The 72,089-nt window shown below is 44.1% G+C and overlaps 2 protein-coding genes and 1 long non-coding RNA gene across 4 annotated transcripts in view; 1 reads left to right on the top strand and 2 right to left on the bottom strand.

The window, feature by feature from the left end:
• Window positions 1–2,741: 2,741 nt before the first annotated feature.
• On the top strand, window positions 2,742–14,620 carry LOC113021799 (uncharacterized). The gene is made up of 5 exons (XM_080305715.1): window positions 2,742–2,807; window positions 5,041–5,092; window positions 5,946–6,101; window positions 6,335–6,430; window positions 14,163–14,620. The coding sequence occupies exons 3-5, from the start codon at window positions 5,988–5,990 to the stop codon at window positions 14,400–14,402; spliced, it is 450 nt and encodes a 149-aa protein (XP_080161841.1). The 5' UTR covers window positions 2,742–2,807; window positions 5,041–5,092; window positions 5,946–5,987; the 3' UTR covers window positions 14,403–14,620.
• Window positions 14,163–20,102, bottom strand: LOC145430512 (uncharacterized). Its single transcript, XR_013911092.1, has 2 exons — window positions 15,770–20,102; window positions 14,163–15,682 (listed from the first exon to the last, which is right to left on the bottom strand). It is a non-coding gene; the product is annotated as an uncharacterized LOC145430512 (long non-coding RNA).
• A 48,665-nt stretch (window positions 20,103–68,767) lies between these two features.
• LOC113027736 (sterile alpha motif domain-containing protein 3-like) overlaps window positions 68,768–72,089 on the bottom strand; it is a 7,120-nt gene continuing 3,798 nt past the window's right edge. The window contains exons 5-9 of one of the 2 annotated variants that reach the window (XM_026177487.2): window positions 71,309–71,470; window positions 70,988–71,197; window positions 70,355–70,520; window positions 69,428–69,507; window positions 68,768–69,274 (exon numbers count right to left, since the gene is read on the bottom strand). In XM_026177487.2, coding sequence (XP_026033272.2) covers window positions 68,972–69,274; window positions 69,428–69,507; window positions 70,355–70,520; window positions 70,988–71,197; window positions 71,309–71,470 — 921 coding nt within the window. In that variant the 3' untranslated portion in view covers window positions 68,768–68,971. The remainder of the gene's footprint in view (window positions 69,275–69,427; window positions 69,508–70,354; window positions 70,521–70,987; window positions 71,198–71,308; window positions 71,471–72,089) is intronic. The other variant, XM_026177488.2, reaches the window with a different exon arrangement.

Here is a 72,089-nt window from a genome sequence, read left to right on the forward strand (position 1 = left end):
TACATACGTCAAATCAAAACCACAATGACTTTTAACACAGTTTAAAAGAACGTTGTCTTCGTCTCGTCTGGAACACGAGCCCCACATCCTGCCAGACGCTGTTCCTCTTTCCAGAGACAAACATGACCAACTTCTCACCTATAAATGAGTCTACTAATGTGTGTGTGTGTATGTGTTGACCCTACATGCCCTCTCATCTCACCCGTTGCACTTCTGACTTTTTACCAGACCAGAGGCTCATCCTTATGTGTAATAACCTAACTGAAACTACATGTACTATGTTGATTAAATGTTTTAATCAAGAACCTCTACTAAGAGCTTAGTAAAAGAATGTAAAAGTATAACAGACAATTTGAATAACCTAGTAATTCAAATAGCCTCGTCTAACCTGCTCAGAATAACTTAGACTCTGCTTTCACGTCTGCAAACTCTCTGGAACTTCCTGTCAACTGCAACTTATTCTTTCTAAAACACACACACTGTTTAAACCTCTGAATACAATATCAATGCTGCAGATTCTATTATTAATGCAATGGTAATGATGATGATTATTTAACAATAGCAGTAAAATAATTTCCCTGCTCCACACTCCCTCTCTCGACCTCTGGAACACCAGAGGTCGCAATACATTGTGTCCTCGCTCTGACCCTCTCTGGCTCAGCAAATCAGACAACCTCATGTCCTCTAATTGGTCCAGTAATAAACACCAGCTCCCATTCGAGAACACTCCATGCGTAAGCTTAGGTTTTCTTGGTCCCTCTCTTGTGGTCCATCAGGCCTCGGACCTCCAGGATCCTCACCCCCCTGCGGTCACCGAGATCTTCTGCAAAGGAAACAAAACACCTTTTCCTGCACCTCCCTAACTTATCATATTTGGGACTTCTGTAATCAAAAGCCTGATCCTAATTATGTTCTTAGCTTATTGACTTGTAATTATATAGATATTCTTCAGCGTTACTCATCACTTTAAAACTCTTCAAGCGCTGCTTTCACGTCCGGTTGCTTGCTCTATTTTCCCTTATCTGATCATCAACTTCCTTTACACGAACTGTCGCTGCTCAACAAGAAAATCATTATAAGCGCCTATTCTACTAAAAGCTCCAAAAGAAAACAACCACTTTAATCAATTAAGTTTAAGCATATAAGAGAAACAACTCCTGTGTGTTAACACTAACTTCATTTTAACCTCACATTTCCTATGTTATAACCTGTTTTTGGTATAGCCTTTTTATTTCATTTTGCTCATTTTAATGTAACAATACCTCCTAATTTTAGTTTATCAGACTTAACCAAAATATATGCTTTCCTTCCTCTTTGGTCCGTCCTTAAGTTCAGTTAAAAGCTAAATGAATTTGAGGCCTTTTGCCTGGAATTAATACTGTCATGTGTGTTTATGGACTCTGTGTCTGTAAGCGCGTGCAATCCTTCAATAACTCATATCATCCTCACAGTAGATTGGCTAATCATAGCGCTAGCCAAAGGCTCGTGACCCTCAAGAGACAAATTGAGCCACAATCCCGGTAGCTCTGCAACCACTTAAGCTAGCACAATAATTTCTTTTGCATATGAAACTGGAGGAGTTGTACTTACATCTTATGCCATCAGCTTGTCCTAGGTCACAGTTTCCTTCCACATATAGCTTTGCAAAAACTGCATAAAAATCACTTGCAGCAACAAAAACATGATATTCCAGAAACACGCTTCGCCGATCCATCAGCTGTTTGTAACACTTCCTACGTCCATCAGCACGAACTATCACATGACCGCATGACCTGCCCGAAACCGGAAGTGACGTCATTTTGCGGAAATGTAGTTTTTTACGATCGGGCCCTTATGAGCTTGTGTTTTACTTGTTATGTGTTTTAAAAAGTTATGTTTGAGTTTATGACTTTCTGTGTCGTTTCTGGGATGCTTAGGACTCATATTGCACTGCTGGAAATAGTTTATTTTGATGCATATGCTGTTATTTTGCAAATTTGCACTATAATATTTATTTTCGTTTTTCCTGCAGTATATAAAAATTGGTGTATTTCAAAAATAAAACTATGAAGACACTCAAAATAAATTTCCTGTGGTGGGAAACTAGTTTGTGTAACTTTTTTGTATTTACAGTTTTGAGGGATAAGCCTCTTAAATTTCTCTAACTAGAAATATATGTTAAAAAAACAAAAACGATTTTCAATTTTTTTGTAGTTTATTGCACTTTTTTGCAATTTATGTAATTACTATGCACCTAATGCAGACATATTATTAAAGTTTGGGCTATAATGGTTGTATTGATGTATAGCAACTTGAAATACTCCCAAAAATGGCTCCACAGCATGTAAAAATATAATATAAGCTCTGGCGAACTTGGTTCTATGGTAGGTCTTAAAGGGTTAAAGGCACAAAATGCAATATGTATAACAATCATTTCTACGTATAAGCTCTCCCGTTTATCCCAAAAATAAATCTATGTAATATCTGTATGTGTAAGCCTACACTGAAAGAAGTGATATTGTCTCCTTTTAAATATAGCATATTATATTTTGGTATATCTTTTCAATTCAAATGAGTAATTCCTGTCTACATATATAATTCGAGTAACTCCAGAATACATTCCCTGCGTTTTAATCCAATTAATTTTAGTTAATTAAATGTAGCTCAAAATGCTTAAGTATGTTTTTCATAGCCTCCTGCTGGGCCATTTTGCGCATGCGTTAGGACAGGCCACCATTTTGCACGCGGACTGAAGAAGCGGACTCTTTGTGTGCTGCAAGCAGGCTCAAGTTAATCGCACAACTTCATATAAAGGTGGTCTAGCTTTGGTAAGTAAACCTTTTACGGTCGTTTTTGTTTTATTTTTTTACCTCAGTCAAAGCATGTTGACTCTTTAAGACGTGTGCACATGGAGAAAGAAGTCTAAGTAGTTGTACACCTCTGAACTTTGTCATGAATTTGACTTAAGCTAGCTATGTGCTCTATTAGCTACTGCTCTATTAAAAGAGTAATTGTATTGATGCGTTAAAATATCATATGTTTTTAGCTTAGTTCTTGTGGCACACTTTGTACTAACAAATTATGGAACGAGGCAATTTCTCTGTAGTTAGCTGTAAAGTTCACTGTACAGTCGCCTGCAGTTTTAAGTTGAGAAATCGTCCCTCCCGCCACAACATTGGCATTAAGGAATAGTCGGGCGGGGGAGGGGGCTTCTGAACGCACCTGCACAGTCAGGGGTGCAGTAGGAAATAAGTAGGATTGGCATTGCACAACGTCTTTTGTGCAGAAAAAAATAATGGTTGTAAACTGTGGAGGAGAATAACTCAGTGGTTGCCAAAAATGTGAGATCAAAAGGCACTGAGAGTGATGTTTGTCAGGACTGAAATTAACTCAGAAAAGAAGTTGCTTCACTTGATAGAGCTGAGTGCAAGACCTGTCAGCGGTCTGGTTTAGCATTTAAAGCCTCGCTACGTGCTTCCAAACCGCTGCATTTAATCTCAGAGAAAACTAACACAGAGAAGTAAAGCAAGTGTGTAAGTTCATCTCTTTATGTTTGCATAGTATTTTCATGTTGAGCTTAACAACCGATGTATGGAGCCACAGCTGGACTGGCTGTCGGAGTTTTGTATTGAGGGGGAAAGGAAGCGATTTGTTTTATACTTCAGCTAGAATGAAAAAAGACACAAAGCTGGAGTTATTCGGTGTCTTCATGCTGAACAGCTAAAACTTCTTCCCTCATTCTCCCCCCTCCCTCTCCTGTTGCTACTTCAATCATGAAACTGATCGATTATCAGCTGATCGGCTTTTCTGTTGCTAGTCTCTCTCATTTGTTAGTCACCCAGTTTGCGCTAGAAAGAGGAAAACGGCAGATAAACAACAGCAGCACGTTTAAGCTTGATAAGCTGTTGCTAGAATTTTTTTAATATTACTTCTAGTATCCGCTTATGTTTTCTGGAGCCACAGCCGTAATAGCTGCTGGTCATGATAGTTTGGATATGTGGTGAGAAGGAAACATGAAGGTGAAACCAGGAGAAGTTTTTACTGAATCATTAGAGCTGAACAGGTAATGAAGAAACAGGTTTACATTTTAGGTCACATGAATGAGTTGAAGGGAAGTTATGAACTGTTTATGAGAGACAAATAACTCCAGGATCCTTTTTTAGGTAGCTGACAGCTGGTAACTGTGCAGGGGCGGATCTAGCAAAGTTTTGCCAGGGGCCAGGTAGGGCATTAACAGGGAAAGGGAGACACAAAGACATAATTTTCTTTCTTATTCTCATTTAAAATGTCTAGCTTTTAATAAATAATTATTCTAAATCTTACTACCAAAGTGGTGATCTGGTTAAATGTATAGAGATCCATTATTGTATGTAGTAAATATTAAGTCTAATATATGCCCTAGTAATAGTAGTACATATAGCACTTTTTCCTTTGGGAAGGTACGCTGTCTGCGCTGTCTGCAACTGTATTGAAGAAAAATGTTGAATCAAATTATTATAGAAAAATAATTGATTTCTGTGCATTAAAGTAGATTACGTCAATTAAGCATTATCAGGCGAAGGGTGCGGGGTGGTTTCCTAATATTTTTGCTGGGAGTTGGCAGTCCTATTAGTTAGTTTAATATTTCTATGTACTGTTTAGAATACCTGAATAAGGAGGATGGTGTAAGTTTTTTAGGTTGATCAGTATTGCTGAAGTATAAAATATTTTGGGTGCAGTGTATTTTTTGCATACAGGTATAACAGAATAGCTTTAATGTTTTGTTTTTAAAACTGAGTATGAACTTATACAAAATGCAGCAAAATATTTATAAAAACAGTTTTATTTATTATAAAATACACTATATCAGATTCATATCGGCATCGGCAGATAATCAAATTTATGATATCGGTATCGGACATAAAAAAGTGGTATCGTGCCATCTGTAGTTTGCACAGAGGCACAAGTAAGATTTGTTTTGTTACAAGGGAGTATCATGAAGTAATGCACTAATGGCTTGGAAACGGTAATTGTTTGTCTTTCTAAAGTTTATTTTTTTTATTTGTCTTCCTTTTCTGGCAGATTTTCTTCCCCTTATGTGTTACTGTTTATTCAAGAAGATGGTGTTATTTTGGTAAGTACATGCAAATTCCTTACATATTTATCACAACAGTATTTGTCACAGTATTGCAGGGACAAGTTTATCTATCTCATCTTAAGGGGTCTTGTGATTATTAATATTGATATTAATTAATATCAATTAATATATATGATTAAATTTCTTTTATCCAGGACAAAAGAAAAAAAAAACTTGCGAAAGTGAAATGAAAAACAAGAATTTAGTTCTTGTGAGTTAAGAGGATGCAGAGCATAGGGTTAGATGGAGGTGGATCATTCACTGTGGTGATCCCTGAAGGAAACAGCCAAGAGAAAAAGGATCAGATTGCAAAAAAAAATGTGGTTTGTTTGCATACATGAGTCTTTACGGTACCCACAGGACTCCTGAAGTATAAGTACTCTGAAGTTTGCAGAGCAATTTCAGAGATGTTTGGGGCTTACATGGCAAGCATGTTTTTAGTTGCACATCTAAATTTTCTCTGCTCTCTGTTGCTGATGGCAGAGTTCTGCCCCGCTGACCTCACAGGTGAGACACTCCCACCAGTGGACAAAGAGCACAGGAAAATGTGTTGCCAACCACCTGAAACAGACAAATATCTGCTTTTTAAAACCCTTTAAACCCGTTAAATGGACTGATGCCATTCATTTCTTCTTTGATTAACAGTAGTAACATCCTTCATGCACTGTATACTAACCCATATGATAATCATGCTTTATGAAGTGATGGCAATTGCATTGTAGCATTTAATGAAGAAATAACAAAATAATCATACCAATGATTAAGCACCAGTCTTCTTTTTTTCTGTGTGTGTGTGTGTGTGTGTGTGTGTGTGTGTGTGTGTGTGTGTGTGTGTGTGTGTGTGATACAGGTAAATGCTGAATTCCAGTGTATTACAACACTTCAACTGGAGATGACCTTCGCGGCACAGTTAGACAGAATTACACCTCAGTTGATGACAGTTTTCCAGAAGAAGGGCGGTGTTTCTGGGCAGAAACTTGCCCACCACTTGCAGATCATGCAAGAGGTAAATCTGAATATTGCAAATTCTATTTGGATTTCTTTTGTCTTAAGTGGCAGGTCACTGGTGAGTCCAATAAGCCGTTTTAGGTGACCAGCCAAGCAATCTAAATTTTGAAATTTCATATATAAATTTTATTTACTATGTTTGAACTGACATATGATAAAATTTACTTATTGCGAATGTCAGACATTGTTCTTTTTTCCAAATTGGTTTAATCAGCAACTCTCTTTAAACAGGCTGAAAGTGATGTTAAAGTGAAAAGGGAAGCAGTTCTCAGGGCACTTTGCCTCTACCTTGGTGAAGAGGACGGAAGCCTTATTCGGGAGTTCTTTGTAAGTCATTTAAGTCATTGTAAGCAAGTCATCTATACACACACTTTTTAGATAGTGTGGAGAAGGGAAATTATTTTACTGCTATTGTTAAATAATTGTCATTATTACGATTGCATTAATAATATAATCTGGAGTTTATATTGCATTCAGGGGTTGAACAGTGTGTGTCTTTCAGAAAGACTAAGTTGCAGGCTGACAGGAAATTGCAGGTTTGCAGAGTGTGCCTTTTGCAGAACTGAAACCGAAAGCAGACGAGACACAGACAGTAGGTGAAGAGGTGACACAAAGAGCATGTGAGGTCAACACATACACACACATTAGTTAGATTTATTTAGAGGAGAGAACGGAAAGTACCAAGCCATGAAAATAGAAGATGATTTTCTAGGTGAAAAGTCATTCTGGTGTTGATCTGATCTATGTATAAAATGTACCGGTGACGCATGAAGGGGCGTCAGTAAACAAACCCTGATGCTATAAAATATCTGTTCATGCTTTGATTAAGTCGAGGACTACTGGCTGTCTGCGTACAGAGTGTCTTCCCACACGTGTGTTCATTAAAATCATTGTTTGACCAAGACCTTCTGGACCATGGGTGGTGTGTACTCTCCTTCCTCAATTTTGAACCTTAACATTTGGGGGCTTCGTCCGGTGGTTGAGGAGGGAGAATTGGAGGTTTAGATGGAGAAATTTGGTGGTCTCTGAGGTGGTCTGACGGGCAGACATGAATTCCAGTGGTCGAAGTGAGTGGGCATAAGCCGGCTTATCCAAAAGGTAAGGCACTACCTGTTGAATTATTTCCAAAGTGTGCCAAATTGGACATGATAAGATTTAAGTCTACTCACTGAAGTTACTGGTGGATGTCTGTTTTGATTTTGATGAAAAATCTCATGAGTTGAAGCAGTTAGAGTTCTGCTAAGAAGAAAGAAGAAATGAAAGCAGTAAAGTCTGCTAAAGCAGTTAGAGTCTGCCAGGAAAAGTTTAAATACTGGGTTGAAGTCCCAAAGAAATTGAGTTAGAGTCTCAAGTAATTAAATACTGGGTTGAAGTCCCAAAGAAATTGAGTTAGAGTCTCAAGTAGTTTGGTAGGGTATTTGGTCATTTTGTGGGTTAAAGTCCCGGTTGGTCATTAGGTCAGACCTTTGTTGGTCAATTTGTGGGTTAGAGTCCCCATTGTCCATCAGGGTCGATCTGCCTCAGTTATACACTTGTTTTGGGTGTTGATTGTTGTTTCAAAGTATTATAAATTATTCTAGAACGGCAGTTCGAGTCTGCTAGGAAGCGCAGAGCCCGGAGGTTATGCTCCCTCCTTGTCGTGGACGCGCGACATTGACCTGTCGGCGAACAGGGTTAGTTCAGTTTGGCTTAACTGTGGGGTACAGGGCATCCTGGAATGAAGCTAGGAGTTAGAGTCTCCTTACCGTTTGGAACGGTACCTGCGCTTTTTTGGTCAGAAGAAGTTGGACTTCGGGCGTGTAACTTTAACTTAACACTTCAGGGTAAGCCTTGGCTGGGAAACGCCAAAAAATAGAGCTTCAGGCAAAGTTTGGGTTGGTTGACGCTTTTAAATTGAGTTAGGGATTTTAGAGATGAGGCCAGAAACAAGTAAAGTCTTGATACTGGTTAATTGGTCGCAAAAAACTCAGGGAGTTTATCCGCTGGGCGGTTATTTTAAATTTGTCGAAATTGGGTAGGCGCTAAAGCTGACAGATCTGACAGTGGTTGTAAATATAAGACGTCGTTGTAATATAAAATAAGAGATCTCTGTGTGAAAGGAGTCTGAGGCAATGCTGGAGCTATTTTTAAGACTGTGTGTGTGTGAGTGAAAATGCAAATGAGTAAGCAGTGAACTGTTTAAGCCACAGTTGGTTTCACAAATACTGCTGCAAACATTGTTGAGTGTGTTTCAAATGCCATTTATGTTTATTAGAGGACTATAAATAAAGTTTTGAGTTGCCGTAGTGGATGTATAGTAATTGACTGAAGTTGGATGTAGATATATAAATATATTGAGTGCACTGTGTATACTTAAGATTAACATATTACTTTCAGTAGTAACTTCTCTCCAGCAATAGTTGCTGGTGTGTTTTATTTTTTCAATTTCTTGTGTGAATGCGGTGACTAGAAGGTTTTGAATGATGAATAAAGGTGTGAGAGGTATTTCTTTGGTGATGTAAAGTAGGATGTTTTAAAGTTTGAAAGTGTTTTTAATTTAAGAGATGCATGAGTGATGTTATAAGAGTTTAGTTTATTTAAAAGGTGTGTGTGAGAGGATTATGAAATCATTGTGTGAATGATGCTACATTTTAGATCAAAAGTTAGTAGAATTACAGAGGGTTTGTAGATTGTAAATACAAAATAAGTTTGATTAGCCTGGAGAAACAGCAAAGCAGCTGCGTGCTGTGTGTGTGTAACAGGAAATGGTGTGGGTGACAGGAAGTTTGCATGCCCATATAAGGTGACGAGTGAGCACCCAGAGAGAGAAACAGATGAGTTAAACTCTAGGCAGATAAAGCGAATGGAGGTTTTGAGAAAAGAAATGAAAAGGATATTAATTGTATGTTTTAGTGTGTTAACACAGATTACAGATAAATAAAGGTGGACTTCTCTCAACCTGGAATTTTGAGTACGGCGCCAAAACCACTAGAGTAGCATAATTGGGAGAAAACAGGCCAGATTTTGGCTTAAAATTTTACAGCTTGACCCCGCACTTGTCCCCATCCTGAGAAGAAGCTCAAAGGACAGTTAATCTCCTGATGAAGACCGACAGAACATCGTGGACTTGAGAAGAATTAATAGCAGGCAAAAGACAGTGCAACGGAAACCACACTGACGACACCAGCAGCAGCATGTAAGGAACCACGAGGTGGAAACATGTACTGTAAATTACAGGCTGGGCAGTTGAACAGTGGGATAATGAACGGTGGTAAAGCACTGGACATTGATTGTCAGATTTGCCATGCTTGGAGTAATCTTGAAAGAGATGACTGAGAGCATCAACAGAAAAGAAGAAACCACGTGATGAACCATGCACGGTGGACAGCAGGCTGGTAAGAACAGTGTGACATGACTGTTTAAAGGTTGTGAATGTGGTATTTTGCCAGGCTGGGACTTGATCCAAAAGGAAAATACTGAAGAGAAACAGAGAAGAAACAGACTGTGTTTGCTGGAATTCAAGACAACGAAAGGACACTGAGAGAAGAGGACAGTGACCGGTGAGAGGTGAAGCCGGACGAGTTCGACTGTGAGAATAGAGGGTGTAATTGGACTGAAAGTGAAGCTTGAACTCATGATGGTTTAGAGATGTCCACCGTCACAAACAAAGAGGTAAACAAGAATAGAAAACACACATAGACAAAGTGTTACATGTGAAATTATTTCTGGAAAGAATCAGAAGTGAGATAGTTTTGAATTAAGAAATCAGGGAAAAGATGCATGAATTAAACCTGACTATAACATATAGAGGCAATGAAGAAAGCAGCTTACACTCACTGAACATTAACAAAATACATAGGAAAAGCAATGAAGACCTGCTTACACGTATATACATGACATAAGTTGGGATTTCTGACCAGAGAAAGGGAAACGGGTAGTTTAAGTACATATGATAATAATGAAAATGTCTCAGTTGTGTTTCTATAGGGGCGAAACAGATCTGGATCAATTTTCCACGTGCAGCGGTCGGAAGAGACCTGTAGGTTAACTTGACTGGACATGCCAAGGCAAGTTTCTGGTTGAATTGTTTACAGCGCCATGTCTCCATAAACCTGACAAGTGGGCCCTAGCTTCTGGCTGAGGAGCAGGAATAAGGTGGGAACTTAAAATTTGGGTTAGCAAATTTGGGAAAGAAACTGACGGCTTAAGTGGAGAATTGTGCAGGAGTCTGACACACTGCAAAAGCAACATATGCAAATTCACATACACAAGCAGAAAATGCATTAACCTTATGAAGACAAGACAAGCTCATCGAGATTAATGCATAGATACAGATTAAACTTGGCTAAGAACACAAACATATGCAATGAAGAACAGCTTGCTATTTTGTATGAATGATACAATGGTGTGAATGTTTAATAAAATACATTTGAGTTTGTAATTGAGGAGTAGAAGAAGCCATATGACAAAGGGAGTTATGTAAACAAAAAGTGATTAAAGTAGTTTTAAAAGAGTGACTTAGGAGTGCTCTCGTACTGAGTGATCAAGTAGTGATCACTGTAGAAAGAAATAAAATGATTTAATAAGGTGATAATGTTTAAACATATGTTTCTATTGTTATGGAAGTATGTTACAGAGCATAAGGGGGTGATTTTTGTGTGCAAATTGTGTGGTTTTAATGAGACTTTCGGTGTATTGAGGAGGTGAAATTATGTGGTGGCAAGACTTGTGTGTTTAAGGTTGTTGTGGTGATGGGTTGATTCTGTCAGTTAGGTTGTTGTTGTTATTTTTGTTTTTAATAGAGGGAGTTTTAGGAAACATGGACATGTCTGGGAGGGGCCCATTATTTTGTAACAGTACACTTAAAGAAAACCTGTCAGGTGATTTTGTTTTGTTTTTATGAGCTAACAATCAGCTCTATTTTTCATTTCTGTTTTAAGCAGGCCTGCAACAGTGAATAACGGCGCTGAAAATATAAGGGGGTTTTCCAGATTTCAATTGGCTGAGGAGAGCTACCTGTGGGGACTATTCAGGTCGTAAGTCCCTGTAAAAAGGATTTTATGCGAGTCGATCCAGTCCAAAAGCATAAAGAAATATTTTCCTATGGAAAATAAAAAATGACTGAGCTCATTTTGCTGAGGGTGGAGTATCTGATCGTGTGGGAAGCTCCACTATCAGCAAATACATGGTGTGACTGCATGTGAGTGAATGTGTGACTGAATGTGAGTGAGGATGAATACATGTGGACAAACAATTTGTTTTTACCAGAGAAAATTTCTGTTTTGTTTTGTTGACTGGGGTTAGATTATGGGATTATAGTATATTGTTGGGAGAATGCCAAATGCTAAAGGGGAAATATTTTTTGATGTAACTCAGTTACCATTAATTGTAGAAACACATGACTGATAACTGTTCTGTTTTAAGTTTATTTTATGACATACATTGGAACATGAGTGGGGAAAACTGAGCATTTTTAGTTTTGGATAGTATTTTGACACATTTCATGTGTCAAAATAAAGGGGGTTTAGGGTGTAATAATTTAATTGTTTAATAATTTAGGATCATTTTAGGACCTTTTGGGTTGTTGATCATTTGGATATGGTAAAACTGAAACTGTTATTTTTAAGTTAAGGTTAAAGGATTAAAAGTGAACTTGTCACGGTTTGCAGGCAAGCCGTGTGGAGTTGTAGAAAAGGACCCAAAAGGCGGCAGCTCTGGTGCAGGTGAATATTTATTTACAACGGTGGGCACAAAACAGCACTGGTGGAAAAACAAGAAACCGGAAACCTAAACTGGGTAAGCTAATAACACAAACCAGAAACGAGGATGCAGGGAGGTCCGGGGAAATACACAAGAGACGCAGGGAGACCGAGGGGAAACAACACAGACGAACCAGTAACTACCATAACAGAAGACATAACTTAAATACACCCAGAGAACACAGGGAGATTACACACAGGTGGAGAACACAGGTGACACTGATAAACATAACGAGACAGGGCAGGAGTGAACACAACATTACGCATACTGACGAGAGACTGTCAAAGTAAAACAGGAAGTACACAGAGGTTCAGACAGGAGGAGAGAAAGCACGGGGAGAACACAGACATAACAGGCTGGGGGAAACATGGAATAAACACAAAGAGAGACGAGAGCTCATAAATAGACAGAGGGGCACAAGGGGGTAAGAGTCACAAAGGGAAAAAACACTTAGGGAACACCACAACAGGACACCTCAGAAAACCTGGCCTAAATAAGGAGCGAAAATACAAGGAACCAACATGGCCCAGGACCATGACAGAACTGAATCCTGTTTAGAAGATACAATGCCGGTTTTTCAAAGCTGTGAATAATTCTTAGAGGGAAAATTAGTGAGGGTTGAAGGGGTAGAACAGCTTTGATTTCTTTTTGATTTCTAGAAGTAGTGGTTATAATGTAGGCTTACACATACAGATATTACATAGGAGGTATTTTTAGGATAAAGGGGGAGCTTATACGGAGAAATGATTTTTATACATATTGCATTTTGTGCTTTTAAAGGAGTTGTGGCTCAAATTTGTCTCTGGAGGGTCACGAGCCTTTGGCTAGCGCTATGATTAGCCAATCTACTGTGAGGATAATATGAGTTCATGAAGGATTGCACACGCTTACAGACACAGAGTTAAGAAACACACATGACAGTATTGATTCCAGGCAAAAGGCCTTAAATTCATTTAGCTTTTAACTGAACTTAAAGAAGGACCAAAGAGGAAGGAAAGCATATATTTTGGTTAAGTCTGATAAACTAGAATTAGGAGGTATTGTTACATTAAAAGGAGCAAAATGAAATAAAAAGGCTATACCAAAACGGGTTATAACATAGGAAATGTGAGGTTAAAATGAAGTTAACACATAGGAGTTGTTTTTAGGCAGCATTTAGATATGATGAAATTTATGCAGGAGTAATTGCTTATATGATTAAACTTAATTGATTAAAGTGGTTGTTTTCTTTTGGATGTTTTAGAGTAGAGGAAGTTGCAGCAGCGACAATTTGTACACAGGATGTTGATGATCACATAAGGGAAAAATAGAGTGAGCAACCGGACGTGAAAGCAGGGCTTAAAGAATTTTAAAGTGATGAGTAACGTTGAAGAATATATATAAATATAAGTCAATAAGTTAAGAAGATAATTAGGATCAGGCTTTTGATTAAAGAGTCCCAGATAGGATAAGTTAGGGAGGTGCAGGAAAAGGTGTTTTGTTTCTTTTGCAGAAGATCGATCTCGGCGACCACAGGAGGGGCGAGGATCCTGGAGATCTCGAGGTCCGAGACCACCAGAGAGGGTCTGAGTGAGGACACAATGTATTGTGACCTCTGGTGTTCCAGAGGTCAAGAGAGGGAGTGTGGAGAAGGGAAATTATTTTACTGCTATTGTTAAATAATTGTCATTATTACGATTGCATTAATAATATAATCTGGAGTTTATATAGCATTCAGGGGTTGAACAGTGTGTGTCTTTCAGAAAGACTAAGTTGCAGGCTGACAGGAAATTGCAGGTTTGCAGAGTGTGCCTTTTGCAGAACTGAAACCGAAAGCAGACGAGACACAGACAGTAGGTGAAGAGGTGACACAAAGAGCATGTGAGGTCAACACATACACACACATTAGTTAGATTTATTTAGAGGAGAGAACGGAAAGTACCAAGCCATGAAAATAGAAGATGATTTTCTAGGTGAAAAGTCATTCTGGTGTTGATCTGATCTATGTATAAAATGTATCTGTGACGCATGAAGGGGCGTCAGTAAACAAACCCTGATGCTATAAAATATCTGTTCATGCTTTGATTAAGTCGAGGACTACTGGCTGTCTGCGTACAGAGTGTCTTCCCACACGTGTGTTCATTAAAATCATTGTTTGACCAAGACCTTCTGGACCATGGGTGGTGTGTACTCTCCTTCCTCAATTTTGAACCTTAACAATAGATATCTGTGTGTGTGTGTATTACACACACACACACACACACACACACACAAACGACTAGATTGGAATTTAATTGTAGAGTTAATTGTTTTTTCTTTTACCTTTTTATTAAATGTTTAGGACATTGAAGGAGATGATATCCAGAGAGACCTGAAGAAGCACACCATGGGCATTTATGTCATCAACAGGGAGGATGGACAAAATGGACATTATGATGACATTGGAATATTTGTTGAAGGGGAGATAGTCATGGACAACATTGGATCTCTGGCCCAAGCTTGTGCATTGATGCTTGGAGTAATCTATGCACTAAACCTAGCCTTCCCCAAGGAATTGAAGGACTATTATGAATTCATTTAGAAAGTGTTGATGGGATTCGATGGTGAAAAGCTCTCCCCCAAAGTCTTTGGGCTGAAGAACAAAATTGCTACTGGATAGGAAGATTTCTAAAATAACACATCAAGAGAATGCTGTTATGTAAATTACCAATGACTGGTGCGCTTGTGAATAGGAGTGAAACTCTTGTACAACCATCATTTGTTCTGTGTTATGTTTCGATTGAACATTTTAACTTTCAATAATGAATGTTTCACGTGTGGTACATTTGAGTAGCTTGAAGAGCAACTTTGTAATTATTCAGTTATAGCTGCTGCCCTGCGTATAATCAGTGTTAACTCAACCGGATAAAAAAAACAAAAAAAAAAACATTCATGATTACCACACTGCAGCACACTGGTAACACTTTAAAGACTATTAATTGTTTTGAAGCGAGTATGTTAGGTCAGAAAATATGTAAAACATTCAGAATCTTCAAGGAAGGACTAGAATGGAAAGACAGTGGTCAATAAGCAGTAAGGAAAACACAAGTTTAATTTTAAGTCTAATTACCTTATTAAAATGCAATTTCTAAATATGGATCGCAGAACAGCAAGTCTGAAACTGGTTAGTTTGGCTGCGCTTTGGCTACCGGCTGGGCAGCTGACCGTATAAACATAGCCCCAGAGTAAACAGTTGAGGTGAGTGACGATGAATTGTCCATATGACTCACCACAGCCGGCTGTTGAGATGTCTGTGGATTTAGCTGCGGTGAGGAACGCTGGCGGCGCGAACGTCGTTTCCGTGTCGGCGTCGGGGCCGGCGTCTCAGGCAGTGAATCCACCAGCTGTCCGAGCTGGTGGGCAGCCTGAGGAGGAGAGTGGAGGTGGAGGGTGGAAAGTAGGAAGTCCAGGACCACCGCATTAAGGGAGTCCACCAGCCAGGGGAATTTAAAAAACATCTCCTGCAGCCGCCTCTCCACGGCGTGACGCGAACCTTCCGCAGGCTTCTCCCACCATAAGTCACACATGCGGTACACTTTGTCCATAATTTCCCTCCTGAGCCTCTCCTCGGAGACCGCTGGGTCCATAAGTGGCGGGATCATTCTGTCACGGTCTGGCTGGCAGACCGTGGGGATGTGGGGAAGGAGGACCCATGCGCGGAGCTCAAAGTTCAAGCAGTGCGTTTATTTACAGAGGGTGATATCAAACAACAATAAATCCCCGTGTCTTTCCCCAGACTCCCGTGTCATGTCCTCCAAGTGCTCTCTGCTCCCGTGTCTGCACTCCCGGTGCTCGCTGCTCCTTAAGCCTTCCACGCTCCTCCTGCGGGAAACAATAGCGGCAGTAGTCAGGACACTGAACAATGGCAGGCATACACTACACGACCAAAACCTAAACTGGGTAACTAACGTGGAGTCCCAAGCAATGATCCCGCGTCGGTGGGAGCTCCAAGACTCTCCTAAGTAGCTCCCCCGACGAGCCCTGATCAGCGGCAGGTGTGTGGCTTCGGGTGTGGCCAGTCCTTCCGCAGGGCCACACCCCTCAGGCCTGCAGGTGGCTGAGCTCCATCCTCCAAGTATCCCCGCAGACATAAACACACACACTCACATCTACAATCATGGAGGAGAGCAGCAGCAATACCAAAATAGATATAATAATAATAATAATAATAATAATAATATAATACATAACTGCTCAGGGATCCTGGGTTGCCCAGTCCCAGGACCCTGACACTGGTACATTTAACACGACCTTAGTTGGACTTACTAATAATATTTGACTAAGACGTATCCACAACAGTTAAGTTAAAGTAGCTTAAAAATATATGTTGGTTTTACTCGCTTAAATTAAATTCAGTGTACTTAAAAAATATTTCTGGATTCAAACAAATTTATTTCGTGCAACCACTTATCATAAAAAAATTGAGTAAAGTGAACAAAACATTTTTTTCAGTGTACATTATAACCACTACTTCTAGACATCAAAAAGAAATCAAACCTTTTCTACTCCTTCAACCCTCACTAATTTTCCCCCAAAGCATATCTTTTTGTCAACATGTCCCACAATTTCCCTCTAAGATTTGTACACAGCTTTAAGACACTGGCATTGTATCTACTAAACAGGATTCAGTTCACTTTAATCCTTTAACCTTAACATAAAAATAACAGTTTCAGTTTTACCATATCCAAATGATCAAAAAACCCAAATGTCCTAATATGATCCTAAATTATTAAACAATTAAATTAATAAACCCTAAACCCCCCTTTATTTTGACACATGAAATGTGTCAAAATACTATACAAAACTAAAAATGCTCAGTTTCCCCACTCATGATCCAATCTATGTCTTAAAACACAACAATTATCAGTCATGTGTTTCTTCAATTAATGGTAACATGAGTTATATCAAAAAATGTTTCCCCTTTAGCATTTGGCATTCTCCCAACAATATACTATAATACCATAATCTAACCCCACTCAATAAAACAGAAATTTTCTCTGGTAATAAGCAAATTGTTTGTCCACATTTATTCATTCACACCTTCATCCAGTCACACATTCACTCACATGCAGTCACACCATATTTTTTGCTAATAATGGAGACCCCCGCGCAAGTGATCAGATTCTCCACCCTCAGCAAAATGAGCTCATTCATTTTTTCTATTTTCCATAGGAAAATATTTCTTTATGCTTTTGAACTGGATGGACTCGCTACAATCCTTTTTCAGACAGGGACTTACGACCTCATCAGGTCCCCACAGGTAGCTTTCTCCTCAGCCAGTTGTAATCTGGAAAGCCCACCTTATATTTGCTCTTCCCGAGAATTTGTCAGCGCTGTTATTCACTGTTGCAGGCCTGCTTAGAACAAAAATGAGGAAAAAATAGAGCTGATTATTAGCTCATGAAAACACAAAACAAAATCACCTGACAGGTTTTCTCTAAGTGCACTGTTACAAAAATAATGGGCCCCCTCTTAGACATGTCCATGTTTCCTAAAACTCCCTCTATTAAAAACAAAAAACAAAAACAATCCCAACCTAACTAACAGAATCAACCCATCACCACAACAACCTAAAAAACCTTAAACACACAAAAGTTTTGCCACCACATAATTTCACCTCCTCAATACACCGAAAGTCTTGTTAACGCCACACAATTTGCACACAACAATCACCCCCTTTATGCACTTTAACATGCTTACATTCAACATAAAACATAACCCCCTTACGACAACATATAAGCACTAAACTATAAATTTCCTACCCAAATCTGCACTCCTCTTCTCTGGCATGCTTCCTCTTCTGAAAACCTCAGTCACACACACACAGGAAGCTCCTTCGTCACCACTCACTTCAGCTAATTTGCATACTGAGTCATCTCTCAATTCAATTCAATTCAATTCAATTTTATTTATATAGCGCCAAATCACAACAAAAGTCGCCTCAAGGCGCTTCATAGATACAGAGAAAAACCCAACAATCATATGACCCCCTATGAGCAAGCACTTTGGCGACAGTGGGAAGGAAAAACTCCCTTTTAACAGGAAGAAACCTCCGGCAGAACCAGGCTCAGGGAGGGGCGGCCATCTGCTGCGACCGGTTGGGGTGAGAGAAGGAAGACAGGATAAAGACATGCTGTGGAAGAGAGACAGAGGTTAATAACAGATATGATTCAATGCAGAGAGGTCTATTAATACATAGTGAGTGAGAAAGGTGACTGGAAAGGAAAAACTCAATGCATCATGGGAATCCCCCGGCAGCCTACATCTATTGCAGCATAACAAAGGGAGGATTCAGGGTCACCTGGTCCAGCCCTAACTATATGCTTTAGAAAAAAGGAAAGTTTTAAGCCTAATCTTAAAAGTAGAGATAGTGTCTGTCTCCCGAATCCAAACTGGAAGCTGGTTCCACAGAAGAGGGGCCTGAAAACTGAAGGCTCTGCCTCCCATTCTACTTTTAAATACTCTAGGAACAACAAGTAGGCCTGCAGAGCGAGAGCGGAGCGCTCTAATAGGGTGATATGGTACTACAAGGTCATTAAGATAAGATGGGGCCTGATTATTTAAGACCTTGTATGTGAGGAGCAGGATTTTGAATTCAATTCTGGATTTAACAGGAAGCCAATGAAGGGAAGCCAAAACAGGAGAAATATGCTCTCTCTTTCTAGTCCCTGTCAGGACTCTTGCTGCAGCATTTTGGATTAGCTGAAGGCTTTTCAGGGAGTTTTTAGGACATCCTGATAATTACAGTCGTCCAGCCTGGAAGAAATAAATGCATGAACTAGTTTTTCAGCATCACTCTGAGACAGGATATTTCTAACTTTAGAGATGTTGCACAAATGGAAGAAAGCAGTCTTTCTGCTAACCCAAATTCTGATTTCCCACCTTAAATAACAGCATTCCTTATCCTCAGCCACAAGTTAGGGCTCCACTTGTCAGGTTTATGGAGACATGGCGCTGTGAACAATTCAACTAGAAACTTGCCTTGGCATGTCCAGTCAAGTTAACCTACAGGTTTCTTCCGACCGCTGCATGTGGAGAATTGATCCAGGTCTGTTTCGCCCCTAAAGAAACACAACTGAGACATTTTCATTATTATCATGAGTACTTAAACTACCCGTTTCCCTCTCTCTGGTCAGAAAGACCAGCTTATGTTATGTGTATAAGTGTAAGCAGGTCTTCATTGCTTTTCCTATGTATGTTAATGTTCAGTGAGTGTAAGCTGCTTTCTTCATTGCCTCTGTATGTTATAGTCAGGTTTAATTCATGCATCTTTTCACTGATTTCTTAATTCAAAACTATCTCACTTATTCTTTCCAGAAATAATTTCACATGTAACACTTTGTGTATGTGTGTTTTCTATTCATTGATGTAATTGTCATTTATTTTCTCTCTTTATTTTACCTCCTTTTAGTTTTCTGGTGGACATCTCTAAACACCATCATGAGTTCAGGCTTCAATTTCAGTCCAATTATACCCTGTATTCTTGCAGTCGAACTCGTCCGGCTTCACCTCGCACTGGTCCCTGTCCTCTTCTCTCAGTGTCCTTTTGTTGTCTTGAATTCTCCAGCAAACACAGTCTGTTTCTTCTCTGTTTCTCTTCAATATTTTCCTTTTGGATTAAGTCCCAGCCTGGCAAAATATCACATTCAGTGCCTTTAGACAGTCATGTCTCTGTTCTTACCAGCCTGCAGTTCACCGTCCATGTTTCATCACGTGGTTTCTTCTTTTCTGTTGATGCTTTCAGTCGTCTCTTTCAAGATTACTTCAAGCATGGCAAATCTGACAATCAGTGTCCAGTGCTTTCCACAGCTCATTATCCCACTGTTCAACTGCCCAGCCTGTAATTTACAGTACATGTTTCCACCTCGTGGTTCTTTACATGCTGCTGCTGATGTCACCAGTCGACAGTGTCAAAGGTTCAGTAGCACTGACTTTTGCCTGCTATTAATTCTTCTCAAATCCACGATGTTCTGTTGGTCTTCATCAGGAGATTAACTGTCCTTTGAGCTTCTTCTCAGGATGGTGACAAGTGCGAGGTCAAGCTATAAGCCAAAATCTGGCCTGTTTTCTCCCCATTATGCTACTCTACTGGTTTTGGCGCCGTACTCAAAATTCCAGGTTGAGAGAAGTCCACCTTTATTCATTTGTAACCTGTATTGACACACTAAAGCATACGATTAATATCCTTTTCATTTATTTTCTTAAAACCTCCATTCGCTTTATCTGCCTAGAGTTTAACCCGTCTGGGTGCTCACTCGTCACAGTCTCTCCTTCTATGGGCATGCAACCTTCCTGTCACCCACACCATTTCCTGTTACACACACACAGCACTCAGAGCAATATTTTCGGTTCCTCTTTCCTATTTTACAACCTAATCAAACTGTTTAGTTTTACTAAGTTTTGATCTAAAAACAATGCACCCTTTTTTCACGCACACACACTTTTAAATATACTAAATTCTTTGCATTTGTCAGCATTCACATCACAGTCTTCCGCGTGCTCGGCCGAGCTCTTTCAAACTTCAGGAATCGTCTCACACACACCGCCTTTTCCTCTCACACTTCCTTTTGCACTCACTCTACTATCAACTTTCATAGTAGTATTATTATTTATTATTCGGTACACATCGCACCCAATCCCTAAAAGCCTACTACTCACAGCATTCACACTTAAACTGTGACAGTAGTTGAGGAATATACTCACAACACGCTTTCCTAAGAACATTTTAGACATGCCTTTCATAATCAGAAAGAGCAAGTCAAAAACAAACAAACAAAAATTGAAACCTCCATTACTTCTCACCGCACACACAAGAAATTGAAAAAATAAACACACCAGCAACTATTGCTGGAGAGAAGCTACTACTGAGAGTAATATGTTAATCTTAAATATATACAGTGCACTCACTATATTTATATATCTACATTCAAACTCAGTCAATTACTATACATCCACTACGGCAACTCAAAACTTTATTTATAGTCCTCTAATAAACATAAATGGCATCTTAAACACACTCAACAATGTTTGCAGCAGTATTTGTAAAACCAACTGTGGCTTAAACAGTTCACTGCTTACTCATTTGCATTTTCACACTCACACACACCGTCTAAAAATAGCTCCAGCATTGCCTCAGACTCCTTTCACACAGAGATCTCTTATTTTATATTACAAAGACGTCTTATATTTACAACCACTGTCAGATCTGTCAGCTTTAGCGCCTAACCAATTTCAACAAATTTAAGTTAACTGTCATGGTCCTGGGTCGGTGACCCAGCGCTTTTAGTTTGTTATCATTTTCTAGATGATGATTGTTTAAGTTCTGTGTTATTTTCGATCTGCCTCTGAGTCTGCGTCTGTATCTGTCTGTCTATGGTATCTCCCCATCTGTTTGTGAATCTGTCTGTTTAGTTCAATGTCTTGTCTGGTTCCATGTGTCTGAGTTTCCCGGGTTTTTTTTTTTTTGTTTTTTTGTTTTTTTGCCTGTCCCGTTTGGCTCTTTTGCCATCAGAATTGTTGTCTAAAGGCAAAGAAAGATGCCCAACGGATTTACTTTACCAAACTGACCATCCCAGCCTTGCCGTAATGGTCCATTTGATTCACCTTTTATTGTTTATTTTATTTTCACTTACTGAATACGGGACAGACTTGACTGGGGGAAAGAAGGGGAGAAAGAAAGAGGGAAAGAGAAACAGCTGAGAAGAGGGACGGGGGAGAAGGGCAAAAGACAAAAACCAACAGAACGGGCAGAGAAAAAAAATGCATATATCAATCACTTGGATCACCTGCTGAGAAAGAAAAAAGAAAGCAAGCAGAAGAGAACAAGAGTAATAGAATAAACAACATCACAATGATATATGGGAATATGACAGTAAATACTAAATGTTAAACATTATTGTGCAGCACATAAGATCAACAGAACACAGTGTGCTTTGAGGTAGGAGCCAAAAAGGGTGTAGTTTGTGGGTGTGATCACCTGTGTGTACACCTGTGAGCATGGACGCGCTTGTTTTTAAAAGGTTCCTTCATGTAATGATCTGATAGAGAGTGTGGGGGGGCCACAGCCCCGTCCTCCAGGGCGTGAAGCAGGTGTGGAGGAGATCAAAACTCCAGACATCCAGAGGCCCCCAGAACACAAGAGACCAAGGAAGACCAACAGAGGGGCAGCCGCGCCACTGTCCCAGAAAGAGCTGAGGAGAGTCCCAGATGAGGGCTCACTCAGCAGCCGCGGAGCAGAAGCCAGGGGGAGTTGCAGTGACGCGCCCGTGAGCTCCGCCGGCAGCCAGCTGCGCCTGAGTGACCGAGCCCCAGGCCGAGAGGCCGGGGGCACCCCACCTCCGAAGTGGCCCGAGCGAGCCCCAGGCTCCAGGCCCCGATAAGCGGCCGCCAAGGAGTGAGCTGGTGTGTACCTGGACGCCCATCCCCGGACACAAAGAACCACCAACGCACCGATGTCTGAGGGGGTCCGCCACTGGCAGGGGAAGTGGTGGTAGGGGGAGATAGGCCTCCAAACCTTGGAGGGCCTGAGATGTCCCCAGAGAGGTGGCGCCTGACACCCAACCTGACATAGACACAGACATACAGGCACACACAGATACAAACATCCATTCCCACCCTCATGCTCTCATATGCACTTACTCCACACTCAACCAACGTGGAGACAGACATAAAGAGACGCTGTACACACGATCACACTCCCCAAGCGTACTCTACAAACCGGGTCTGGGTGCCCCCGCCCCTGGAGGGGGGAACTGCACCCAGACCCAGGTGGTGTTTCCCTTTTCCCTGCGGTGGGGGGAGGCAGACCGCCCCGACTCCGCAGCAGCAGGAAGGCTCCACACTCCAGACCGCAGTCGGACGGCCAACTCCTCCTCCTAGTCCTAGCCCCCCTGCTCCAGCAGGTCGCAGAGAACGGGGGTGAGAGAAGACTCCAAACCTCCCTCCACCCGCTCATTGTAATGTTGATGCATGTGTGTTCTAAGGTGCATTTAAAACCCAGGAGGGCTTGGAGCTACCTGCCAGAGAGCAGCAGGTAAGCGCATGGTCCCTCCTGCTAGCCCTCAATGTCTACGTGTATTTAAAATTGAGAGGTGGGCAACGATGCCAGGGGTGAGGTGTACACCCTGATGGTACTTTGGACTCCGTGTATCGTGCCCACCCCCAAGATCCTATATGTATGTGTAATGAGAGTAATGTGAATGTCTAAGTTGTGGGATAAAATTGAGGCAGAGGCAGCCAGAAGGGGACAGAGGGGGGGGGGGGGGGGTAGCCTCCTCTGCACCCTGGTGACATACCCCTACTCCAAGGCCCTGCATGTGTGGGTGGTTGTGGTGGAGCGGGAAGAGGGAGGCAGCTGGAGATGGGGAGGGAAGGAAGGGAGGGGCAAGTGACCCCTCCCTGGGGCCAGCTCCCCCGCTGACCCCAGTAGGCACCCCCATACTCCGCGACCCGCCAGGGAAAGGGGGCCCAGGCCCATCCAGACCGGGCCCAGTGCAGCAGCGCCGCCCGGCCCCACAGAGCCCGGGACAGTCCACCCAACCCCACCACAGAGAAAACTGCACCCACCCCACCATCCACTCATCTTCCAGACTACATAAGACAATAAACACCCAGGCTGAGATCTTCCTCCACCTCTCCTGTATCTCCCCCTCCTGCCGAGGGAGCTCCTGAGGAGAGGAAAGCTCCTGCAAGATGTGACAATCTCCCCCACCAGTTGAAGAGCCCCCCAGGTGGCTCGACGCACCGGCGGCACCCTGCTCCAGGGCTGGGCCCCCATGCACCCATCCGCCCACAACCCCGGCAACACACCAACCAGGACCCAAGCCCCCGAGGCCCGATCCGGGTCCCAGCCCAGAGACGGAGCGCCCCCAGAGTTTCCCGTTTTATTGTGAAGGTCCGTGTCATATGTGAGTGTGCTCAGTTCACGTTTCCCCTGTCCCGTCAGCTCAGATTCCTCCCAGCTGTGTTGCCCTCCTGTCTCTCATCCCCTGATTACTGGTGTGTGTATTTAAGCCCTGTGTGTTCTCCTGCCTGTTGTCGGCTCGTCTGCGTTCATCCATGTATCACTGCGTTCCTCTGTGTAACTCCGCGTCAGTCTGTGTAACTCCGTGTCAGTCTGTTTCCCTGTGTTCCACGGTGTCCTGTTCCTCGTCTGCATCTCTCTGCTTCTCATCCCGTTGTCATATGCTCCCAGGTCTGTTATTTTTAGTTCTCCCAGTTTAGGTGTCTTTAGTTATTTGTTATGCCCCACTGTTTGTTTGCCACTACACCTCTGTAAATAAAACCACCGGTATCTCATCCACTGCCTGCATCTTGGGTCCGTCTTCCAACTCCACACGGCTCGCCTCGGCACCCGTGACAGTACGAGCCGACCAACATGGACCCAGCGGCATCTGCACCTCCCGAGGAGCTTCGGGAGGAACTAATTGACTCTGTTTCCAGGTTGGTTAACCTATGGCTCGAGCATGAGGGGGAAGAGTGTCTCCGCGCTGTAGAAGCCAGGCTACAGCAGCTAATCTCTACTCACTCCTGGCTGCTGGACTCTCTTCACCCGCTCGCACAGGACTTCATCCTTCACGAGCTGCACCTTCACCCACCAGCCGCTACCGCTTCCCAACCCAGCCCGGCGGTGAAGATTTTGCCCGGCCCGCCGGAGGTTTTGCCCGGCCCGCCGGAGGTTTTGCCCGGCCCGCCGGAGGTTTTGCCCGGCCCGCCGGAGGTTTCGCCCGGGAGGAAGCGACGATCGCGCCGTCGGCGCGTCGCCCCACAGCCGGAGATTAGGACTTCGGAACTGCCGGCTGTGGTGAGTGGAAAAGACACTCCGTCTGTTTCGCCAGCTCGAATGACTGTTTATTCCGGGGCTGTGTTTGTTGAGCCAGCTGCCCAGCAGGTAGCTCAGTTAGCCACCCAGCAGCCACTAGCTCTGTTAGCCACTCAATCGCCACCTCCATTACAGTCACAGCCAGACCTATTAGATACTTGGTTACAATCCATAGCTCAGTCAATAGCTCAGTTGGCAAGAGACTCATCAGCTTTATTATCAGCTCAGCCACCTATTCAGCCACCATCTACACCAGCTCCGCCTGTACTACAAGTCCAGTCCGTCCAACCGGAAAAGCGCTGTTTTACACCTGTTCATGTCAAGCAGAGAGACACACCACATAACGCAGTTGTCAGTCCGCAACAGCTGGCCAGCCCAGAGACTGTGACGCACTCCAGGGCCTCCCCAGAGGCTGGGTCCCAGCCCCCGGCCGACTCTGGACCCCTGGAGATTAAGAAGCCAGCTGAGGACTGCATCCGGCTGTCGCTGCCTGAGCTGGGTCAATGCTCTGTGCAGCTGCAGTCTGCCTTGTGTTTGCCAGAGGCCCGTGCGCCTGCTGGCTCTGAACTGTGCCCGCCAGAGGCCCGTGTGCCTACTGGTTCTGAACTGTGCCCGCCAGAGGCCCGTGTGCCTACTGGTTCTGAACTGTGCCCGCCAGAGGCCCGTGCGCCTACTGGTTCTGACCTGTGTGTTCCAGGGGCCCCGGTGCCCACTGGTCCAGAGACTGTTTTCGCTGGGGGGCCCGAGGAGCCCGTCCAGCCTCCTGCTTCGCCTGCTGGGGGGCCCGAGGAGCCCGTCCAGCTGCCAGCTGCAGCCTCATCATCCTCGCCAGCTGCAGCTTCATCCACGCCGCGGGCAGCAGCAGCGTCTTCCACGCCTGCAGCGCTACAGTCTCTGGCTTCCACGCCGTCACCTGCTGCAGCCTCATCATCCTCGCCAGCTGCAGCCTCCGAGCCTTCATCCTCGCCCGGTCCAGCTTCGGCTTCAGCGTCGCCCGGTCCGGCCTCCTCATCCACTTCAGCTTCGTCCTCATCTGGTGCAGCCTTCGTGTCTTCACCCACGCCAGCTGCAGCCTCCCTGTCTTCACCCACACCGTCGCCTGGTCCAGCCTCCGTGTCTTCATCCTCGCCTGGTCCAGCCTCCGTGTCTTCATCCTCGCCTGCTCCAGCCTCCGTGTCTTCATCCTCGCCTGCTCCAGCCTCCGTGTCTTCATCCTCGCCTGCTCCAGCTCCCGCATCACCTGCAGTGGCCTCCTCTTCAGCTTCAGCTGCTTCGTCTGGTCCAGCGTCAGCATCCTCATCAGCTGCTGCCTCGCCTGGTCCAGCCTCAGCATCCTCATCAGCTGCTGCCTCGCCTGGTCCAGCCTCTGCTTCTGCTTCTGCCTCGCCTGGTCCAGCCTCTGCTTCTGCTTCAGCCTCGCCTGGTCCAGCCTCTGCTTCTGCTTCAGCCTCGTCTGGTCCAGCCTCCGCTTCGCCTGGGGCTGCAGGGGCCACGCAGCCTTCAGGTCCCCTACTACCACCTCCACATCGTCGGTCATCTGCCAGGCCACTTGTTGGGCATCTCCGCCACCGTGGACGCCCTCCTGAACGCCGCCACTGCCTTCCGCGTGGCCGGCCTCCGGACTTGTTTCCACGCCGCTGTTGCTGTCCGCACGGTCGGCCCCCAGAACTGTTTCCACGCCACTGCCTACTGCGTGGCCGGCATTCGGACCTGCCCCGCTGCCATTCGCATGATCGGCCTCCTGAATTTGACCATCTGGGCCTTTTTGGACTCTGTCCCTCCGTCCTGGGCCCCCTCCACCCGCCCTGGTCGGGTCCTTTTCTGTTTTGTTTTGGTCGGTTTTTGTGTTTCTGCTGGGCTGTCTGGAGCCAGCCCTTGAAGGGGGGGGGGGGGGGGGGGGGGGTACTGTCATGGTCCTGGGTCGGTGACCCAGCGCTTTTAGTTTGTTATCATTTTCTAGATGATGATTGTTTAAGTTCTGTGTTATTTTCGATCTGCCTCTGAGTCTGCGTCTGTATCTGTCTGTCTATGGTGTCTCCCCATCTGTTTGTGAATCTGTCTGTTTAGTTCAATGTCTTGTCTGGTTCCATGTGTCTGAGTTTCCCGTTTTATTGTGAAGGTCCGTGTCATATGTGAGTGTGCTCAGTTCACGTTTCCCCTGTCCCGTCAGCTCAGATTCCTCCCAGCTGTGTTGCCCTCCTGTCTCTCATCCCCTGATTACTGGTGTGTGTATTTAAGCCCTGTGTGTTCTCCTGCCTGTTGTCGGCTCGTCTGCGTTCATCCCCTCTGTCAGTGCGCCCCAGGGCAGCTGTGGCTACAATGTAGCTTACCATCGCCAGTGTGTGATTGTGTGTGTGAATGGGTGAATGACTGAATGTAGTGTGAAGCGCTTTGGGGTCCTTAGGGACTAGAAAAGCGCTATACAAATGCAGGCCATATACCATGTATCACTGCGTTCCTCTGTGTAACTCCGCGTCAGTCTGTGTAACTCCGTGTCAGTCTGTTACCCTGTGTTCCACGGTGTCCTGTTCCTCGTCTGCATCTCTCTGCTTCTCATCCCGTTGTCATATGCTCCCAGGTCTGTTATTTTTAGTTCTCCCAGTTTAGGTGTCTTTAGTTATTTGTTATGCCCCACTGTTTGTTTGCCACTACACCTCTGTAAATAAAACCACCGGTATCTCATCCACTGCCTGCATCTTGGGTCCTTCTTCCAACTCCACACGGCTCGCCTCGGCACCCGTGACATTAACGGTCTAACCGATAAAGTCCAACTTTTTTGTAATCAATTAACCAGTATCTGTCCGACAGTTTCTGGCCTCATCTCTAAAATCCCTAACTCAATTTAAGAGTGTCCAACACCCAAGGTCCAACCTTTGCTGCCCAAAAAAGCGCAGATTACCGTTCCAAACGGTAAAGTGGTCCAACCACTAGTTATTCTGGAGTGCCCCAAGTTCCACAGTGACCAACTGTCTATCCCTCTTCGAGGACAATGCCTAAGCGTCCTTGGCATTGGCAAGCGTTACCTCTGAGCACTGCGCTTCTTACCAGTCCAACTGGCGTTCTTGAATAATTTATACTACTTTGAAACAACAGTAAAACACCCAACCAAGTGTATGACTGAAGCAGGTCCAACCTTATAACCAAAAAATAACCAAATTCCCTAACATACTAAAATCATTTCCAGCAGTCCAACTGCTTTGCTTTCCGCGGTCCAACCGCATTAATCCTTCAGCGGTCCAACCGCATTAAATCATTTTCAGCAGTCCAACTGCTTTAAATCCTCAGTACTGTCATGAGATTCTCATCAAAATCAAAGCAGACATTTACCGGCAACTTTTACTGAATAGACATTTAATTTTATCATCCAATTCAGCACACTTCGGATAAAATCAACAGGCCTGTGCCTACCTCTTTTTAAAGGCGCCTGTCCCCTCAGTTTGGTTGCCGGGTCACGCCTGCCTGTCTGACCACAACGGACCACTAGTAATTCAAATAGCCTCGTCTAACCTGCTCAGAATAACTTAGACTCTGCTTTCACTTCTGCAAACTCTCTGCAACTTCCTGTCAGCCTGCAACTTATTCTTTCTAAAACACACACACTGTTTAAACCTCTGAATACAATATCAATGCTGCAGATTCTATTATTAATGCAATGGTAATGATGATGATTATTTAACAATAGCAGTAAAATAATTTCCCTGCTCCACAAAATTCATCCACGACCACCCACTTTAGTGCTAAGAACTCAAGTTGATGGACCGGATAGTTTCGTTCTGAGTCATTGATCTTTCGGCTAGCAAAAGCAACAGGCTTAATGCCCTCAGGATACTCTTGATTGAGCACGGCACCTAAACCGTTCAGGCTAGCGTCCACATGTAGGACATAAGGTTTGGTGGAGTCTGTGAATGCCAAAACAGGGGCATTGGTCAGACATTCAATGATTTTTCTGAATGCGTCTTGGCAGGACTGGTCGCATCCCTCTTTGAATGGCTCAGAAGGTTTGAGATAGGTTTTGCTTGGGTCTTTGGTTTGAGCTCGCTTGGTTTTCTGAGTAGGTGGATAACCTTTGGTAAGCTCAGTTAATGGGCGGACTATCCTTGAATAATTTGCAATAAATCTGCGATAATACCCACAGAAATCAAGGAATGAGCGAAGGGTTATCAGATCTGTTGGCTCGGGCCGGTTCCTGACATCCTCGACTTTTTCTGGATCAGTGGCTATACCATCTTTTGAGACAATATGACCAACATATTTGACTTGGTACTGACAGAACTGACATTTGTCAAGCAACACTTTCAGACCAAACTCCTCAAGGCGATCTAAGACTTTGAAGAGACGTTGCTCATGCTCTTCGAGTGTTCTACCAAAGACAATTATGTCGTCAAGGTACACTAGGACTTGGAGAAGGTGCATATCACCCACAGCCTTCTCCATGAGCCGCTGAAAAGTGGCTGGGGCTCCTGTGATGCCTTGTGGCATTTGTTCAAATTGGTAGAACCCTAGGGGGCAGATAAATGCAGTCTTTTCCTTATGTTGCTCGGACATGGCAATTTGGTAATACCCACTCCTAAGATCGAGGACTGAGAACCATTTACTGCCTGTAAGACAATCTAAGGCATCGTCAATATGAGGGATGGTATACTGGTCGGGAATGGTACGACTGTTCAAAGTTCTGTAGTCGATGCAGATTCTGGTTGTCATGATTCGGCTGTGTGGCAGGCAGGAGAGGACCCAAACGCAAACTCACGGGGACACGGGGAATAAACTCAGAGAGCACAGCTTTATTGCTGGAAAGACAGATCACGGGTAATACAAAACTAAACTGGGAAAAACTAAATATAAAGCTCACCAAGAAACACCGGGAGAATCACACACAGCATGAGGGAGAACGCGACACCGAACTGAGGGAGACGCAGACAGAAATACACAGAGGGTTAACGAGGGAAGTGGGAACACACGGGGAAACCAAACAAAAGACGAGGAGCATGAACCAAAACTGAGTCCACAAAGACACAAAAACAATTCAAGACAGGGAGGCAAATGTCCAAAGCGGTCAGAAGGTCAACCCGGGGGGCGACAGCACAAAAGTTCACAGTTCAGCTGTTCCGGGGGCCGGCCACGTGAAGAGTGGCAGTGGCGGCAGAACAGATCCGGAGGCCAGCCGTGCGGAAGACAGCGGCGGCTACAGAGCGGGTCCCGAGGCCGGCCGCGTGAAAGACGGCTCCCAAACGTCGGGCGTACTGGTCGAGGCTTGGTGGGCACAGGACCAGATGAAGCAGGACCAGACGGTGGCGTGGCAGCCACAGGCGAAGGCGAAGCGGGGGCCGGACCAGGCGAGGCGATGCGGGGGCCGGACCAGGCGAAGGCGATGCGGGGGCCGGACCAGGCGAAAGCAATGCAGGGGCCGGACCAGGCGAAGCTGAAGCCGAGGCCGACGCGGGACCAGGCGACGTTGAAGGCGAAGCTGAAGCCGTGGCCGACGCTAGACCAGGCAACGTTGAAGGCGAAGCACAGGCCGGACCAGGCGTGGGTGCAGCTGATGCAGAGGCCGGACCAGGCAACGGCTGAACGGGCCCCTCGGACCCTCCAGCGGAGACGAGGAGGTGCTGGCCGGGCTGACCAGAGCCGCCAGCGGAGACGAGGAGGTGCTGGCCGGGCTGACCAGAGCCCCCAGCGGAGACGAGGAGCGGCTGGAGAGGTTCCCCTGAACCCCCAGCGGAGACGAGGAGCGGCTAGAGAAGTTCCCCTGAACCCCCAGCGGAGACGAGGAGCGGCTGGAGAGGTTCCCCTGAACACCCAGCGGAGACGAGGAGCGGCTGGAGAGGTTCCCCTGAACCCCCAGCGGAGACGAGGAGCGGCTGGAGAAGTTCCCCTGAACACCCAGCGGAGACGAGGAGCGGCTGAAGGGGTTCGTCTGAACCCCCAGCGAGAACAGATGCAGAGCCAGCAGGTGCAGAGACTTCTGGCTGAGGGGACGCTAACTGTAGCTGCACAGGGCACGCAGTCAGCTTGGGATGCAACGGCTGGGGCTGTGCAGGGCAAACAGTCTGTCCAAAGTTTGTCAGCACCACGCAGTCCTCAGCTGGCGGAGAAAGCTCACAAAGGCTTCCAGCTGAGGTTGGCAGTATCTAAATGGGTTGCTGAGCTATTAACTTGGCTGGTGACTGAGCTAACTGAAGTAAAGACTGAGCTGGTGACCAAACAAGGAACTGGGCTGATAACTGAGCTAATGACTGTGCTATGGACAGAAGTGCAAGTTGTAATTGTGGTTGTAGTGATGGTGGAACAGCAGGTAGTTGAACTGGTGACTGAACAGGTGACTGACTCTTGGCTGCTCTCCTCCGAGAAACAGGAACGGGTGCTGGGCCTGGCCGAACACCAGCCATCCCCACCCGAGGAACAGATACGGGTGCAGGGACGAGCTGGGCTCTGGCTGCCTTTACCCTGGGGACCGGTGTAGGTGCAGGAGCTAGCTGGACCTCTGCCGCTCCCACCCGAGGAACTGAGACGGGTGCAGGAGTCGGCAGGGTCACAGTTGACCTCACCCGGGGAACCGAAATAGGCGCAGGCGACGGCTGGGTGTCCATCAACCCTACCCGAGGAGCAGGTACGGGTGCCGGGATGAACGGAGCCTCTGCCAGGTGGGGACAGAAGCAGGGACCAGCTGGACCTCAGCCACCCTCTCCCGAGGAGCTGATATGGGTGCAAGGGAAAGCTGGGCCCGCACTGCTCTGGGTAGAGGAACTGGAGGTAGAGAGCGAAGCACAGGGGCGATAACAGTCACCGGGTAAAAAAGGTTAATGGTGCCAAACACAGTTTCAGCAAACCGCGACTCATGGTGGGCTGGTTCTAGCAACTCTGCTGTGCTTAAGTTGTCCATGTCATAATTAGCAGTTTTAGAAAGAGTGAGTGTAGGAGCAGCCACAGGTACTGGAGAACTCACACAAGCAGCGTCTGGATAACCTGGATGTGAAACAACACTACACACAGTCGTACAGGATGTAGCCCGAGACGTAGTGCACACAGAGTCCATGAAACTTGTCCGAAAAGCATGGCACACAGAGTCAAACTGACATGACCGGGGAACAGAAAAGTTAACCTGTGCAACCAGCTCTGCTGTGCTCAAACTAAAATCCTTTGCCAGTCTATGTATAGCAGATGAAACCTTGCGGCTCTTAACCTTAGCAGGCATTGAATACACAGTTTCAAGGAGTCCACGAGGAAAAACAGAAACAGTCTCCTACTTAGCAGGCACGAGAGAAGGTGAGGTTACACAGGTAGCGTCCGAGTTAGCACTTTCAAGTTGTGGCACAGAAAAAACCACAGCCTGAGAAACTGATGGAGCAACACTGGGAGTCACAGATACAAGAGCTGGTTTAAAGATTAAACTGTTCACAGCAGAGGAATGGCTACTAGTCTCTGTGTCACCTGGCTCAGGCAGAACGCTAGGAGTAGACGTTAAATTTGCTTGCTCAGCAACACAGGTCTCATTCTCAGTCACTCTTTGAGGAGCTGAGAGAGCAATGGCTGGTTGAGGAGTTGGCTGAGAAATATCAGGAATGTCTAAAGACAAAATAGGCCGGAACAGGAAACAGTAAATAGGAGGAGCATTAGCTATAGAACACACAGTTTCAGGGGGTATGTGTTTCTCAGCATGCACCGTTACATCTAGAGCTGATGATACTGATGGTGTGTGGCTGAGCTCAGACTGGGAAACCTCAGAATCTAAAGGCTGAGTAAAACAGTTCTGCGGGGCTACAATGCTGGTAGCAGTATGTAGGTGAGTCTGGTGTGGAATAACAGTCTTAGGTTCGGCTAACTCTACAGGTGAAACATTCATATCGGCTAACTCAGGGAGATCACCGCGAGCATTACAAGAATTTGAGGGCTCAAAAACACAAAGATTACTAGCGAGAGCAACTGGTGAATAATCTGACACTGAGGTGCCTCACTGTATAGTGTCTCTAGAGTCCAAACACAAAGTGGCGGAGTTATCCGATTCAGGTAACACAATGGCGGGCAAAACAGAGCTACTCACAGTAGTGCATAAGTCATGAAGTCCAGGATCAGAAAACTTGGGCTGAGAGCATGACGCACAGTCACTCTCTCCCAAGGGCGCAGCCAGCTCAGCTGTACTGGCGTGACAGCGGCGTGAACGCCGCTTTCGCCGAGAAGGGGGAGGAGACGAGCGAATCCTCCAGCGGACCGGGCTGAACATCCTCCGACCCATGATACTGGAGAGGCAGCTCCGGGCGAATGCCTACGGTGGAGACGAGGAAGTCCTGGATGTGGGGGTGTAGTGCGCCGAATAGCCATGGGAGTCCGGACACCATCCTCTGTAAACGGATGGCTAGGGTTTCCCAGTATTCTTCCCCTGACACCGCTGCCCACTCCTGACAGTGATACTCCACTGTGTAGATTAAATCCTCACGGAGCTCAGCGGAGGGGTTGTGAGTTGCTGGGTCCATTGTCTGGTCGCGTTCTTCTGTCATGAACTGGCTGTGTGGCAGGCAGGAAATAGGACCCAAACGCAAACTCATGGGAAAACAGGACTGAACTCAAAAGATAAGATAAGATAAGATAAGATAACTCTTTATTGTCATTGCACAGTCATACATAGTACAGTAGTACAATGAAATTGGAAAAACTGTCCTACGTCGGCACTACATATAACACAACACGACACGATATGACACATCACAACGTAACAAACAACACAACACAGTATATTAACTTAGTATAAAAAAGAAGAATAAGTGTATGTGTATTGCACACTGTTATTATTGCACATTAATTATTATTGCACCTTGTTATAAATATAAATATTATTGTTATCGTTTTAAACATTGTTACCTCCCCCTAAAAAGTCCAGGGAGGTATCCAGTCAGGTCAGCTATTTACATTGATCAGGGCTATTGCCCTGTTGTAAAAGCTGTCCTTGAGTCTATTTGTTCGGGACCTCAGCAGCCTGAACCTCCTGCCAGACGGCAGCAGCTTAAACACCCGGTGTCCTGGGTGTGTGCAGTCCCGTAGGATGCTGCGTGCCCTCTTGAGACAGCGAGTGCTGTACAGGTCCTTCAGGGAGGGAAGAGGATGTCCAATGATTTTTTGGGCCATGTTGATGACCCTCTGGAGTGCCTTTCTGTGTGCTGTGGTGCAGCTGGAGAACCACACACCGATGCAATATGTCAGCACACTTTCAATGGAGCAGCGGTAGAAGATGGTCAGCAGCTCCTTCTTCAGGTCCATTACAGGTCCAAAATACAGCTTTATTGCTGACAAAAGATGACAACGATACAAAATAACATGAAACCAAACTGGGAAGTACTAAGGAACGGACTTACGAGGAAACACATGGAGGGGCACACAGTCATGAGGGAGAACGCGACACCGAACTGAGGGAGACGCAGACAGAAATACACAGAGGGTTAACGAGGGAAGTGGGAGCACACGGGGAACACAGCTGACACAGATAACCATAACGAGACAGGGCAGGAGTGAACACAACATGACGCATACTGACGAGAGACTGTCAAAGTAAAACAGGAAGTGCACGGAGGTTCAGACAGGAGGAGAGAGAGCACGGGGAGAACACAGACATAACGGGCTGGGGAAAACATGGAATAAAACACAAGGAGAGACGAGGGCTCACAGATACACAGGGGCACACAGGAGATAACCAAATAAGGAGCATCTTAACTAAATAACCTAGGAACCAAGGCATAAATAGGGAACAAAATACAAAACACACAAAAACTAAGAATACTGGGCCAACATGGCCCAGGACCATGACACTGATGGAGCCATTCTTTTTTCGCACTACAACAATAGGTGTTGCAAATGGGCTTCAAGACTCTTTAATAATGTCTGCAGCTAACAACTGCTGTAGGTGTTGTCATACATCATCAATAGCAGCCGGAGCTAAACGACATGAACGCTCTCTGAAGTGGGTAGAGCTTGCTAAGGCGGATGTTATGTTCTATGTCTTTAGCTAACCCCACGTCCCATTCATCTAGAGAGAAGACATTACATCTCTGCGCTAACTTTTGTTGTAGTCTTTTCTTCCATTCTGTAGGAGCAGGAGAGTCACCAAAATCAGAGTTTGGGAGCTATGGTACTAGCTTCAGACTCTAAAACTTTAGGGTCGGTGACTACGTCTACTCCATGCATCTCTGCAATAACTGTGCCAACTTGGATAGAGGTAGGTTTCTCTGACTCATTCTGTAATAGAAAGATAAAACTGTTCTCATCCATGTCACTTTCACGGAGAACATCTGGCTGGACCAACACAGCGGATGGGAGTTGGGGCATGGCAGGTGCTTCAACCAAAATAACATCTTGAGGTTTGGTTCTTTTCTGCTCTACTTTACACGTGGCATAACATTTTTTCCCGGGAGCAATGGTAAGTGGCCCTGGACCTTGCCATTTCACTTGCCCTATGGGATCGTCTGCTGTATCTGTCATAAACTGCCTGTATTCTCATGCAGCTGACTTTGTTCTCACTACCGCTATCTCTGCACAGCTGAAATAGGCAACTGAACAGAGAAGCGTAGGTACCAACCACTACAGGGGTTTCATGACCTTGTGGGGGCTCAGGACAGATGAGAGCGAGGACATTAAGAGGACCCTTGACACCTGCTACATCTTCAGGGAACTCTATCTCTACTACTACATACCCATGGTCAGGATAGGACTCAGCTGATAGGCCCCAGATGGCTAGACTGGAAATGGGCTGTATAGGGACTGTTGGTATGTTGGCTCTATACCAATCCTCAAAGATAATGGTCACTGTTGACCCTGAATCCATAAGACTATGGCATGAGATGTTATTGACCTTGATAGGAGCTATGGATGATGGACCGATAAGACCTTCTGGTATGTTGACATTTTGAGTTGGAACATTGGTAGTATTAACTCAAAGTGTCAACATACCGGAAGGTCTTATCGGTCCATCATCCATAGCTCCTATCAAGGTCAACTCGAGCAACACACTGATCTTGAGCGTCTGTACTTTGACTTTGTCCATGTGGGCTTCCATGCACTTGATGAATAAGCTTTTTGATCACCTTTTGAGCTGTACATTTGGTTGCAAAATGGGCATTTTCTCCACATCTGTAGCAGAAATTATCTGACTCTTTACTACTCTTTGGCTTGAAGGTAGATGACTTTTGACTGAATTCTGCTTTGAACTTAGAATAGTGGCCTCTCTCTTTTGCATAATGTTGTGGCTTTACTGACATTACACTTAACTGTGTTTTCAGCTCTGACTTCTTTTCTTAACTCTTGCACTTCGTTGTTTGTGTCTGATTTCTCTTTTTTCTTTTCTCTGGACGTCTTTTTGTAGCTTGACTCTGTAGACCGAGACTGCTTGTTGAGCTCTTTCAGCTTTTCTTTTAGCTCTTGAATTTCGGACTGAAAATCATGTTGCTGACAGTCTTTAGAGTCTGTTTCGCTTGCTACTTGCACTGCATGTACGTACTGTCTCTGTGCTGTTTTTGAGTTTTTGTCCTGTGGCTTCACGCTCCTCTTCTTCTCGAATTTCTTTCAGTAGGTTTAAAAATGTTGGGGGATCACCTCACTTATCTCTTAGACCTAGCTGAAGAAGCATGAAGTCTGATTCGGTGGCACCTTTAGTGAGTTGCTCTAGTCTTACTTTTTTGGCTTCCCCCACTTGTAGGCCTCCTTTTTGCACTACTTTGTTCAGTAATCTTTCCAGTCTCAGTAAGAAGTTAGACAAGCACTCACCTTGTCTTTGATGCATAGCTCTGAATGTGAGATACAATTCCTCACCGGATTCTGAGGTTCCAAAGGTACTTTCCAGTGCCTGTATGTAATCAATATGGTTTGCCATGGGATTAGACATGCGTACTGCTTGAATGATCTCCAGCGCTGGCCCTTTGAGACTCTCAACAATCCTTCTGCGTTTCTCCTAATCTGAGCACTCATACTCATCAGTCAGGAACCTTACTTGTTCTAACCAGCTGTCCAAATTGTCTTCACCAGGTGGAGTGGGGTGGACTCCAGAGACGATTCTAAAACGCCGGTATAAATTGCTTTCATTTGGCTTGGACTGCAAAACATCACCTACCGCCTGAATGATACTGTAGACTCGGGGTTGCTGTTCCATGAGGTGCTAGGATCACATAGTTTGTATCATCCTTCAATGTTTTCCCTTCATCACGTAGAAATCTGTCCAACTTCTCTGTGAATAGGTCAGAGTTTATTTCTTGTTCTGCAACAACTATTTTCCATTTACGTCCTTCTTTAAGGGAAATCACCCCTGGTGGAACTTTGGTAGGATTGACTTCTTCTCGGCATTCACATAGCATGGTCAGGGGTTGATTATTGGCATCAAACATTTTGCCTCTTACTCTTACCTTGCCCAAGGTTTTTACTTGTTCGAGTGTTTCTTCTACTGTGAATATCTCCTCCTCTTCAGGCAAGTAGAATTGCATGTGCCTGATCAAGCCCTTCACCTCTGCACCAATTTGCAAGATTTGGTTGTGAAACATTACTTTTAGTGGCCATAGTTTTAACAAGTTACTTTAATAATAAAAAATTTATTGAAGTTACTTTTTAGGACAAGGGTTACTCTTAGTTACTTTTAAGGTTACAGCAGATTTAGTTGTAACTTAAAATTTATATAAAACAACAAAACAATCCCAGCGGTGCCTCCAATGTGTAGCACCCAGCCAAGTAGCTCAGGATTAACCCTCGGTTAAGGTGGTGATAGTACTATGAGCGGGGCCCTGGGTACGTTACTTAATTTTACTGGTAAACAGGAGAAGCAATAATTAACCAGTTTTAACCTTTGTACTGAGAAGTTTTAATATTGGCGGTGCCTCCACTTAGTGAAAATAATATGAGTTCTGTTTAGTGTCCGCTAAGAATAATGAATTTATTTAACATATTAAACCTTTTTTACTTTTTAGTAACTGTTATCACTTAAAAACTCTGTAAATAATAATTATGACACAACACAAAACTTTAAATTCTAAATGTACAATTTAGTCAAAATAAAGTATGATTTAAATAAAAAGAAATACAATATTCCAAGTTCTGAAGTGTTTCCTTACAATTCAATTGGATAGTTTTTTTCTTCACAACTCACAGTCAATGTTTTAGAAAACACATTTATCCAAAATACTCCTGTTTAAGTTCAGTTCAAATTTGTAACCTTTGTGAGCTCTTTTACTGAAACCGTTGCAGGCCTGGTCGTTGCTCGGGCTCGTTGGGCCAGAAAACACACAAATGGCCGCTTCACTTGTTAAACAAGCAGAAAACAAAACGCATGTGCTCAGGTCTACTCACAAATCCTTTGGGCTATGTGCGAGGGCAAGCTGAGGGGCAGGCTCGGTTTGTGACCATGTGGCCTCCACTCGCCAACGTGGTTGGAATTAGCGGCATACCCGGGCTGCTGAGTACACTGGGACAAACCCATGGAAATCCTATCCACAGCAGAAGGGTCCAGAGAATTCCTCTCGGTCCATCATCACAGGGTAAAACAATCCATAACAGGTAGACTCTGCATCCACAGCTATTGTTTGACTATTCTCCTGTTAGCTCTGGTATACAACCACCTCCGGTAATGTGCAGCTGCCAACTCTCCCTAGCTTAGTTAGTGTTCGTTTCTTTCGCCTCGCTTTGATCCCGCCTTCCTTACGTCTGATTGGACAATAGGTTTACATCAACCAATGGGATAAAAGAAAATACAAGATTGATAACCCAAAATGAACTTGTAAAACAACTTGCTGCAAGTTGTTTTACCAGGCTACACGTGTTACTTCACCCTAGTTTAGTTCTATTTTAAGCATCTCATGTATCCAACATCTTGCACCAGTTCCTGTTTTGCCTCTTGCATTGATTTTTGTTCAGCCTCTAATAAATGCAAGATGTTGGATATATGAGGTCCTTACATGCAAATTCAACAACCGCCCTGTTGTATTTTTTTCAGTGTGCTAATGAACCTAAAATAAAGTTGGTCATCACTGCTTTGTACAATCAGATAAGATTACAGGTAAACAGGTGTAATCATTTTCTAGGTGATACTGAAGTTAAGGCAAAAGGATGTTTTCTTTGGTGTTGCTGTTGACAGCAGTAAGACTTCCCCCCATATAATATCCTACATGAATCACATTAGCCAGGACCCCCTTTTCAGGGCGGCATTGGCCCGGAGCTGGGGACACATTAATGGTGAAACACAGCTCATTAGATCACAGAGGTCAGACACGTTGCAGTCATTACCAGCCTCTTTTGTCCCTGTAACGGATGGTGACGCATTTGCGAGCGGATGGGTGCAGGGATTTGGGTGGACATATGTGCCTCCCTGCAAAGACTCGTCAGTTTGCTGTGAGTGCTCCGACGGGAGTGCTAGTGCTGTCTGAGAAGTGATTGGATGATGACCTTGAAAGACTTGTTGGCATTTTGGGGAGAAAGCGAGATTAATACAGAGTTGTTAATGTTTGTGCCTTCCATTGATCTCTGTTTCTCTTTCTTTGTTTCTCTTCTGCTTTTCCTGACTGATGGCAGAAACTAAACCTGTAGTCTGTTCAAATGACTCGAGCTCACTTCCTGCAAACGTTTTACCCAAACAAAGCTAATGCACCTGGGATAGTTTCAGGTGTTAAAGTGGCCTGGAACAATCAAGAACAGATTTCCAGCACTTTGATTTAATCAGTAATAAAATCTAATTGGCACCTTGATGCAAATCAATATTGAATGAGCTCATTTCTTGTGTGCTGCAGACTGGCGTTGCTTCCTGTGTGGAGACACATAAGAAAATATTAATGTCCCACATTGTTCACATGCTAACAACAAGTCCCTTTTTCCTTCTCATCCCTGCGACACACTCATGGTGCAAATATAAAGGTGTGTTCCTGGTACCTAGGAAACTTGCTATTGCTCCTGAGGACATGTGAGCCCAAAAGGAGTAACCTTTTTAAGTGCCAGTTAATTTCAAGTGCAGCTTTTCAAACAGCTCAACAAATATCAGCCAAACACACAAATTGTTGTTGCACAGTTTATCATGCAATGTGCTGATTAGTTAAAAGTACAGTGGCTGTAATTTCCACAGAGAGAGAGAAAAAGAATTGCTCAGCAAGTGAAATTTACTTTCCCCACATTACAGCGCTGCACGCCATCTTACTGTTCATCCACCTGACAAAACCCAGATTTACTTGTGGTTAGTACCCAGTGTTGGGGAGTATTTAAAATACAAAATATGAGTAACTGTATTCCGTTACAGTTATAATTTTAAAAGGTGGTATTCAGAATACAGTTACTTTGTTGAAATAAATGGATTACACGGCACTCTTTTCCTGTTTCATATGTTAGGCTGTGCGCTCTCTATTTTTGGCTTCCACTCCGGTGGAAATCCAAACAAAACACGCGTTAAGAGGCTCTAATGTCTGTGTCTCAATCTCGCGGCCCATGTCATCTCTACTTGCGGCCATAATGACGTGAAGAAATTTTTTAAAATTATTATTCAAAAAATGATTTAATATGAAGGCAATAGGCCGAGTGTTACAGGCAATGCCCTAAAGAATGTAGCCTCATGGGCAGTGTTGTCCATGCTGCAGGGAGAATGGACTGCCATACCCTTATGTGTCTGTGAGCGAAGGAGGAGCTAACAAAGTTGACCCAGACAACAAAGTAAAGCTAGTTTTCGACGAACCCGACATATTACCCAGAGGTCCCTTTGCTTACCTGTTTTATATATGAGGAAATGGTTTTCTATACTAGATCGCTGCAAAAAAGTGCAGCCTTACGTAATGTCCACCTACTGTTACTCATTTATATTAACATTTAAACATCTGGTTGGTGTTGGTATGGCGAGTAACCTTCAGTAATAGTAATAAATCACACAGCAATAGAACATTCATGTAGTTGTAAAAAGCATGATGATATATTAAGTAATCCAAAGTATTCAGAATTTGTTACTCTCATTGAGTAATGTAATAGAATACGTGATAAAATACATTTTGGGGCATGTAATCTGTAATCTGTAGTGGAATAAAAGTAACCTTCCTAACACTGTTAGTAGTCATGGTTAGCCGTTTAACCATCTCACAACAAACTGAGACAGAAGCTTTGCTTGTTCGAGGCCCAGTGCAGTGATTTATGATTGGCCAGCGAGCAATCAAGCAGTGATCCATCATGGTTCAAGATGGGGATCATTGAGATGAATGGATCTGCTCTGGATTCACTCATTATCTCAGCACCAGAATGTATGCCCGACCCCTTGTCTTCAATTACACCAGCACTTGCACACCATCAACACTTGCATGGGCTGTGATGAATAATCACCAGTGGAGGGATTTCTAATTGCTCTTCTCAGAGTTTATTGGAGAGGACGTTTTTATGAAGCTATATTGGCATTGAATGCTCTCTGGAGCTTTTTTTTTCTGCGTGTGTGTGTGTGTGTGTGTGTGTGTGTGTGTGTGTGTGTGTGTGTGTGTGTGTGTGTGTGTGTGTGTCTTTGGTTGTTGTTTTTGTTTTGTTGTGTTATTCTTTATGAATACACACATCGTGTGAAATGTGTGATTTTGCAGTTACTGGCTATTGTCTCCCAGTGTAAAATTCCCACTGAACTCACAGTAGTGATGGAAAAGTCTTAAAATACCTTCAAACAGAGTGTTTCTAGAGTTCTTCCAAAACTTCATCAAACTGAATGATAAAAAATCACTGTTCTGTTGAGGAGAGTGTTATCTGCAGTTCACTCCTGGATGCTAGTGAAGCTACTATGACCGTCACAGTAGCTTATTATCCCAATACAGCACTTCACTATCAGGCTGCAGTATTACTACACAGGGATCAAATACTCTGCTATCATACTTTAACTGAATTTTTAGGTATCTGTACTTTATTTGCATATTTATTTTTCTCACAACTTTTTTCTTTTACTCTGTTTTTCTCAAAGATCTTGACTTTCTATTCTTTACATTTTCAAAACATGCCTGTTACTGAAGACATTTCCTGTTTAGGTGTGGGAGCAAAGTCACCCATCTACAATACAGGCCAAAGCAAAGACAGCTAGGTTTTTTCTTTTGCCACCACTGGGTTCCAGGAGTATTTAAAAGTAGAATGGGAGGCCCCAGTTATGTGGAACCAGCTCCCAGTGTGATGGTCCTCCAGCTGTCTCTGGTGCCCTGTCAGCCTTTGGCCAACGCACCTGCTGACAGTCTACTCACCTGCTGTTCATCATCCTCATTTTACCGGACACTTCTTAAGGCAGCAGCTGTGTGGTGTTCATCATCGTTGTACTTGCTGTAGTTAGTGTGGCGTAGCTCTCTTAATTATTCTTGCTTCCTTTGTCATGTTGTGGATTTCTTTTTTGTCTTTTTCAGATTTCTTCGATAGACAGAGTACAGAGATAGCAGGGGCAGATAGAGAGGGGGGAAGACATGCAGCAAAGGGCCGCAGGTTGGACTCGACCCGGGCCGGACGCTCTCAGTCGTATGGCATGTGGTCGCCTACTCAGCACACTGAGCTAAACCCCTGCCCAGCTTTTTGTGGATTTCAAACATGTGCTTCTTCTTCGTGTACAGACCTCCGTGAATTCCTCCTTGTTTCCTCTTCGATCCCATCGAGTGAAAGAGTTTGTGAGCGAGCATCAGTGTGGTGTGCGAGCTGAGACGAGCGGGTGACTGGCGTTGTGAGGAGAGGAGCTTGGACGTGTTTACCTTCTTTGGATTCCCTGGAGCCCCTTTCCTTTCACTGTATTACTCAATTCAATTCAATTCAATTTTATTTATATAGCGCCAAATCACAACAAAAGTCGCCTCAAGGCGCTTCATAGATACAGAGAAAAACCCAACAATCATATGAGCCCCTATGAGCAGCACTTTGGCGACAGTGGGAAGGAAAAACTCCCTTTTAACAGGAAGAAACCTGCAGCAGAACCAGGCTCAGGGAGGGGCGGGGCCATCTGCTGTGATTGGTTGGGGTGGGAGAAGGAAAACAGGATAAATTACATGCTGTGGAAGAGAGACAGAGGTTAATAACAGATATGATTCAATGCAGAGAGGTCTGTTAATGCATAGATACTGGCGTTTGAGTCCTGCCATTCACCTTGAAACCCAGTTTGGATTCAGGGCAGAGACCCCCTCTCTACTCTCTAAGATGAGGTTGGGTTGGTTCTTGGGCGCCCGGGACTCTTTTTTTGGCTCGTACCAGAGTGGCCGGCCTCCAGCAGTTCGTTACGTCTTCCCACCCTCATTTTCAAGTACAATCAAGTACATTTCAAGTGGCAAAGACCCATATACATACAGGGAGTGCAGAATTATTAGGCAAGTTGTATTTTTGAGGAATAATTTTATTATTGAACAACAACCATGTTCTCAATGAACCCAAAAAACTCATTAATATCAAAGCTGAATGTTTTTGGAAGTAGTTTTTAGTTTGTTTTTAGTTTGAGCTATTTTAGGGGGATATCTGTGTGTGCAGGTGACTATTACTGTGCATAATTATTAGGCAACTTAACAAAAAACAAATATATACCCATTTCAATTATTTATTTTTACCAGTGAAACCAATATAACATCTCCACATTCACAAATATACATTTCTGACATTCAAAAACAAAACAAAAACAAATCAGCGACCAATATAGCCACCTTTCTTTGCAAGGACACTCAAAAGCCTGCCATCCATGGATTCTGTCAGTGTTTTGATCTGTTCACCATCAACATTGCGTGCAGCAGCAACCACAGCCTCCCAGACACTGTTCAGAGAGGTGTACTGTTTTCCCTCCTTGTAAATCTCACATTTGATGATGGACCACAGGTTCTCAATGGGGTTCAGATCAGGTGAACAAGGAGGCCATGTCATTAGTTTTTCTTCTTTTATACCCTTTCTTGCCAGCCACGCTGTGGAGTACTTGGACGCGTGTGATGGAGCATTGTCCTGCATGAAAATCATGTTTTTCTTGAAGGATGCAGACTTCTTCCTGTACCACTGCTTGAAGAAGGTGTCTTCCAGAAACTGGCAGTAGGACTGGGAGTTGAGCTTGACTCCATCCTCAACCCGAAAAGGCCCCACAAGCTCATCTTTGATGATACCAGCCCAAACCAGTACTCCACCTCCACCTTGCTGGCGTCTGAGTGGGACTGGAGCTCTCTGCCCTTTACCAATCCAGCCACGGGCCCATCCATCTGGCCCATCAAGACTCACTCTCATTTCATCAGTCCATAAAACCTTAGAAAAACCAGTCTTGAGATATTTCTTGGCCCAGTCTTGACGTTTCAGCTTTTGTGTCTTGTTCAGTGGTGGTCGTCTTTCAGCCTTTCTTACCTTGGCCATGTCTCTGAGTATTGCACACCTTGTGCTTTTGGGCACTCCAGTGATGTTGCAGCTCTGAAATATGGCCAAACTGGTGGCAAGTGGCATCTTGGCAGCTGCACGCTTGACTTTTCTCAGTTCATGGGCAGTTATTTTGCGCCTTAGTTTTTCCACACGCTTCTTGCGACCCTGTTGACTATTTTGAATGAAACGCTTGATTGTTCGATGATCACGCGCTTCAGAAGCTTTGCAATTTTGAGACTGCTGCATCCCTCTGCAAGATATCTCACTATTTTTGACTTTTCTGAGCCTGTCAAGTCCTTCTTTTGACCCATTTTGCCAAAGGAAAGGACGTTGCCTAATAATTATGCACACCTGATATAGGGTGTTGATGTCATTAGACCACACCCCTTCTCATTACAGAGATGCACATCACCTAATATGCTTAATTGGTAGTAAGCTTTCGAGCCAATACAGCTTGGAGTAAGACAACATGCATGAAGAGGATGATGTGGACAAAATACTCATTTGCCTAATAATTCTGCACTCCCTGTATACAGATACATGTACATATACAAATACTGTTTATGTTCGAGGTGCTGTATCCTTTTATTATTCTTGCCCTATTTTCTCCTTGTAGCTGCCCACTTGGAATTACCACTCGTGACTCAGAGAGCTTCGACTGATGCAACTTTATTCTCTCCTCTTTTAAACAACCAACAATATGGCACCGTGAAAACTATAGGGATGCACAAACAAATGCCATTATAACATTTTAGTAGAAAGTGCAGAAATGGTCACATTTTACTATATATTATTTTGATGAATTCAAATCATGACATTGACATAAATCAATAGCTTTTAAACTATTTATGTTACCACATCTCTTAGCCAGTCTTTCCACACCACAAACAAATGACATGCATATATAAAAAAAAAAAACTAATTCAACCACATTGTATAAACTTTCCCAAGTTATAGCATGTGACAGGTAAATAAACTAAAGGGTTCATATGAATATTTCCAAAAATAAATGTTTTTTACTCAGTCTGAAGCAACGTGTTTGTGTCGTTTCACTGAGAACAAAACAGGAAGTCTGACACAATAAAATAGGAAGTGCTAAGTTACTCTTCAAAATAAAAGTGCAAAGTAAAGTTGCTTGGCCGGCATTTACACTCCCACCAAATTTTGATACAATGAACGAACAAATTCACAAAACAAGTGAATTGTACAGGATTTCTTAAACTAATAAATGGATGACTGTATTGAACTATCAGAGGTATATAGGTGATGCACTTCATGCATTAAGGAAGTATGAACATAACTATTATTGTCTTAACATATTTTGTTTTATTTAATTCTCAAGGAGTAGTACTAGTTTTTGGATTGGTCTCTCAATAACTGAAGGTTTAGAAGGGGCATCTTACTTTCCTCGAGGCTTTCTCTCCCCAACTCGTACTTTAACTCGACGGACTAAACCAACATGGTCTTGAAAGGTCTCCACAATTCGTCCTAGCTGCCAATGGTTTCGTGGAAGGTTGTTGTCTTTAATAACTACAATATCATTGACCTTGAGGTTACACCAAGGTAAGTTCCATTTTTGCCTTGTTGATATGTTAAGCAGATACTCTCTTTTCCAGCGGCCCCTGAACTGTTCAATGAGATATTGGACTCTTCTCCATCTTTTTGTAGCATACAAATCTTCCTTCACAAACACTCTGGGGGGTGGAAGACCAACCTTTGTTTTCATCATGATGAGGTGATTCGGCGTTAAAGGTTCCAGAGCATGAGAACCATTGATTCCATCAACTCATAATGAGCGACTGTTGACAATAGCCATGGCTTCAAATAGAAGCGTTCTGAGAGAGGCATTATCAAGTCGACCTGGGCACTGTGTGAAGGTAGCATTCAACACATTCCTGACCGTTCTTATTTGCCTTTCCCAGACACCTCCTGCATGGCTGGCAGAAGGGGCGTTGAAGACAAATTCGCACTGTTTTTCAGATAAGAGGGTCTCCAATTGCTCAGTGTTGCATTGCTTAAGTGCTTCCTTGAATTCGTTCCTGGCACCAACAAAGTTGGGAGCTTGGTCGCAGTGTAATTGTTGGACAGCTCCTCTAAGGCTGATGAAGCATCTCAACGCATTGATGAAAGAGTCTGTTGACAAATCTTCAAGCATCTCAATATGGACAGCTCTTGAGTACAGACACATGAAAATCAGACCATGTCTTTTATGTTCTTTGCGGGCTGACTTTACAATGAATGGGCCAAAGCAGTCCATACCCCTAAATGTGAAGGGTGCTGAGGCTTCAATACGTTCTTTAGGGAGTTCAGCCATTCGCTGGCTCTCTGTAGGTCGTCAAAGTTTCCTGCAAGGCACACAGGTGTGTATCATTTTGGCCCCCAGCTTGCTCCCACCAATGACCCAGAATCCATTTCCTCTAAGCTCCATTTGTGTCTGGCTTTGCCCTTGATGGCATGTCTTAGCATGGTGGTGGGACACAATCAGCTTGGTTATATGACTGTTGCCTGGTAAGATGAGTGGGTGCTTCACTTTGCGGCAAAGAGACGACCACTTTAATCTCCCACCAACACGCACAAGTCCATCAGACCAGATGGGGTCAACACTGAAGAGAGAGCTTGAGTTTGGAAGGTCCTTTTTGGCTTGAAGCATTTTTTATTTCATGAGAGAAGGCTTGCTGCTGTACGATTGCTTCACTGCTTTGGAAGCCTTCTAACGCTCCTCGATCATCGCATGTTCAGCATGTTTTTATTGAAACCTCAGTCTTTTCTTGAGGCACTGTAGCAGTACTGTGGCTAACCTCTTGTTGTTTGGCAGGGTGGGTGGGCTGTTGCTTTGAAAGGGCGTAGCATTTCGTAATGTCTGTCTACCCTTTATGTGATGTGGTTAATGAGGAACTGTATGAAATGGACATCTTCTTGGGACGCATATTTGTTCTCATAGGTTTTCTCAGCAAAGTCCAATTCCAGGGCTTTTAGAACATCTGTCACTGACAAAGCTCTGGTTTCCTTGTCTGTCTAGGTGGAAGTTTGATGAGCCAATTATACTCCATCCTAGTTCTGACCTTTGTGTAAAGGGTTCATGCTTGTCACCCATGATGACTTCAAGAGGAGCCAGCGCTGATGGGCAATCATATCCAATCAGGAGCCCTACATCACAATCTTGCAGAGGCAGCAACTTGTCCTCCTGAGACCCTGGAATGATGTTGTGTTGGACAGGCTTCACAAAGGCAGGGATTGGTTAGAAGGTGAGGGAGGAAAATGAAAAAGAAAGAAACTGCACATTTAAGCCTTCGAGCTGTTTCCATCACAACTAAGAAACTTGGTGCTGGCATGCGGTAAAACCCTTTGGAAAAGTCTGCCACTGTAGTCCTGCACTGTTAGACACTGAAACTGCACCGCCTCAGATTATCAGTTATCAGTCCATACAATGGGCATTATCGGCAGAATCAGCCTCATAGAAATGGGCCAGTAGGTTCATCTCCAACTGCTAGTTGGTTTAGAAGGTTGTTATCATCCATTCAGGTGGAGGGTCACTAACAGGACTCCACAATCCACTCTGGCTGGATCCCGGTGGATACCGCAGTGTCCAGCTTTTCAGCACCAAATTTCATAACCATGTTTACAGCATGTCACCATATCAAGAACTTGTTTAGATCTGCTGATCAGCATCACCAACTGTAAAGCGCTATGCCTTTGTTTGGTGTCATGCCTTACACTGTTGGAGCACAGTGCTCTAACGGAACAGCTGATTTTCTGACTGCTTGGTAGTAGAACAGCAATCTGTAATGACACTGGCACAGTGGGTGTAGGTTTGTATAGGTATGTAACTTCTTTGGATTGTCATAAATCATTCAGACAGATATTTCGTGCTCATTCATAAAATCGAATCGTCCCATTTTTCCATTTTCAAAGAATGACTTTTAGACTGTTATGATACATTTAGTGATTTTGTGCAATGTTAAAAATCTCAACATTTTTTATGTTAAACTAATTTAGCTCAACAATCGGATAGCAAGAAGAATTTGTTCACATGACACAAGGCCCATCTGCACAGTGAGGTGGACAAAAAGTATAAATAATGTATAAATAACTAATAACTAAACACAGCACCCTCAGGTCCTTTTCCTGATCTCTGTGGACTTTAATCACATCTCCCTGTCCTCCACTCTCCCCACCTTCACCCAGTATGTCACCTGCCACACCAGAGAAAAAACATTGGACTTATTGTATGCTAACACCATGGAGGCATACAGCTCCTCACCTCTCCCTCCTCTAGGGGGCTCAGGTCACAACCTGGTTCATCTCCAGCCTGTGTATAAACCTCTAGTACACAGAGGACCAGTTGTGAAATGCACAGTAAGGAAATGGTCGGCAATTTCCCTTATCTTCAGGGACTGCCTGTCCTTCATCTCAGGACTTCACACCTCTCAGCTTCACACCTCCCAGCTCCCAGCCATCACACACACCCCGGCTTCTGTGGACTCCAACATACACCGCCTACCCCGAAATCCCCTCTCTCTATCTCATCACTTCAAGTGAGGAACGAGCTTCACAAGATCAAGGTGCAGAAGGCTGCAGGTCCAGATGGCATCACCTCCAGACTCCTGAGGTGCTGCACAGATGAACTGTGTGGCATCCTAGGATATCTGTTCAACCTGAGCCTGTCACTGGGGAAAGTACCACAGCTGTGGAAGACCTCCTGTGTGGTACCGGTACCAAAGACCTCCCATCCCAAGGACCTCAGCAGCTATAGGCCGGTAGCCCTGACATCGCATCTGATGAAGACCCTCGATAGGTTGGTTCTAAACCATCTGCGCCCCCTGGTGAGGTCTTCATTGGATCCGCTGCAGTTTGCTTATCAGCCTGGCATTGGGATGGAGGACGCCATCATCTACCTCCTGCACCGAGCTCTGACTCACCTGGAGAAGCCTGGAAGCACTGTGAGGATCATGTTCTTTGATTTCTCCAGTGCTTTCAACACCATCCAGCCACGACTTCTGAGAGACAAGCTGGAGCTATCGGGAGTGGACCTCCACATGTCCCAGTGGATACTGGACTACCTCACAGAACGTCCACAGTATGTGAGGTCACAGGGCTGTGTCTCTGACACGCTGGTCTGCAGTACGGGGGCCCCACAGGGAACTGTGCTGGCACCGTTCCTCTTCACCCTCTACACTGCAGACTTCTCCATCAACTCCCCACACTACCACCTACAGAAGTTCTCTGACGACTCTGCCATAGTCGCCTCATCACAGGTGAGGATGACTCAGAGTACAGACAGTGGACTCTGGACTTTGTGGACTGGTGTCTGCAGAACCACCTGCTGATCAACGCCGGGAAAACCAAGGAGTTGGTGGTGGACTTCCAGAGACGCAGACCCACCACACTGACACCGGTGAACATCCAGGGAGTGGACATTGAGATAGTGGACTCTCATAGGTACCTGGGTGTTCACCTGAATAATAAACTGGACTGGAGCCACAACACTGATGCTCTTTACAGGAAGGGTCAGAGCAGACTCTACCTGCTGAGGCGGCTGAGGTCATTTGGAGTCCAGGGAGCGCTTTTAGAATAGAATAGAAAAGAATTCAACTTTATTGTCATTGCACATGCACAGGTACAGGGCAACGAAATGCAGTTTGCATCCATCCAGAAGTGCTTAAGTGATATAGATATATTACAATATATATTAGCAATAATATAGATATGTGAGTATATTGCAGAAATGGGTCTATTATGGTATGTTATAATGTACACGGTATGAAGTATGTTGTGAATATTCTATAAGTATGTACAGGCTGTAGTGAGTACAAGCTATGTACAGGATATGAACAGGATATAAATATGAAAAACTATACAGAATATGAAATAAATAACTTTACAGAAATCTGAGATATACAGTTAAACAGAAATGGGAACTATGCAAGTTGTAAACAGTTGTAGGGTTAAAAATTATCGAATGTACAGAATGATTATTTACACAGAGCTATACAGTAGTGCAGTTAAGATAAGTGAGGGTGTAGATAGTTTCTACAGAGGCTATATAAAGTGCTAGTGGTTGTGAGTGGTGGTTCAGTCCATGTTATTATTGTGTGTTTGAGGGTACAGTTGTCCATTGTGGGTGTGTGTATGTTCAGTCCATGAGTTTAACGTGGGTCAGATGTCAGGAGGCAGAGTTCAGGAGTCTGACAGCTGTGGGGAAGAAGCTGTTCCGGTACCTGGTGGTCTTAGTCCGGAGGCTCCTGTGGCGCCTCCCAGAGGGCAGGAGGGTGAAGAGTCCATGTGATGGGTGACTGGGGTCTTTGATGATTTTCCCAGCCCTTTTCAGACACCGCTTCCTGTAGATGTCTTTTATGGCAGGAAGTGGTGCTCCGGCGATGCGCTGGGCAGTTTTCACGACCCTCTGCAACGCCTTCCGGTCCGAGGCAGAGCTGTTCCCGTACCAGACTGTTATACAGTGGGTCAGGATGCTCTCGATGGTGCAGCGATAGAAGTTCACCATCCTCAAGAAGAAGAGGCGCTGGTGAGCCTTCTTGACCAGCTTGGAGCAGTTGGTCGTCCAGGTGAGATCCTCGGAGATGTGGACTCCCAGGAACTTGAAGCTGCTCACACGCTCCACAGCCGTCCCCTTAATGTGGATGGGTGGATGTGGGTCAGCATTCCTCCTGTAGTCCACGATGAGCTCCTTGGTCTTCTCGGTGTTAAGCAGCAGGTTGGTTCTGTCGCACCACTCAGCCAGACGATCCACCTCCTCCCTGTAGGCGGCCTCATCGTTGTCACTGATGAGGCCAATCACCGTGGTGTCATCTGCAAACTTAATGATGGTGTTGGAACCATCAGCAGGTCTGCAGTCGTGGGTGAAGAGGGAGTAGAGGAAAGGGCTCATCACACAGCCTTGTGGTACACCGGTGTTCATCGTGATGGTAGATGAGCAGCGGTTATCCAGCCGGACATGTTGGGGGCGGTTGGTCAGGAAGTCCAGTAACCATTTGCAGATGAGGGAACTGATGCCCAGGTCTGTCAGTTTCCTGATGAGTTGTGAGGGGTGGATTGTATTGAATGCTGAACTGAAGTCTATAAACAGCATTCTGGTGTAGGTGTTGTTGTTGTCCCGGTGTGAGAGGACAGAGTGCAGCGTGATGGAGACTGCATCCTCTGTGCTCCTGTTCTGGCGGTATGCGAATTAGTGGGGGTCCAGGGTGGGGGGGAGACAGGATTTGAAGTGTGCTAGGACCAGCCGCTCTAAGCACTTAGTGATGATGGGGGTGAGTGCTACTGGGCGGTAGTCATTGAGGCAAGATGGGTTGGAGTTTTTGGGTATCGGGACGATGGAGGTGGATTTGAAGCAGGCCGGTACCACAGCGTGGGCCAAGGACAGGTTGAATATGTCTGTGAGCACTCCTGCAAGCTCCCCAGAACACGCTCTGAGAACACGCCCGGGGATGCCATCAGGACCTGCAGCCTTGTGGACATTGATCCTGCTCAGCACCGCTCCTACATCGGTGGGGGAGAGAGTCAGAGGTTGGTGGTCTGGTGTCATGTCTGCTTTGGTTGTGGTTGTGGGGTTCCCTCGCTCACTGTCTTTAAGTTGGTGTGGTTGAAGTCGCCAGCAACAATAAATGCAGCCTCGGGGTGTTTATTCTGGTGTTTGTTAATGGCTGCAGAAAGTTTTAAAGACCTTCTATGACTCTGTGGTTGCATCTGTCATATTTACAGTGTTGTATGTTGGAGCAGCAGTTTATCTGCAGCAGAGAGGAAGAGGTTGGATAAACTCATCAGGAAGGCCAGCGCTGTTCTGGGATGCACCCTGGACCCAGTGCAGGTGGTGGAGACAGAAGGACTCTGGCCAAAATAACATCTCCGATGGACAGAGTCTCCCACCCCATGCATGTAAATGTTTCTGAACTGCAGAGCTCCTTCAGTGACAGACTGCTGCATCCTCGATGCATGAAGCTGCAGATCCTTCCTCCCTGCAGTTGTCAGACTGTACAATCAAAACTGCTCCAAACAAACAGAGGCTTACATCAGCGCTGTAACTTGGCACTATTTTATCAACCGATTCACACTATAACCTGGGTTTGCCTCTTATGTGTATTTAATTTTCTTTAATTTTAATAACGGTACAGTACTCTGTTTTTGGTAACCATTGTCCTTGATGTAAATATGTAAAAATCTTGTTTGTTTCTGTCCTGTGTCCCGTGACCTGTTTGTTTGTATATGTGTTGTTATTGCTGCTGTTACAACCAAATTTCCCCTTGTGGGACAATTAAAGGATTATTATATTCTAACGTATGTAAACTGTATGAAAAATACTGAAACGTTACAAACAGCTGACAAAGGAAGAAAAGCACAACATATATTAGTGACGTGTTAACTGCAGTTTATTGTTGCTTTCACTGACAAATCCAAGATGATAATTCAATACTCACTAACATGTGATTAAGTAATCATGCAGTTCAATGTAATCAGTGTGAGACTCCAAGCATCATAACAACAAACAGCATCTTCACACAAATGCTGAGCACTGTTATATTGTCAGCTGCAAAACTTTACTCAGTGTAATAGAGACAGAGTGTTTGCGCCCTGCTTGGACACACACACACACACACACACACGCACACACACACACACACACACACACACACACACACAAAGCGAGCCGTTCCCTCCCCACAGAGCCATGACATGAAAAAAATGAGTCCCAGAGAACAAAGGGAAACAGAGAGTACTGCAACACAACAAGGGAGAAAGAAGAAAGGTTTCCAAGTGCTGAGAGTGATGTGTTTGAAATACTTCATGAGCACTGGGTTTTGTCAGGAGGACTCAGGACAACCTTGAGCAGAGGAGCCAAGAAACAAAACCTACAAATGGGTTATGTGAATAACTTTGTGATTTTAAGAAAGGAGGCACAGAATGTATCTGTCTGTGTTATAGATGGACTCTGCTACCCTGCTAAACTGTTTCAGCCTCACTGTCAGAGAATATTACGACTCGACACAGACCACAGGCCGTGAGGGCCAGCTCAGTGGTTATAAGCTGTGATGATATTGGGGCTGCAAAATACTCTGCTTAAACCTGGACCCTGTTTTTCATTCCGTTTTTAAAACCACGGTATGTTGAAAAGAACCCGACACCAAAACTGAAGAGGTGCTGCTGATATTGAATGATTCAGGTCGGAGGTTCCTGAATGCATTCAGCAGACTAAGAATGAATGTGTAATCATGTTTTGTCTCTTAGCATTATACAGTGGCACAATTAGCAGGAAATTGTGTGTTGCAAACATTAATAATTCAGTTAGCTTCCTGTTCCTATATATATATATATATATATATATATATATATATATATATATATATATATATATATATATATATAAGAAGGCATCGGTGGGCAAGAGACGAAAACAGGGCGTTGTTGGAATGCTACTACGCAAGTAACCCCGGCGGAAGGGGCTACATGAATAGGATGACGGACCTATGGATTCTTCGATACCCGACATCCACAATGACGGCGATACCAAGGGCTCAGAGAAGAGCTCGAGAGGATGTGGAGGGTGAAGGTAACGGTGGTCCCCGTGGTAATCGGAGCACTAGGTGCGGTGACTCCCAAGCTAGGCGAGTGGCTCCAGCAGATCCCGGGAATAACATTGGAGATCTCTGTCCAGAAGAGCGCAGTCCTGGGAACAGCTAAGATACTGCGCAGGACCCTCAAGCTCCCAGGCCTCTGGTAGAGGACCCGAGCTTGAAGGATAAACCGCCCGCAGGGGCGTGCTGGGTGTTATATATATATATATATATATATATAAACACCCAGCATGCCCTTCTCGTGTTCCTTCTTCCTGATATTGCTGTCATTCGGAACCGCTACATCGATCACTACGGCCGTCTTCTTCTGTTTGTCTACCACCACTATGTCCGGTTGGTTAGCCACCACCATTTTGTCCGTCTGTATCTGGAAGTCCCACAGGATCTTAGCTCGGTCATTCTCCACCACCCTTGGGGGCATCTCCCATTTTGACCTCGGGACTTCTAGGTTATACTCGTCACAGATGTTCCTGTACACTATGCCGGCCACTTGGTTATGGCGTTCCATGTATGCCCTGCCTGCTAGCATCTTGCACCCTGCTGTTATGTGCTGGATTGTCTCTGGGGCATCTTTACACAGCCTGCACCTGGGGTCTTGCCTGGTGTGATAGACCCCAGCCTCTATGGATCTTGTACTCAGAGCTTGTTCTTGTGCTGCCATGATTAGTGCCTCTGTGCTGTCTTTCAGTCCAGCTTTGTCCAGCCACTGGTAGGATTTCTGGATATCAGCCACCTCCTCTATCTGCCGGTGGTACATACCGTGCAGGGGCCTGTCCTTCCATGATGGTTCCTCGTCTCCCTCCTCTTTCTTGGGTTTCTGCTGCCTGAGGTATTCACTGAGCACTCGGTCAGTTGGGGCCATCTTCCCAATGTATTCTTGGATGTTCGTTGTCTCATCCTGGACTGTGGTGCTGACACTCACCAGTCCCCGGCCCCCTTCCTTCCGCTTAGCGTACAGCCTCAGGGTGCTGGACTTGGGGTGAAACCCTCCATGCATGGTCAGGAGCTTTCTTGTCTTTATGTCAGTGGCTTCTATCTCCTCCTTTGGCCAGCTTATTACCCCAGCAGGGTACCTGATCACGGGCAGGGCGTACGTGTTGATGGCCCGAATCTTGTTCTTACCATTCAGCTGACTCCTCAGGACTTGCCTGACCCTCTGCAGGTACTTGGTGGTTGCAGCCTTTCTAGCGGCCTCTTCATGGTTCCCATTTGCCTGCGGGATCCCCAGGTACTTGTAACTGTCCTCTATGTCTGCAATGTTGCCTTCTGGTAGTTCAATCCCCTCAGTTCTGACTACCTTCCCTCTCTTTGTTACCATCCGACTACACTTCTCCAGTCCGAACGACATTCCAATGTCATTGCTGTATAGCCTGGTAGTGTGGATCAGTGAATCGATGTCTCGTTCACTCTTGGCATACAGCTTGATGTCATCCATGTACAGGAGGTGGCTGACAACTGCTCCGTTCCGTAGTCGGTATCCGTAGCCAGTCTTGTTAATGATCTCACTGAGGGGGTTCAGGCCTATGCAGAACAGCAGTGGGGACAGAGCATCTCCTTGGTAGATCCCGCACTTGATGGTAACTTGTGCTATGGGCTTGGAGTTGGCCTCTAGTGTTGTATGCCACATCCCCATTGAGTTCCTGATGAAGGCTCTTAGGGTCCCATTGATCTTGTACAATTCTAGGCATTCCAGTATCCAGCTGTGGGGCATTGAGTCATAGGCCTTCTTGTAATCAATCCAGGCAGTGCACAGGTTGGTCAGTCTGGTCTTGCAGTCTCGGCTGATTGTTCTGTCTACCAGTAGCTGGTGTTTTGCACCTCTGGTATTCTTGCCAATTCCTTTCTGTGTCCCGCTCATGTATTGACCCATGTGCCTGTTCATCTTAGCCGATATGATGCCTGACAGGAGCTTCCATGTAGTACTGAGGCAGGTTATTGGTCGGTAGTTGGAGGGGACCGGTCCCTTCTTGGGGTCCTTGGGGATCAGGACCGTCCGGCCTTCGGTTAGCCATTCCGGGTGTCTTTCGTTAACTAGTAGCTGGTTCATTTGTGCTGCCAGACGCTCGTGGAGTGCAGTCAGCTTCTTCAGCCAGTAGGCGTGAACCATGTCGGGCCCTGGTGCTGTCCAACTCTTCATACTGGAGACCCTTTCTTGGATATCTGCCACTGTGATGGTTACTGGACCCTGTTCAGGGAGGTCGCTGTGGTCTGCCCTCAGATCCTCTAGCCACTGAGTATTGCCGTTATGGGTTGCATCCTTCTCCCATATGCTTTTCCAGTATTGCTCCGTCTCCAGCCTTGGTGGTGCTGTTCTCTTATTGTTCCCTTGCCACTGAGAGTACACCTTTGCTGGTTCTGTGGAGAACAGCTGGTTTATTCTCCTGCCTTCTATCTCTCTGGTGTACCTCCTCAAGCGGCTAGCCAAGGCTGTGAGTCTTTGCTTGGCAGTTTCCAAGGCCTCAGGTATGGACAGCTTGCTGTATTTCTTAGGCACCTTATTTGTCGCACCTTTCTGCAACTCCGTTAGTTGGCTAACTTCCCTCCGTGCTACTTTGATCTTGCCCTCTAGCCTCCTTCTCCATGGAGGGTACTGCCCCTTGTGGCTGTTCAACTTGTAGCCAAGCATCTCACTGATCACTGCTGCCGTATTGTAGATCAGCTTGTTAGTGTCGGTAATCGTGGTTGTAGGTATTGCCCGTAGTGCTGCATTAACATCATCTAGCAGACCTTCTGAGGGTACTTCACGTAATCTTGGTAACCGGCTACGGGGGATCCAGGTTTCAAGCTTGGCCATGATCCTATTTTTCAGGTCAGTTCCTCTGGCACTCAACGATCCTTCTCCTATCGCACTTGGGGCTATGTACCCAATCTCGGGTGGGGGTGATGATATCTCCCCCCTGACCTGGCGTCCTGACTCCTCCTTGCCGTAGCATTTGTGTTGTACCTCGTCAATCTCTAGCTGTGAGAGCAGTCCCTTCTTTCGAATGTTGGAACACTGAGCTACTAGTTGTTTCGCCGTCATTGTGGATGTTGGGTATCGAAGAATCCATAGGTCCCTCATCCTATTCATGTAGCCCCTTCCGCCGGGGTTACTTGCGTAGTAGCATTCCAACAACGCCCTGTTTTCGTCCCTTGCCCACCGATGCCTTCTTGTTCCAGTATATATATATATATATATATATATATATATATATATATATATATATATATATATATATATATATATATATATATATATTGGTGCTAGGACCAATTCTGTTTACATTATACATGCTTCCCTTAGGCAGCATCATTAATGTCCATGAAGCCAGATAACACACACCAATTAGTTAAACTGCAGGAATGTCTTAAAGACATAAAGACCTGAATGGCCGCTAACTTTCTGCTTCTTAATTCAGATCAAACTGAGGTTATTGTACTCGGCCCTGAAAAGCTTAGAAATATGGTATCTAAGCAGATTCTTACTCTGGATGGCATTACCTTGGCCTCCAGTAACGCTGTGAGGAACCTTGGAGTCATTTTTGACCAGGACATGTCCTTCAACGCACATATTAAACAAATATGTAAGACTGCTTTCTTCCATTTGTGCAACATCTCTAAAGTTAGAAATATCCTGTCTCAGAGTGACGCTGAAGAACTAGTTCATGCATTTATTACTTCCAGGCTGGACGACTGTAATTCATTATTATCAGGAAGTCCTAAAAACTCCCTGAAAAGCCTTCAGCTAATCCAAAATGCTGCAGCAAGAGTCCTGACAGGGACTAGAAAGAGAGAGCAGGTTTCTCCTGTTTTGGCTTCCTGTTAAATCCAGAACTCAAAATCCTGCTCCTCACATACAAGGTCTTAAATAATCAGGCCCCATCTTATCTTAATGACCTTGTAGTACCATATCACCCTATTAGAGCACTTCGCTCTCGCTCTGCAGGCCTACTTGTTGTTCCTAGAGTATTTAAAAGTAGAATGGGAGGCAGAGCCTTCAGTTTTCAGGCCCCTCTTCTGTGGAACCAGCTTCCAGTTTGGATTCGGGAGACAGACACTATCTCTACTTTCAAGATCAGGCTTCAAACTTTCCTTTTTGCTAAAGCATATAGTTAGGGCTGGACCAGGTGACCCTGAATCCTCCCTTAGTTATGCTGCAATAGACGTAGGCTGCTGGGGATTCCCATGATGCACTGAGTTTTTCCTTTCCAGTCACCTTTCTCACTCACTATGTATTAACAGACCTCTCTGCACTGAATCATATCTGTTATTAACCTCTGTCTCTCTTCCACAGCATGTCTTTATCCTGTCTTCCTTCTCCCACCCCAACCGGTCGCAGCAGATGGCCCCGCCCCTCCCTGAGCCTGGTTCTGCCGGAGGTTTCTTCCTGTTAAAAGGGAGTTTTTCCTTCCCACTGTTGCCAAAGTGCTTGCTCATAGGGGGTCATATGATTGTTGGGTTTTTCTCTGTATCTATGAAGCGCCTTGAGGCGACTTATGTTGTGATTTGGCGCTATATAAATAAAATTGAATTGAATTGAATTGAATTGAATTCAAAAGTAATACAGACACAGAGAACTTTCCATTTGCCCAGACCTTTTTCTCCACTTTCTCAGTCGTTCAGCCAGATTCTTGCAACAGCAGCTGAAAGGGACCTTTGGAGTGCCACATTTGACATATGACTGCCTCAGGCTGTGAACAAATAAGCAGCTCGCTCCATTCCCCGTCACCTTTCCCTTAAATGTTCATCACTATCACACAGCAATCTTCTGGAAGGATGCCTCTGTGGAAAATGAAAAGATGGTGTGATAATGTAAGAGGAGGACAGGAGCATATTACATCTAAGTAGACCATGTAAGTGGGTAATAGAAGGAAAAGGTGATGAATGACACAAACAGACATGGAAAGTCCTGCAAAAATAAGAAGAGCAGCTTTGGGAAGCGGGTTGTGGTGGCAGGGTTGTTAAAGTAGGATACGATAAGCAGTTAAGAAAATAGATGGATAAATTAAAAAACTTTTTCCTGGTTATTTAGGGACTTAATAAAAACTGCATGTATTGTGTGGTAGGTATGATAATTGTGGTGTAATTGTGGGACGGAGACAGTCACAGCTGAAAAAGAGACTAGACCAGTTTGCAGACCACCAATCACCTCTGGAGAACCTGATCCAATCCTTCTCCACAGGCTGACTGCCGTCCTTCTCGTTCTCCACCAAAACATGCTGCTGTTTGTGTCACGGCCGAGAGGCTGATGTGTTTGAGGTGCGGACCCATATGCAGGAAAACACGAGGGACAGAAATGGATTTTAACAAAAAACGAGCCGTTTATTTAGACTGGTGGGAAACTGAAAAAGCAAAGGGCAAAGGTGAACAGAGACAAGACTAAACTGTAACCTAAACTGGGAAAAGCTAAAGCTAAATATGGAAAAACTCCAGATATAAACATGAACATGAACCTGAGAAAACAAACTGAGACTTAAGACAACATGAATCCCAGGAACATGAGGGAAGGAAGACAGACGACCTGACCCTGAGCAGAGGGAGACAGAAGGGTGATGAGGGAAGGGGAAACACCTGGGAAACAGCTGACACAGATGAACATGATGCCACAGGGGCAGCAAACCTAAACACACCGAACATGGAAACACAAGACTTTCAAAATAGTGAGGGAGAGACTTAAACACAAGGACTTAAACATACATGGATAAACATGACAGACAGGAGAGGCATGACACAGAGCACGGGGAGGAGACATGTAAACGGGAACGGGAGATGAGACACAATGGAAACAAATATAACTAAGCTTACAGGCAAAGCAAAGAGCAAGTGAATACTAACTAATAGAAAACTAAAACATTCCAAACAAAGAATTCACAAGAAGAAAACCTTAAAAATGCTGCGTCACAAACTCAGCCCCCAAATCGTTTTAAGTTATTACAATTAATTGCTATTAAAACAAATAGTTTGTGTGGTTTTGTTTATTTGCTTCAACATCAAAAAACTGAGCATTCTCCATAGTTTTTCCAGGGGTTTAGCAGCCTGTGACGGAGCTGTCCATCAGTCCTTTAACTGAGGAAACAAGGAGACGCTGCTGGGCTTGGGTCATCTGGACAGAGTCTGATTGCCTGCCAGTCTCTCCCGTCCAAAACAGCTTGGTGGTGCCACTCAGGAGCTCACACAGACCTCTGCTCACATGTGAGTGCACTGTGGTACAGAAACACACCCATGACAACAAATGCTGTCACACACTGATGCACACAAGCCTACACAAACAAAGCTTGTTTAAGGTGGTTTAAGGTATTTAAGCAAGATACTTACATCTGCCTGGAAATTCCATTATGCACAAAACATGTCATACATAATCATGTGCACGTTTTAACACTTACCTCACACACTCACACAGTTACTGAGAAGCTGAGAGTGTCGGCCAAAGTTTGATCTTTCTCTTAGATCAATGTCAGTAGATTGCAGGGAAGCTATGAGGCTCACATCTCCACTCAATACTAAGACTAGACCAAGTGACTATGTGAGTGTGTGTGTGTGTGTGTGTGTGTGTGTGTGTGTGTGTGTGTGTGTGTGTGTGTGTGTGTGTGTGTGAGAGAGTCAGGTAGCAGAGGTCTGCAGATGGTGTTTCTTCTGAATCAGAATGTCTTTATTGTCATTGTCACAGGTACAATGGAATTAAAATGTAGAAATGTTTCCTCTCTGAGCTACGTTGCATAGATCATGTCCTTAATGTTTTTTGTTATGCGTTAATTTTGGGGGTTTTGGTTAAAGTTTCACATCACTTGGGTGAGTCGATCATATCAACCAGCTCTCTCCCCTTACCAGTCATAGTCCCTTAATTTGAAGTCCTTACTCGCACCTCCACACTCCTGCCTTTCCTTTTCTCTCGCTGCCTACTAACAGAATGACTTATTCTTCGTGAGTCCAAAGGGAAACTCATACAATAAATACACCGCAGGATCATCGGGGAAGCTGAGGCATCTGGGGAACACAGGAGAAAAAAATTAGACATAACGAGACAGGGGAAGCAAAACTGAACACAACACACGAGGACAAGGACTATCAAAATAAGACAGGAAATAGCACAAACACAGGTCGACACCTAGACGGGGACAAACAAACATGGGAGCGTTGGACTGGGGAAACAGGGATGAAACAAAAACAGAACAGGGAACAGGTGAGGGAGACAAAACACAAAGACATGACTAAGACTCACAGTGGGGGAGCAAGACACACAGCAAGAGAGAGACACCCACATATGGCGTTATTTTTATCCCACTATTGAGCGCAGGTAAAAAAACAAAATTTGAGCGCACGTCAAAACAAATTTTCAGGTGCAAATGTTGCATTTTGAGGAGAAATTTATTTTGAGCAAAAAGCTCAATTTGAGTGAACAAAATTCATTGCTGCGTGCAAAAAAATGTATTTCAGTGTTTGCTATTATCCACACACACAGTAGCAGCTCCTCTCACTCAGTTTTTGCATTTGTGCTTGCTTACAATGTGCTGCTCGTGCTCTCAACATGTCTGCACGTTCAACTCTTTCTGTACACCGTTATGTCTGTGAAGGTTCTCAGTCATCCAGGTCATCGTAGTCTAAGGAGCTTGGAAAGAAAAGCATCTGGACTTCTTTAAGTGGCTTGAAGGCGTTTCACCTCTCATCCGAGAAGCTTCTTCAGTTCTAGGGTCAAATGTTGGAGAGTCGCAGATTTGAACTCCACCGACTTCACTGGGCTCAAGAGTTGGGCGTTCGCCTTATAATCGGAAGGTTGCTGGTTTGAGCCCCGGCTCGGACAGCCTTGCTGGTTATGTCCTTGGGCAAGGCACTTCACCCGTTGCCTACTGGTGGTGGTCAGAGGGCCCGGTGGCACCAGTGTCTGTGGCTACAATGTAATTCAATTCAATTTTATTTATATAGCGCCAAATCACAACATAAGTCGCCTCAAGGCGCTTCATAGATACAGAGAAAAACCCAACAATCATATGACCCCCTATGAGCAAGCACTTTGGCAACAGTGGGAAGGAAAAACTCCCTTTTAACAGGAAGAAACCTCCGGCAGAACCAGGCTCAGGGAGGGGCGGGGCCATCTGCTGTGATTGGTTGGGGTGAGAGAAGGAAGACGGGATAAAAGACATGCTGTGGAAGAGAGACAGAGGTTAATAACAGATATGATTCAATGCAGAGAGGTCTGTTAACACATAGTGAGTGAGAAAGGTGACTGGAAAGGAAAAACTCAATGCATCATGGGAATCCCCGGCAGCCTACATCTATCGCAGCATAACTAAGGGAGGATTCAGGGTCACCTGGTCCAGCCCTAACTATATGCTTTAGCAAAAAGGAAAGTTTTAAGCCTAATCTTGAAAGTAGAGATAGTGTCTGTCTCCTGAATCCAAACTGGAAGCTGGTTCCACAGAAGAGGGGCCTGAAAACTGAAGGCTCTGCCTCCCATTCTACTTTTAAATACTCTAGGAACAACAAGTAGGCCTGCAGAGCGAGAGCGAAGTGCTCTAATAGGGTGATATGGTACTACAAGGTCATTAAGATAAGATGGGGCCTGATTATTTAAGACCTTGTATGTGAGGAGCAGGATTTTGAATTCAATTCTGGATTTAACAGGAAGCCAATGAAGGGAAGCCAAAACAGGAGAAATATGCTCTCTCTTTCTAGTCCCTGTCAGGACTCTTGCTGCAGCATTTTGGATTAGCTGAAGGCTTTTCAGGGAGTTTTTAGGACATCCTGATAATAATGAATTACAGTCGTCCAGCCTGGAAGAAATAAATGCATGAACTAGTTTTTCAGCATCACTCTGAGACAGGATATTTCTAACTTTAGAGATGTTGCACAAATGGAAGAAAGCAGTCTGACATATTTGTTTAATATGTGCGTTGAAGGACATGTCCTGGTCAAAAATGACTCCAAGGTTCCTCACAGCGTTACTGGAGGCCAAGGTAATGCCATCCAGAGTAAGAATCTGGTTAGAGACCATATTTCTAAGCTTTTCAGGGCCGAGTACAATAACCTCAGTTTGATCTGAATTAAGAAGCAGAAAGTTAGCGGCCATCCAGGTCTTTATGTCTTTAAGACATTCCTGCAGTTTAACTCATTGGTGTGTGTTATCTGGCTTCATGGACAGATAGAGCTGGGTGTCATCTGCATAGCAGTGAAAATGTATGCTGTCTTCTAATGATGCTGCCTAAGGGAAGCATGTATAATGTAAACAGAATTGGTCCTAGCACTGAACCCTGTGGAACTCCATAATTACCTCAGTGTGTGAAGAGGACTCTCCATTTACATGCACAAACTGGAGTCTATTAGATAGATATGATACAAACCACTGCAGCGCAGTACCTGTAATACCTACAGCATGTTCAAATCGCTCTAATAGGATATTATGGTCGACAGTATCGAACGCTGCACTGAGGTCTAGCAGGACAAGCACAGAGATGAGTCCACTGTCAGAGGCCATAAGAAGATCATTTAGCTTCTTATGGCCATCACCAGTGTGATGGCCATCACCAGTGTGTGAATGGGTGGATGACTGGATGTGTAAACCACTTTGGGGTAGTAAAGCGCTATACAAATACAGGCCATTTACCACCAACAAGGTTCAGAAACTTGAAACCATGGTGTCCTTTGATGTAGTCTCTCTCTTCACTTGCATACCCACCACGGAGGCCGTGGAGACTGTCAGAAAATGACTACAAGAAGACAGCTCCTTGGAGGACAGGACCAACTTCACACCCGATCAGATCTGCACACTGTTAGACCTCTGCCTCACCACTACATACTTCAAATACAACGAAGGTTTCTACAGACAAAAACATGGCTGTGCCATGGGCTCCCCCGTGTCACCTATTGCAGCCAACCTTTACATGGAAGAAGTGGAAAGGAAGACTCTTGGCTCTTTCAAAGGAAGAGTACCCAGCCACTGGTACAGATATGTGGACGACACCTGGGTCAAAATCAAGACAGAAGAAGTGGAATCCTTCACTGCGCACATTAACGCTGTGGATAAAAACTTCAAGTTCACCAGGGAAGACACAAAGGACAACTCTTTGCCTTTCCTGGACTGCGCTGTGCACATTAAGGAGAATGGCAACCTCAACATTGAAGTTTACCGGAAGCCCACACACACGGACCAGTACCTCCTCTTTGACTCCCATCACCCTCTGGAACACAAACCTGGAGTAATCAGGACCCTACACCACCGGGCAGAACATGTTCCCTCTAAGCCTGAAGGAATAAAGAAGGAACACACACATGTAAAGGAAGCACTCAAAACGTGCGGCTATCCTAAATGGGTGTTTATAAAGTCAGCAAAGAGGCACAGAAAACAAGATCAGACACCAGCGAGGGAGGAAAAGAAAGACAGATGCAACAACATAGTCATTCTCTATCAATCAATCAAACAATCAATCAATCAAAGTTTTATTCGCCACATGCAGGTTGCCCTGCAGTGAAATGGGACCCCCCCCCCCCCCCCCCCCGACCTTACACACACAACACAGACATCACATGGGGATACAAGTCAGAGATCGGTAGCGTTGCAGAAAAACACTGAAATGTACACTACAGTGGGAAAGTACAAGAGGAAAAAAAGAGACCTCTACTCATGCTGTGCTTCCATGGTAGGACAGCATAAGAACAGGAAACAAAAAAACTCCTCTGCACAAAAAGCACATAAAGGTCCACAGCACAACATTGTGAAAGACATGACAAGCCACAGGATTGGGTGGGGGGTGAGGAGTAATCCGAATCGAACACAGCAGCCGCCCTGCACAGTGCTACCATCCAGCGTGGCACACAGACCCGCCGTGCTCCCCCGCAGGAAACAAGCATCGAAGGCATTTGGAAAGGGAGGGGGGATGAGTGTGTGCATACAAGTGTATATGTATGTGTGTGCCTGTCCAGAGTTCAGCTGAGACAGTGTCCTTCGCCCTGCCAGGCTAAGTAAACAGTCTACCAGCCAACCCAGGTGGCCTTGTATGGAATGGGAAGAACAATCTAAACACAGTCGTTATCAGGGTGTTTTCTTCAGCTCTGGCCTTGCAGCTGGTGCCAAAGGGGTATCCACATAAGTGATGGTATTTTTACTTTAGTGCGAACAGCTCATATGAATTTCAAAGCAGTTCTACAGTCCATCACTGGTCTCTCAATCTCCCGTTGGAGAGCCGCGAGCTTCGCCATACTTGCGTTCTGTGATGTTGTCATTTCTTGTGGTCAAGGAGCCGATTCTGAGAACTCACGGCAGTGTGCCTCCCCGAGATGTCATCCAATTTGCGCCCAGAGATGTTATTCCGAGCGAGCCCTTCCGAGATGTATCCAGTCTGCAGTCAGAGGTCTTATTCTGAATATTCACAGCAGCTGTAGCCTCTCCAAGATCTTATCCGTGTTGCACTCAATGAGCCCATTTTGAGAAACTCACGCCTCTCCCATCGTTTCAATCCCAGCGGGCAGCTTTGTGGGGGTTTGAACAGCCGGTTCCACTTCCTTAATTCTTCGATAAGTCAGGGCCAAGCCAGCTCCGATCAGCCAGAACCCTGTTACCATGGTTCCAAATAGGTAGATATCTTCAGCATTCAGGCTCACCCGAGCCCAGACTTCTCGTTGAGAAAGGGGTGTCAATTGCATTTAGGGACCAGTTGATCAAATCCATAATTCCTCTTTTAGGTTTTAGAGAACAGACTGTGAGAGAGTGTTCCAGGCAAAAGTAATACAAAAAACACGAGACAAGACAAGGACATAAGAGGCTAAGCAGGGAAGCTAAGGGAGAGGAGGAGAGGAGAAAAGTGCGACCACCTTCGCTGAGAGCCAAACAGCGAACTATGTAGCCGGTGTATCAGAGAAACTCAGGAGAGTTTTCTCCAAGCAACACAATCTCACAGGTGACCCAGAAAGGGACAAAAGGACTTAATACACAAGAAAACATGAGGCAGAAATACATAAAAACTGTACAAAACTTGAGATTAAATCAGCTTCTTAATGCAAAGGAAAGAACCATGAATCCAAAAATAAACTCCAAATGACAGATTCACATGTTTAATTTGGCAGAGATTTTATTTGTTCCCTGAATCACTGGCATCAGGAGTACACTGGGTTGTTTTTTGTAGAGAATAAGCTGTGAACCACTATTTAAAATTATACAAAATTATAAGTTAGACCAGATTTATGTGCAGATGTGATGATGTGCCCAGGAAGTAGAAATGGGACCTGCTACATGCTCACCTATACAGCATACAGGACAGTGGATCTCTAAGCTAATGTTAAATCAGGCCAATAATAGCCCTGCAGTAAAAAGATGCAGGTGTGTGTAAGATACCACAGGCTCTGTTTTATTAGCACACAGGGACAGCAGTGGCATATAACACCAGTGACTGACACCTTATATCAGCTACTGTGGCAGTGTTTCCAGAGAGCAGTAGCTTCATCCAAGCATGTCTGTAAAAGGCAGACTTCTTCAGCTCTCCCTGAGCCTTACACTTCATATCCTAGATCAGGAAGTAGAGTATTGTGTTGTTTAGTGGAGGTTGTTTGAGGCTCTACTGGACTTTTATGCAGGAGGCCACAGTTCACTTACAGTCTTTCTCTAACACAAACCGCCCATTCATTCAACATGCTGTGTGTACTCTGGAGTACTGCAGAATGTTTTATTATCAACTATAACAATCCTACCATCAAACTAAAAGGATTTTTATATATAGTTTCAAAGAATATTTCAATCACTTCAAAGAGAGCAGCAGTGTTGTCAACCAAAGGTGAGGCGTTTTGGATCAACTTCAGGCATTTCTGACCAGAGTGTCCTGTGAAGTGTCTGAGTGAACCACTCTGTATGTGCTGATTCTGTATGTGAGCTTACTATCAAATAAAAATCCTTCTGACTTTTCCCAGTCAAGGGTTTTCCCAGACTAGGGGAAACTGTTCTGTGGGAGGCATTAAAGCTCTACCGATCAAGCCTGTCAGTGCTCTGCAATCAGTCTGTGTCAGCCAGCATGTATTTAATGAAGCACCTTCTCTGGATTTTACAGTTCTATTAAACCAGCAGACCTGTGGGGAGGTACTTGACCCTTCCCACCACCATCCCGTGTGCTGCAGCGTGTGGGTTAGCCTGTGCTTGTAAATGAAATGAGACTTAACCATGTGTTTGACCCCTCATCAATCTGGCCGGGCTGCTCAGCTCTCAGCGACAGCCATCCGTGCAGCTGACACACACACTATGAATGAAGACCATCAGCCTTACCCACATTCATACCTCAGGCCTGCTTTCACACACTTGTTTTATGCACAGTCCTTAGTTCTGCAGCTCTGTGGGTGTTAGAAACCTCTGTGATACCTGAAGGCGTTCTTAGTCGCTGGACGTCATTAGTTCTGGATACTGTGGATAGACATTGTATATATATTTGTACCAGTGGGTGTGTCTTCTTGCTCAGCTGCAGGAAGAGAGGTGGGGATAGTGATTAAGGGAGCAGTGCCAGCTGAGCAACACACTCGCTGTGCATATTAACCTCTCCCGCTGTGTGGTAGGTGCAGCACCGACGGGAGGACACACACAGTGAATCCTAGAGTGCACTCTGCCCACTGGGCAACTCTGCAGACTGAGCAGTATTTAGTTTGTGTACCAGCAACGGTGTAAGTAAGTGTGAGCTGACGTCTGTGGGGAACCCACAGTAGCACAGAGCACTGCTACTGCTGCCCGGACTCAGCGGTGAGTGATGTGATACTGATTCATTAGTTTCTGTTTAACAGGGTTTGGATCTGAAAGGTCAGGAACACTCAACATTTACAGCTTTTTAAAGGTTGACGTGATCCTGCACCGTCATGGACCTCACTGATGTGTTTGGTTTATCCTGTTATACACTATCAAACCCTGAAGTGAGAGGCACCCACTCACATGCGTCCAGAGAGGTGGGAAAGGGAAAGACTGAAGTCCTCCCGCCTTAGCCGTCATTACATCTGAGAGGGTAAAAGGTCATCCAGCCTTTTATGTTTAAAATGATACAGAATGCTATAACAGAGTTTATCTATCTGTGCTTTTGTTAATTGTAAATCATCTTTATTCTTAAAGACAGTAATGAAAGTATAGCATAGTTAATGTGAGTGAGAAATGCAGTTTGAGTAATGACAATTATTCTAATGTTGGGATTTTGAAGTGACTTTTGAGGTTTAAACTGTTTTTTAAAATACATGATTTACAAGAAAAACAAAAAAGAGTAAGAGAATGGATAAAGTCTGGCTGGACAACAGGATGTCCAGAGAGGACGAGAGGCAAACAGGCAAATGAGAGAAAAGAACGTCCGGCGTTAGTCTTGCAATAAGCAGAAGTCATCTGAAGATTCAGCCTGGAGTGTCCACAGATAGAAATGATAGCAAAATACACCAGAGGGGCAACCACTGCCCAAAACTGGACTTTAAATTATTATTTTTAAATTTTTGGCTTTTTCTCTGCTCGTTTTTTACCATGTTGGAGTCATAAAACAGGATTGTTTTGTTTTTCCTACTGGACTTTTCCTTCTTCTAGTGAATTATGTATACACAAAAGAGAGATGTGAATCTTTAGCAAGGCATGCTCATTCTCTCTGACCTTCTACCTTGCAAGGATCAGAACACAGTCCACATTAACTCAGAGTAGGTTAATACTACACTCAGAAAAATAAAGGTGCCAACTGGAACAAAAAGTGGTTCTTTAGACTGATGCCATAGAAGAACCTTTTTTGGTGCCACAAAGAACCTTTCAAACAAAGGTTCTTTGAAGAACCATTTCTTTCAGTGGTTCACTGAAGAACCTTTAAAGGTGCCCCAAAGAACCATCAAGAAATGGTTCTTTGGGGCACCTTTAAAGGTTCTTCAATGAACCACTGAAAGAAATGGTTCTTCAAAGAACCATTTTTAAAAAGATCCTTCAAATGGTTCTTTAAAAGAACCATTTTAAAGAACCTTTTTTGGGTGGTTCTTTAAAGAACCATTTTAAATCTTTCAAAATAAAATGTATCATAAATTGAATTTGAGTAGGGTAAAATAAATACAAGCACATATATTAAAAGGTTTATTGGCACTTTGTATTACAGAAAAAGACAAAAAGGCATTTTAATGCTAAGCACAACACCACTACTAATAATAGCATACAAGTCATTTAAACAGTAATAATTAAATATCTTTACTATAAATACATATAAATATTATACTATAGATAAAACAACAATTTTTACATTAGAAATAGCAATACTTTCATAACAGACAATTAAACAACACATTTTTATCAGCATGTTTGCATTTTCAGTAAAACTATTTCAAGAACAATCTTTTTATTTAAATTATCAATTAACTGCAGCCTTAAGTTATGTAAGTTAAGTTTAATGTGGGACTCATGGTCCTTTGTTAGTCCACACTGGGACAATTTCAGTCTCTCACCTGCACTATGCTGGCAATCTAGGAGATATTTAATGCATTTGCCACTCTTTGCACAGCTACTGGTACAGGTGTAGTCAGAGTTCCCAAGTTGAGAACAAATGCCTCCAAAAAGCAAAATGTCTTTTTTAGTTCACTTGGATAGGCAACATTGTAGACATGGTACAGGGAGAAGACAATACCCATCGCCAATGAAATGTCCATTTCCCCACTGTCCAGAATCATTTTTTGTCCATCCATCTGGACATTGACCTCAGTTGAATCACTCAAGGGCTTGCCGTCACTGCTGCTGAGTACGATTGTAGGTATCGGGCTGTGTGGATCCTGAAACAGAAATTAAATTCTTGAAATGAGGAGTATAGTTTAAATAAGTATAAACAACAGCTGTCCCAATGAAAGTATAAAACTCCTGTAAAATACTGGATTTGTTCAAGACCCCCCCCCCCTCTCACCATACCAAAAAATATATAAATTTACCTTATTTATGACGAAGAGACGAGAGGCATTTTCTTTGAAAATAGATGGCAGGAGAAGAACAGCTGTGTTTACCATCTGACCTGAAAAATAAAGAGAAATATGTAAATATTTTCTGGCCAATTTTGTTAATACAAAGCAGTAAAGGCCATATGAGTGCCTTTATCAGGAGTTGAATGTCTTGCAGAACATAAGCATTAGTGCAGTAAATGTATACCTAATTAACTTTTCAGTGTAATTCAGTGTAAATGTTAAGCATTTATACAAAACCCCCAAAATGTTGTTCAGTTCTGTAAGTTGCTAGCTTTAAATAATTTGAGTCCTAAAGAACTTGCAGAGCAAGTCTAGCTGCCACTGAACATTTTTTGGGATAAACATTGTGTGAATGACTGAAAATCTTCATAGAGATACATATAGCATCGAGGGTATATCAGTTAAATCTTAAAGTACATCATTGCAAAGACGAGACAGGAGAAATGTCAGTCTGTGGATATTGTAAAGCAGCGGTCCCCAACCTTTTTTGCGCCACGGACCGGTTTATGCCTGACAATATTTTCATGGACTGGCCTTTAAGGTGTCGCAGATAAATACAACAAAATAAAACTAGTACCGGTACCGAAAAAAAGAAAATTTATTCATAACACACGTGAAAAGACCCAGGAAAACAGAGTAAACGATAAAAACGATAACAAAATAACGCTGAAAACCGATAAAAACCCTGAAAAACTATACATTTCACACCTGAGCCTCAACTCTCGCGGCCCGGTACCAAACGACTCACGGACCGGTACCAGTCCGAGGCCCGGGGGTTGGGGACCGCTGTTGTAAGGGACACTGTGTTTACTAATGTGCTGTATGTGAAACCTTAAAAAGTGGTATCTGAGATAGGAGTTAAAAATGTTTTTGCTCATTATTGCCAAGTGCCCTCACCTTTTCTTTCAGTGTCTGTCTGGCTCTCATCAACAGATTTTAAGCAGAGGCTTTTAAGGTTGCTGTTTGGGGCTATTGACACAAGCTTCGCTGCCAACTTACTGAATCCTCGGATTACTTTTTTGTCCACATCAGTTTTAAGTAACATGGAAGCCTCTTCAAGAAGCTAAAATAAAGGATAAACATATACATATTAGCTTTGTACCATAATATATACCATTATATAGCAAACCAGAACAATCATTATTTCACACATCAATTATCATTAGAGAAGAAATTATAATTTTGCATTTGTTTAGTTTAATTCTCAAGTACACATTGCTGTGCAAAAGGGATGTTTAGACTATTCTTCCCAAAAAACTATCATTGGCATCAGATTAGTCCAAAATTATCCTGTAGCATGAAAATAAAACCAAAGAGAAAGACATAGTCAATGTGGCAATTTCTGTTAGTGTTCTGTTAGTGTACTTTTATTACTCATGAAATCTGCTGAGTCAGTCACTTTGCCTGTCCTGTAGGTACATGATTATTAGAAGTCTGTATAAATGTGCAGCACATCAGTACATATTCGTGTTTTTGCTGTGCACTATTGTTATTGTTGTTTTTTGCTGCAGTTTTTGATAAAACACTCACCACAACAGGGATAGTGAGACATGGGAATTCTCGTAGAACCTCTTCAGTAGTATGCTGAAGAATGTAGTGTGTTCTGTACTTCTGTATTTTCCTGAGGTGCGTTTGAATGACATCCACATTTGGCCTAGTTTTTTGGCACTCTTGCTTAATCACTGATACATGTTGGTCGGTGCTCCTTTCATCCTCCCCATCGTCAAGAGGATTGATATCCTGGTTATTAAAAAGTTTAGCAAATATTGAGAGAAAAAACAAACAAACAATACTTTTAACTTTTATGTACAATTTAAAATGGCAAACAAACATTGAGCATATTTAACTTGCCTTGGTTTTTTTCAAAAGGATACAGGGCTGGATATCTGATGATCTTTTTCTTCCTGAATTTGGAACTGAGTATTTCTGTCTCATTTTTTCAATTTCCTCTACGTCTACTAGTGGTCTTCTTTCCTTTTTAAACTTGTTCCTGAGAGACTCATGCAGAGCATCCTACAAATGATAAAAATGTAACTAATTATTCATAAATAGGTGCAACTAGGTCCTCCCTTTATGCAAGACATTTACCAGAAAACTTTGAGTGACATAAAGCTGGTAGGTTTGCTGTAATCATGTCATAACCTAATTAGTTCCTATTTACAGATCTCTTCTTTAACTCTTAGGAGTTGATCGAACACATGATATAAAGGTTTGGAGCACTTTAGATTGGCTAAATACACTATAAAAGGTAAATAAAGTATTAATGGCAATATGTCCTACAAGCATACTCGTCATGATCTTTCAGTCTATATGTTAATACCTCTACCTTTTAATAATAATGTATACTTTATTGATCCCCACAGGGAAATTTCTCTCTTTGCATTTAACCCATTCACTCAGTGTGTAGGGACGGTACCTTGCTCAAGGGTACCTCAGGGTAGCCATTCAGTTGATTCAAACCCCCGACCTTCCGATCATGGGATAACCACACTACCTACTGAGCTATCCCTGCCCTATTTTCAAATTTAATTTTTTAAATACAAAAACTACACTATCCTGATACAAAGGCAAACAGAGCTAATATAATGCTGAATTTCACACCATTCACTTGAGAATTCACAGAGAAATGAAA

Source organism: Astatotilapia calliptera, chromosome 8 (assembly GCF_964374335.1).
Source record: "Astatotilapia calliptera chromosome 8, fAstCal68.1, whole genome shotgun sequence".
Classification (NCBI taxonomy): domain Eukaryota; kingdom Metazoa; phylum Chordata; class Actinopteri; order Cichliformes; family Cichlidae; genus Astatotilapia; species Astatotilapia calliptera.

Bases quoted from the DNA above. Each gene is read 5' to 3' on its own strand.
- LOC113021799 (XM_080305715.1), top strand. From the start codon at position 5,988: ATGACCTTCGCGGCACAGTTAGACAGAATTACACCTCAGTTGATGACA. The intron at 6,102-6,334 runs GTAAATCTGAAT...CTCTTTAAACAG, and splicing joins ACTTGCAGATCATGCAAGAG to GCTGAAAGTGATGTTAAAGT. The intron at 6,431-14,162 runs GTAAGTCATTTA...TTAAATGTTTAG, and splicing joins GCCTTATTCGGGAGTTCTTT to GACATTGAAGGAGATGATAT.